General features: G+C 43.4%; 1 protein-coding gene, 1 long non-coding RNA gene and 3 pseudogenes across 2 annotated transcripts; 3 read left to right on the top strand and 2 right to left on the bottom strand.

The window, feature by feature from the left end:
* The first annotated feature begins 4,405 nt into the window (after nucleotides 1-4,405).
* On the top strand, nucleotides 4,406-5,081 carry LOC146565132 (stonustoxin subunit beta-like; annotated as a pseudogene).
* An 11,846-nt stretch (nucleotides 5,082-16,927) lies between these two features.
* Nucleotides 16,928-17,566, bottom strand: LOC146565133 (uncharacterized; annotated as a pseudogene).
* Nucleotides 17,567-19,635: 2,069 nt separating this feature from the next.
* On the top strand, nucleotides 19,636-50,213 carry LOC146565134 (neoverrucotoxin subunit alpha-like; annotated as a pseudogene).
* A 13,523-nt stretch (nucleotides 50,214-63,736) lies between these two features.
* LOC146565135 (uncharacterized) lies at nucleotides 63,737-65,055 on the top strand. Its single transcript, XR_014894037.1, has 2 exons — nucleotides 63,737-63,951; nucleotides 64,787-65,055. It is a non-coding gene; the product is annotated as an uncharacterized LOC146565135 (long non-coding RNA).
* Nucleotides 65,056-65,135: 80 nt separating this feature from the next.
* On the bottom strand, nucleotides 65,136-66,806 carry LOC146565136 (uncharacterized). Its single transcript, XM_085288028.1, has 2 exons — nucleotides 66,547-66,806; nucleotides 65,136-65,661 (listed from the first exon to the last, which is right to left on the bottom strand). Exons 1-2 carry the CDS (start codon nucleotides 66,804-66,806, stop codon nucleotides 65,391-65,393), a joined length of 531 nt encoding a protein of 176 aa, XP_085144154.1. The 3' UTR covers nucleotides 65,136-65,390.
* Nucleotides 66,807-72,089: the final 5,283 nt, after the last annotated feature.

Raw genomic sequence — 72,089 nt, forward strand, 5'->3', positions numbered from 1 at the left:
ATCTCAGCGTTGAATCCAAAAGCTGAAGAGTCTGCGGGGTCCATGTTCTGGTCGTGATCTTCTGTCAGGTTAAGGCTGTGTGCAGGTAGGAGTGGAAGTAGAAGGACCCAAAGTGCAGACACTCGGAGGCGGAAAATGGCTCAAAACTCAGCTTTTATTGCTGGATGGCAAAAAGTAACAGAAATCCAAAATCCAAAAATCCAAATAAACTTACATGACCAGGCAAACAGAACACACAGCATAAATGAGAGTAGATCACAACACAGACACAAAGAAACATGGGGCTTAAATACACAGAGAGAGCAATCAGGGAATGGGTAACAGGAGGGAAACACAGCTGGGGCAAATCAGGCCTAACGAGACAAAGGAAGCAAAACCAGACACATTAACATCAGACATGGACTTTCAAAGTAAAACAGGAAACATAACACAGACTCACAGGCAGGCACTATAACAAAGGGAACAGAGACGTGGGACCAGGGCAGACACAGACACTGACTGGATGTGGGGATACAGCAGACAGGGGAGACAGCAACTATGGAACACAGACAGAAAACCAGAACACTAAAACTCTAACCAAACCCCACCCAGAGAACCTAAACTAAGAATGATCCTAAAACCCATAAAGCAAAGCTAGAAAATAATGAAATAACAAAATCAAAGAACCAAAAACACAAAACACTGGGTCAACGACCCAGGGACCCTAACAAATACATACATTTGTGGTGTCATTAAAGTAACAGACAGAAAAAAAGAAGAAATACTTTTCTATTTTTGCATTTAGTTTGAATAGAAAAAAAAGTTGAATCTCATCTTTAACCCGTGTGTTTGGGTTTAGGAGCCATAGCCTCAGGTATCATGGAAGCGGCTGCTCTGGGTTGACCTTTCACCTTAGGGATGCTCTATGATGCCCGGAGAGACAAACTGATCCCAGGCAAATGTCCAAACTTACCAAACAACTCTTTGTTTTTCTGACAGATTCAGATTATATTCAGATTTCATAGAAACCTTAACTTCCCACATAATTATTCTTTTATATATTGTTTGTACAGCTATTATTATGAGTTATTATTAGTTATTGCTGACAGTAACCCAAACTAAAATCTTGAAAGAATAAACAGGAAATGTCTTGCTTTCATTCCTTCACTGTCACTAAGCCACTTTTAGCTTGGTATATTTCTCCTTTAACAAGGCGAGCAGTTAACCAGGATTAAACCAAAGATTAATTAGTGAAACGATTCAAAACTAATGTAAAAATAAATGTTTTCATACATGATAAACTGCAACGAGAGGAGCAACACAAAACTATTCATAAAGGGGAACAAACAGCCTCTACATGTACTTTTACAACAATTTATAAATAATTAATTTAATAATAATAACAATAATAACTATAATATCACACCAGTACAAACAGGTCAAAGCAGCCCCACTCCATTTTGACCCAGAGTTACATGAATGTACGGACTCCCACTTTGAAACTGGACCTTGACAAATCAGAAGATCCAGAAAACTCTTGTGGTTGTTGTTAGGTTTTGTATTGTTGGTTGTCATTTATGCTTAGAAATATTTAACCATATATGCTTAGAGGTGTATAATCAATTGTGTAGTGATAGGATGTGTGATCTTTAACAGGCTGCAAAGGCTTGGTGTGTATTCCACACTGGAATGCACACCTACATCCTGGGAGCATGAGAAGAGGTCGTACCTTGTTTTATTGTTTTATGGCAGGATAAACGTGGCTGTGTTTGTTTTAGGCTAGGTGCCTTTTGTTTAGATGAACGGTTGGATTTTCCAGACCAGCAAGTTTAGGGAAGTCATTTATGGGGTCACACTCTGACCCCCCCCCCCCCCCCCCCCACACACACACACACACACACACACACACACACGGTACTCTTTGTTTGTATGTAGACGTCCGTCGTATGTTAATGACCCTATGCATATTCATGTAACCACAATAAAAGGAGTGCTATGGGGAACCTGGCTGAGAGTCTGACGGGGGTCAAGTGGTGGAACGACACTTGGCTCCAGGCAGGTCTCCCTCATGCATGAGTAACACGAAGAACTTTGCCTACTTGGTGTTCAATGCTTTTGCTGTGTAATTATATTGTCTTCAACGTTCCAGCGAATAGGTTCAAGCTACAAACCTATCAGTTGTAGTTTGTAATGTGTGTTCTGGTTCAGCCATCCGGGCACAATAGTAAGAAAACTCTGGTATTCTAAGGAGCTTGGAAAGAAAAGCGTCTGGACTTCTTTAAGTTGCTTGAAGATGTTTCACCTCTCATCCGAGAAGCTTCTTCAGTTCAAGAATGGGTGTAGGTCACAATCAGCCAAGGTCTCAGGGGAGCTTCAGATGAGCTCATGTGATCATCATAGCAAAAAGGAAAGTTTGAAGCCTAATTTTAAAATCAGAGATCATGTCTGTGTCACGGACTGGCTGTGCGCAGCAGTAGGATAGGAACCAAAAGCAGACTCACCGGCAGGACATACACTCAAAAAACACAGCTTTGCTGCTGACCCAAGTAAAAGACAAAAAGTAAAAGACAAAAAGACCGCCTGACCCAAGGTGTGAAACTGGGTGTGGGTCCCAATCAGCCAGGGTTTCGGGTGAGTTCATTGTGAAACCTGGCCCCACCTTATCATGCGAATTCCTGAGATCAGATGGCCCAGGATGTGAGTGGGCGTTAAGGCGTCTGGGAGGGATCTCAAAACTGGATTATAGATGGCAGAGAGTTGGTGTCGTAAACCCCGCCTCTGTTCAAATCTGATCTCAGGAATTCACATGATAAGGTGGAGCCAGGTTTCACAATGAACTCACCCGAAACTGGCTGATTGGGACCCACACCCAGTTTCACACCTTGGCTCAGGCGATTAGAGGATCATCAGGGGGTCCTTTGCCCCTCTGTGGGGGGATACTCCCACTAGGTTTATATCTGGGACTCTCCACCATTTGACCTTAGAGCTGAAGAAGCTTCTCGGATGAGAGGCGAAACGTCTTCAAGCAACTCAAAGAAGTCCAGACGCTTTTCTTTGCAAGCTCCTTAGACTACGATGACTACGATGACCTGGATGACTGAGAACCTTCACAGACAATGTAGAAGGTAGTCATACACAGTGAGGATGGCACACTATTCATACAATACAATTTTATTTATATAGCACATTTAAACACCAGAGGTATGCCCAAGTGCTTCACAGAACCAAATAAGAGCAATAACAATTCATGAGATAATCAACCTCTGTGTGAGTAGCGTCTCAGTAGCTGCACTGTGTTGGCGCATGACTATGAAGGAAACAGCAGTAAAGGATTTATATCCTTAAACTTAGCTACATCACTTTGAGAAGAAATCCCGTATGAAATTAATTTCCCACTGTTTTGTAACCAGTGTTGTAAATAGAAATGTTCTTAAGAAATAATCAGACAAAAGTAGGTTTTCTGGGAATTCTGTTAAATGTTCAGTTTATGCCATATGAAAGAAAAACATCCAGAGTGTGATTAAAATCATCGGTGGGCTCTTTTACATTTTGAGAGAAGCCAATGGCATCTAATAATAGATTAAATGCAGTGTTGAGATTGTTATTTTCAGCAACTAAATGGATGTTAAAATCAACCACTACAATGAAATGAGCACCAAATCAGATAAAAAGTCTGAGAAACTCTGCACAGCAAAATCTCCAGTGTTAAATTAACACTGGAGAGTGTCTATATGGGTCCACACCTCTGAGTGTTAAATACAACACTGTTGAGTGTTAAATTAACACTTTTGACAGTGTTATATGTTTAAAAGTAACCTAGTCAGTTTTGAAGATTAACAATGGCTAACACTGAGCAGTGCTGATTTTGTAACACTGTAAAATAACTCAAAATGTTAGAAATATTACAGTGTTAGAAAATCAGCACTGCTCAGTGTTAGCCGTTGTTAATCTTCAAAACTATGTTACTTTTAAACATATAACACTGTCAAAAGTGTTAATTTAACACTCAACAGTGTTGTATTTAACACTCAGAGGTGTGGACCCATATAGACAATCTCCAGTGTTAATTTAACACTGGAGATTTTGCTGTGTGAGACGTAGAGAATGTACCTACTCTGAGACGTTTTTTTCAAATTTTTATTTGTCACGTACACAGTCATACACAGTACGATATGTAGTGAAATGCTTGGACAACTGCTCGTGACCTAAAGAAAACAAAAAAGGAAAAGGCTATGAATAAGAAAGGAAATAAATATGAAAAATTAAAAAGGGTAAATTTAACTAGGAAGGAATAAAATATAAATTAAGGTTAAAAATGAAATAACTGTACATAGGTGTATGACACATTACAAGAACTAAAACAATTGTTTGAGCTTTAATTGTATACCTCAGACTGTTAAATGAATTAAAACTCCTCCTCCTCGGCATGCGCTTTGAGGATTTGCACAGTTAGTATGACCCAGGGGTGTTAATTCATTTAGACTAAGGTATTCATCCTGCTGTAACTTAGAAGAGATCTGCAATGGACAGACAGAGGTGTCAGTGGTACTATCGTGAATTGCGAATTGTGATTCAGCCTCATTCTCTCCTTCAGATGCCCGTGATCTCACCCTGGATCCAAACACAGCAAAGAACCAACTCATATTGTCTGAAGGAAACAAGAAGGCAACACGAGGAGAGATGCAGTCGTATCCCGACCTTCCTGAGAGGTTCCTCGGGTTTTGTGCAGAGAGGCTCTAACTGGGCGTTGTTACTGGGAGGTAGAGTGGAGTACCAGCTCTGGCATGGTTGATGTAGGTGTTAGCTACAAGTGCCTTGAGAGGAAAGGAAGTGGTGCAACATGCATGCTTGGATGTTATGATTTGTCCTGGAGTCTTCACTGTTTACACCTTCCTTTAAGACTGCCTCTGACTTTCTGTGCAAAACATAATATGATGACCATTGAATACCCTGGTCCTACTGGTTGCCCAAAACTGGGAGTGTTTCTTGATTGGCCTGCAGGTACTCTTTCCTACTATAAAGTCTCATCTCACAAACTGAGCCACACCTTCAGAACCAAATTCTCTGAGCCTGTTTATCCAGGCTTCATCTTTGAGGCCTGATAAACGATTACTTGTCCCTGTGTCTGTGAAGCTGGTGATACATGACTCAACTTAAGTTCATTTGATGTCCAAGTATGTGAGTCAGAGAGAGTTAAAGGGAATTTCTGTCATTTTCAGTTTACACAGTGTGTAATACCTTTTATCCCTCTTTTCAACATTCATACTTTCATTGATCCTGCAATTTAATTCTGTTCACAATCTCAGCTGTTTCCTTGTGATGATTTGATAAGATTGAAGTTTTTCCTCATTTTCTGATGTTTTGTTTTGCTGCATTTGATCAGCTGATTGATTAGAAAACACTTTAAAAATATATTTTTTTACATTCACTCCCGCACTCACACCTATGGGCAATTTGGATTAATCAATTAACCTATCCGTGATTTGTACAGCCCAGTGCGTGCTCCTAACCCAGGGGAAACAAATTCTGTTGGGGAGACCTACCTCGGCACTAGGGCTGGGTCTCCTCACTGATTTATAAAATAGACTGGATTCCGATTCGATTCAGTTTTGCCTCAGACAGTCTGAAATATTAAGATTATGATCATTTATCAGTACTGACACTTGTGAGACTTTATCAGAGGTGCGAGCAACAGAGGCCTTTGTGTCAAAGTAACTGAGGATAAAACACAGAAAAACATGAAGGAGATTTTCCTGGCCTGGCTTTTTAAAACAGATAACGTTAGAAATATTCTGCAGTAGTTCAAAAACTGAAGAAAACCATGAATCAACATCTGAACATTATGCTGCTGAAGTGAAGCAAGCTTACAGTTACAGAGGCTTTATTAGAGACACAGCTAAGAGTTTTGTAACTTGGCATCATTTTAAAAAGTTTACATTTCTTTGGTATTGAACAGCGGAAAAGAGGCTTTATTGTCAGAAGTCATTTTTGAGAAAATTTATTTATTTTGAATTTTGGTTCAGTGGTGGTGACTTCCTGTTTTATTTTGACAGTCCCTCATCGTGTATGTAATGTTTAGTTTTGTTTCCCCTGTCTCGTCAGTTAGATTCTGCCAAGGTGTGTTTCCAGGTGAGTAAGTAAAGTTTACTTATTAAGCGCCTTTCATAGACAGGCAATCACAAAGCGCTGTACACAAAGGTTAAAATAAACTTAATACACAGTTAAGTAACAAAACAGACAATATCCATTTCTTCCATTTCTGAATGATGGCTTGAACAGTGCTCCGTGGGATGTTCAAGGCTTGGGAAATTGTAGCCTAAGCCTGTTTTAAATGTCTCAATAACTTTATCCCTGACCTGTCTGGTGAGTTCTTTGGACTTCATGGTGTTGTTGCTCCCAATATTCTCTTAGACAACCTCTGAGGCCGTCACAGAGCAGCCGTATTTGTACTGACATTAGATTACACACAGGTGCACTCTGTTTAGTCATTAGCACTCATCAGGCAACGTCTATGGACAACTGACTGCACTCAGACCAGAGGGGGCTGAATAATTACGCACACCCCACTTTGCAGTTATTTATTTGTAAGAAATCTTTCGAATCATGAATGATTTTCGTTCCACTTTTCACATGTGCACCACTTTGTGTTGGTCTTTCACGTGGAATTCCAATAAAGCTGATTCATGTATGTGGCTGTAATGTGACAAAATGTGGGAAAGTTCAAGGGGGCCCAATACTTTTGCATCCACTGTACCTGCCAAAAACTTCAACCTGTTGAGTACGATTTTATGGTCAATGGTGTCGAAGGCTGCGCTGAGACAAAATGATCACAGAACAATTTCCTGCATCAGAAGACGTTAATAGATTATTATAGACCCTTAAGAGAGCCGTCTCAGTGGAGTCCTGCTTTTTAAAGCCATATTGAAAAGGGGCAAAAATCTGTAATCTGCACAGTAAGGACCTGAACTGATTTTCAACAAGTTTTTGACACCCCCTTTATAATTGCTTATAAATGGCAATTTTGAAATAGGCCGATTATTACCAGCAGAGCTAGTTTTTTCAATAGAGGAGTTACCTCAGCATGTTTAAAATAAGATGGACCACAGCCTTGTATCAGTGAACTGTTGATGATGGATAGCAATGTGGGGCCAATACTGGTCAGAGTCCCAGACAGGACAGAGGGAGGTAATATATCTAAGGAGCATGATGAGGATTTCATTTGACCTGTTACTGTAGTTAAGTCATTGAGTGTGATTGGAGAAAAAGAAGTAAATGACCCAAGAAACACGGGGACATCTTCATAAGGGGAAGCACTTGAGGAGATTTTGGATCACACATTCATCACCATATTTACAAACAGCATATTGAAATGTTGGAGAAACAATGCTGTTGATAGTTTCAATTAGTGTCGTGGTTCTGAGTCGGATAATTCATTGTTTATGCTTTGATTATTAATATATCTTGTTTTGGTTAAATTCCTGTTGTATCTTGTGGAGTTGTTTAGTTCTTTAGCACTGCTTTTATGCCTCCCCTGTCAGCTGTGTCCCCTTGTCTAGTCTCGTCTTTGTGAATTGTGGTGCTTCCTGTTGTACTTTGAAGGTCCGTGTCTTATGTCACCGTATTCTGTTTTGCTTCCTCCCTGTCTCTTTAATGAGGTTCAGCTGTGTCCCCCTCCTGTGTGCCATTCCCTTGTTTCCCTCTGTGTGTTTATAGAGTGTGCTTCTCTCTGTCCCTTTTCGGCCATCTGCTTGTCATCCCCTGTGTTACCTCTACGTTTCTCCTGCCTACTTTCCCGTGTCACCTCTGCTCGCCGCCTTCAGGTTATTTTTTTTATTCCTAGTTTTACCCAGTTTAGGTTCTGTTAGCTCCATGTCAGTCGTTCTTGGTTTTGTTTGTATTTCACCACCTACTGTAAATAAAGATCTCAATTGTAAGTTAGTCGCCTCACTTGGGTCCTTTGTCTCACCACTACACGTCTGCCGTCGCAGCCATGAAAACAATATGATTGTTATGAGGATTTATAAGATTATTGAAGTAAGAGGATCTTGCCTGTTTCACTGAGTTATTGTATAAGTGAAGAAGTTCTCTGAAGTGTTCATGATGGACACCCAGACCAGTGGACTTCCACAGACACTCTGCTTTCTGACAGGAACATCGAAGTCCACGAGTTTAATTATTTAACAAGGGTGTGCGGGAGCTAATCAGAATCAGAATCAGAATCAGAATACTTTATTCATCCCGAGGGAAATTAGGGTTACAGCAGGCAGCACGCTAATGGCGCATGTGCACTTACAAAGGAACCTTCTGACCAACTTTACACAAACATCACATTGGGCAGACATGTCATAAAGGTAGGCTGATAGGAAAAAACAACGAAAATACACTACATGAGGTAAGAGGAGGAGAAAAAAAACTCCACTCAGACTTTAACACTGTCTAGTCACTTTAACAAACTGTGGAGTTTAGACATTTCATTTAAATGAAATGACGTGTACAAATGAATATTATGTGACATAAAAGAGTCACATTATTCAATCTTTGAGTCACAGGCTGTCCTCCCTCTTCACCACAGCCATTTCAATGAAAAAATTCACTAGCATGCGTCCTTCTGCATTTCTCTCCTTAACACCAGACCTACCCAACACCACCTCATCAGCTCTGTTCCTTCAAGTATATGTCCATTGAAGTCTGTGTCAGTCACCACTCTCTCCCGTCTGAGGACTGTCTCTACCACTTCATCCAAGTTACTTCATAATTCCTCCCAGTTTCTTTTGGCACCTTGTTCACAAACAGCACTGGAGGCAGTCGTTGATAATCCAGGCCCCAACCACGCCAGTATGGAGATCTCATTTGTGCTGATCTGCATGTTTACACTGGACGCCCTTTCTGACCCAATCCCAATCCTCATTTATCGAGGCTTGGGACTAGGACTACACTAGGACTACACTATCTTGTGGCTGGGTTAAATAAGTAATCAGGTGTGATCAATTAATATTTTAACATGTGAAGAGAATGGAATATACTTACTTTTGTAATCTAGTAATGCGACTGTGATTACATTAAACATGTTACTATCCAGTTCTGTGCTCATTACATTCGAATTCAGTTTGTTTTTACTTTCAGCTTAGCCCCTTTTCCACTAGCACTTACTCCGACTGACTCGTCATAGCACGATGATATACCTGCCGTGGCTTTTAATCAGACTCGGGGACCATGACTTTGTTTTTTCTAGTGATTTCCCACGATTTTGATTTCCATGAACGAGGCACTCTCATGACTCATCATTGACGCCACTGACCAGCCAATCTCGGAACATTTGGAGCGATCACTTGGATTGCTGGTACCAGGTACTATGACCTAATGGAAAACCTTGTAACCGTCGCAAGATGATTCGAGTAGGTACTAATGGACTTGTATGTCACTGAGTCACACCAGTGGGAATGAGAATGGCCTGCAAAACAAACCTCTGTAAGACTGCAGTTTTAATTCATTGTCACCAGTGTTTATGACCTTCATTTCTTGGTGTAATAACAGTCAGATTGAACGTTTGTACTTGAAAATAATCTTGTAGCTCTGAACAAATTTTTTTGGTGTATGATGACAAGGTGTCTTAACCACAATATAGTTTCATGTTAGATTGAAATTATACAAACTGCTTTCATATTTGGTTAAACTGCCCTACGTGGAATTGCCAGAAGAAACTCCAGAAATTCAAGGAAACACAATCCAGGGAATTTTACAAACATGAATCCTTTCCTTATTTGCCACAAATGAATGAGCTCCATCAGTCAAGCACAACACTGCATTTATTATTTAAGTATAGTTGTTGAGAAAAGTTATGTAAAGCACGTTTTAAAATGATAACTTTCACAGTTTCTGTTTTGTCTGTTCAGCCAGTGCCTTATAAAACAACATTAATTAATGTGGTTTAGGACTGAAGAAGCTTCTTGGATGAGAGGTGAAACGTCTTCAAGAAACTCAACGAAGTCCAGTCGCTTTCTTGCAAAGCTCCTTAGACAACATTGGTTAATATACAAAAATTAGACATCAGTTAAAACATTAACTGAAACATTTAAAGGTTATCTTTGATATTTAGAGTTCATATTTAATGTGGCTATAAAAACGGCTTACAGGGAGTGCAGAATTATTAGGCAAGTTGTATTTTTGAGGAATAATTTTATTATTGAACAACAACCATGTTCTCAATGAACCCAAAAAACTCATTAATATCAAAGCTGAATGTTTTTGGAAGTAGTTTTTAGTTTGTTTTTACTTTTAGCTATTTTAGGGGGATATCTGTGTGTGCAGGTGACTATTACTGTGCATAATTATTAGGCAACTTAACAAAAAACAAATATATACCCATTTTAATTATTTATTTTTACCAGTGAAACCAATATAACATCTCCACATTCACAAATATACATTTCTGACATTCAAAAACAAAACAAAAACAAATCAGCGACCAATATAGCCACCTTTCTTTGCAAGGACACTCAAAAGCCTGCCATCCATGGATTCTGTCAGTGTTTTGATCTGTTCACCATCAACATTGCGTGCAGCAGCAACCACAGCCTCCCAGACACTGTTCAGAGAGGTGTACTGTTTTCCCTCCTTGTAAATCTCACATTTGATGATGGACCACAGGTTCTCAATGGGGTTCAGATCAGGTGAACAAGGAGGCCATGTCATTAGTTTTTCTTCTTTTATACCCTTTCTTGCCAGCCACGCTGTGGAGTACTTGGACGCGTGTGATGGAGCATTGTCCTGCATGAAAATCATGTTTTTCTTGAAGGATGCAGACTTCTTCCTGTACCACTGCTTGAAGAAGGTGTCTTCCAGAAACTGGCAGTAGGACTGGGAGTTGAGCTTGACTCCATCCTCAACCCGAAAAGGCCCCACAAGCTCATCTTTGATGATACCAGCCCAAACCAGTACTCCACCTCCACCTTGCTGGCGTCTGAGTCGGACTGGAGCTCTCTGCCCTTTACCAATCCAGCCACGGGCCCATCCATCTGGCCCATTAAGGCTCACTCTCATTTCATCAGTCCATAAAACCTTAGAAAAATCAGTCTTGAGATATTTCTTGGCCCAGTCTTGACGTTTAAGCTTGTGTGTCTTGTTCAGTGGTGGTCGTCTTTCAGCCTTTCTTACCTTGGCCATGTCTCTCTGAGTATTGCACGCCTTGTGCTTTTGGGCACTCCAGTGATGTTGCAGCTCTGAAATATGGCCAAACTGGTGGCAAGTGGCATCTTGGCAGCTGCACGCTTGACTTTTCTCAGTTCATGGGCAGTTATTTTGCGCCTTGGTTTTTCCACACGCTTCTTGCGACCCTGTTGACTATTTTGAATGAAACGCTCGATTGTTCGATGATCACGCTTCAGAAGCTTTGCAATTTTGAGACTGCTGCATCCCTCTGCAAGATATCTCACTATTTTTGACTTTTCTGAGCCTGTCAAGTCCTTCTTTTGACCCATTTTGCCAAAGGAAAGGACGTTGCCTAATAATTATGCACTCCCTGATATAGGGTGTTGATGTCATTAGACCACACCCCTTCTCATTACAGAGATGCACATCACCTAATATGCTTAATTGGTAGTAGGCTTTCGAGCCTATACAGCTTGGAGTAAGACAACATGCATGAAGAGGATGATGTGGACAAAATACTCATTTGCCTAATAATTCTGCACTCCCTGTATAAAAATGGTAGAGGGGATCGCAAATTCAAAAAACTCTATTCTGAAGTCTATTCTGAAGTACACGTTTGGACAGAACCAACTGCTGACATGACTGAGTTTTTCACAACATGAACCACGATTTTTAGGTTCCCAGTTCCTTTCAGGTTTTAAATCATACGTATTGCACGTCTTGCATCTTTTTGCCCAAGTTTATAGATCCGTGTTACATGTTGAGTAGGGTTAGGGTTACTCTGTTGTCTTACTTCCTCTTTTAGTTGGTAAAATGACCAACTGTCAGCTGACTGCAGCAAAATAAAATAAAAACGCATACCATGATGTTAGAGGAATGAGAGCAACACGAAACTGTGGTGACTTTGAGTAAAACAGTGAAATGAACAGAGCTAATCACAGAATTCAGTTTGTTTATACATGGTGTGCTGTAGTTACGAATTCAATCTAATGTTGTTTACACTGAGGACTCAAGCACAGGACACAATGGAAAAGAATGGTGAGATTACACAACTAGATACTTCAACCACTCTTAACCTAAGATTAGCTGTTCATAACACTTCCTACGTTGGAATAGACGTCAGCACGAACTATCGCATGTACGCCATTACCTGCCAGAAACCGGAAGTAACGCCATTTTCACGGAAAATGTATTTTTTTCAGGCCTTATAAGCCTATACTGGCGTTTTTAAAAGTCATGTTTGACTTTAGGCTTTTCTGTACAGATTCTGAGATGCTTAGAACTCAAATTGCACTGCTGGAAATAGTTTATTTTGATCCACATGCTGTTTTTGTTTTTTGTTTTTTTTGCAAATTTGCGTTATGATATTTATTTTTGTTTTTCCTGAAGTATATAAAAATTGGTGTGTCTCAAAAATAAAACTATGCAGATACTCAAAATAAATTTCCTGTGGTGGGAAACTATTTTGTATATACAGTTTTAAGGGGTTAAACCTCTTAAATTTCTCTAACTAGAAGTATATGTATAAAAAACTACAACAATTTTCTTTTCTTTTTTTTTGCAGTTTATTGCACTTTTTTTGCAATTTATATAGTTACTATGGACTTAATGCATACGTATTATTAAAATTTGGGCTATAACAGTTGTATTGATGGATAGCAACTTGAAATGTTCCCAAAAATGGTACTAAAGTATGTAAAAGTAGAAAGATAAGTCAGGATTCAGCCACCACTGATTCCTTGAAATCGGGAATCAGTAACTGAAAGAGGATTCAAATGTTTAAAGGCCAGTAGTCTGTTTGTCTGTTATCTGAGGATGGTAGCTATACAACAGACTCACTTCAGCTCCTAAAGCATATCAGAAAGCTTTCCATATGTGGTTTGCTGTATGACAAGCTTGGCTGTTCCTAGAGACTAGACTGGTGTTGAGGAATCAAAGTACTTTCTCATGTCTCATTCATCGAATCAAATATACATTTATACAGCACTTTAAGCCATGCTAAGCGCTTTCCAACATCCAGACTTCAATGGATGCATTAAGGGAAACTCGGGGCACAGTTTGGCATGCAGTATAGAGGAGCCAAGGATCAATTGACCAGCCTTAACCTCCTAGGACCTGGCATCCACATATGTGGACATCACATTTTGGGTTATTTAGACCAAAATACTCAATTTTGCTTTACAAGGGCCTGATATCCACTTACGAGGATGTTATACTGCTACTGTTCTATCTAAATTTAAACAAATATCCTCATATGTGGAGCTCATTTTTCTTAGAAATAAAAATTAGGTAAAAAAAAAATCTGGTAATTCTTTGTTTTTACATTCTTCAGGTCCCAATCAGCCCAAATATCAAGGAGATATAAAAATTGCATCCAGTGGAAGAGTTCGGGTCTTAGGAGGTTAAGATTGAGTGACTACTCACTCTACTACTCTTCCATTTAAAGCACAAACAGGAATAACATTGGTGGAAAAACGTGCACTTGCATCAACCATACTTTAAACTTTTTTCCTACTTTTTTGTCTTTTACTTAGTATTGTAGAGTGTTAGTTTGCTTAAATAGTTTTCTCTCAAAGATCCGAGTTGAGAGAGTTTTTGTTCTCCTTATATACCGTATTTTTTGGACCATAAGGAGCACCGGATTACAAGGCGTATTATGCCAAACAAAACAGTCAGATAAGTCAAACTTTACTCAACTCATTCTTCTTGCTTCCTCCACTTCTGTACCATTGATTCATTAATGTTGAAAGCGTCTTGTAGCTGCTCTATTCCCATGTTGTTGCAGTATATTAATGACTAAGTTTGGTCCGTTTACAGCATCCTGCCATGCGATTGCATTTGTCTCTAACCATCAGGAACCCTCACGTTAACTTTTATCGAGTGGAAAAAAGTTAGCGTTCATCCTCCAGCTTCACTGTGTTTATGCTATGCTATGCTAACATAACCCAACTACAGTAACCCTACAAACGTCACTGCTGTTTAGTTTTTTGTCTTCATTTATGTTGGAAGTGATTGCAGAGCTGTACGTTTTAATTTTTTCAGAAACCTCTCAGTCAGAACATGCTATATTATATATGTATATATATATATATATATATATATATGGTATATTATCTTTAGGTAGAAACTAGCGAGCTAACTTCCTGCTAACTTGTAACTCCCTTAAATGTAATAAATTGTGTTTTCATGGATACCTGGATGTTACTTAATTAACTTAATTGTTACACCTGGTAAAGCAGCATTGCTGATCACTTTTTTAGTGTGACAAGTCAACCTGAAAAATCATCTGAAATTGTGGGCTGGCCAAAAAACTGCTCAAACTCTTTGACAAAACAAGCATGGGTTACGGCTTAATTTTTTGCCAGAACTGCCAGCCCAATTTAAAGTAAATTTTCTCAGCAAACTCACTACTTTAACAAAGCTAGAGTACTCTGAAGCGTAGTATTAAGAGAGCTGACCAAAAATTAAACCATACTACATAATAATTTCTGTCTTTCATCAATTGGATCCCATTCCTATAAGACTGTTAAAAACGTTGTACCATTAAGTAATGCTTCAGTTTTAAATTGGAACAATTAATCTGTTAACAGGATATGTGCAACAACCTTTCACAGTGGCTGGCAAACAGGGAAATGAATCATGTCTGTGTTTTCCTGAATTTCAGTTTCTACCACGTTGGCAGCTTACTCAAAAGTGGAAGCCAGTTTGCACCATTTCAATTCAACATGAAACTTTAATGTGGTTTAGACCTCCAGTCACCACAGTCCAAAATGACTTGTTCAAGGCTACAAAGTTTTTCAAGTACAAGTGTTTCAGCTACAGTTGTGATTACACAAAGAAATGAATGGCTCATGCACTGCAGTAATGAGCTAAGGCTTTAGAGCAGGCCATTATTATTCCCATTGGAGAGGCTCGGTAACAGAAGATGTGATTTAGGGGAAGGTTATTTGGTGTTGGGGAGATGAGTCAGCCATTCCCAACTTTTACATTGTACAGGGTTACTCAGAACCCTTTTTTGTACGTAAACAAAACCAGTAAGTGAAAGAAAAAGTAACAAGCGAGAGGTTCAAATGGGACCCAAACCAGGATCTCCATCTCAGGATCTCTGTCAGACATGGGTGAGACACAGAATCCAAGCAGAGGAAAAGGTGAGTCTAAAACGTAATAATTTAAATTATATTAAAAATTTACTTTACAATATAAAGTGCTTTTTGATAATTGTGACTGAGTCCTAAATAAATAAAAACTGTAGCTGAAACTGAATTTAAATGTAGGCCTGGTTGATTGTAATATATTTAATGTAACCAAGACATGCATAATTGGATTACAAAAAAGTGAATATATTCCACTCTCATTACATTTAAATATTACTTACATTGTCTCTTTAACATATGACAGATGACAAATATTAAAATATTATTTATGATATATATACACGACACTGATGTTTTATGTGATAAATTGCCCTGTAAGTGCCAATTGTGGAAGATGAAATTCTCCCAAGGTGCCGAAAGTAAAGACATTTAAAAAATATTATGTTAAAAGTTTCAGTACTGATTTATCATTTTTTACTCAAGTAATGGTAAAAGACATACAGACTCTGAAATGTACTCAAAGTTAAAATAAGTTTTTTCAGGGACATTTCCACCAGCTATTTTTTTAAAGCTAACTAAACCTCATGTTTTATTTATAATAAAATAATAATACAATGAAATATAAACATCATTTTTAAAAACTGAATGAACTGACAAAACTTAAACATCCTTTTTGTAAAACACAAGCAGAGAAAAAAAACACTTCTTCTTTTTTAAAGAAAAAAGGTCATTGCGTTGTAGGCCACTGACTGCCTCCAAACCTAATTATCTTTGGCTGTCATGGTTCATTTCCATGTCTGATACCCTTTATGTAACCTAACACTGACCATGAGCCCCACAGCTGCTCTGCACCAGTCCAGTACTCCATACGTACTGGTGCAACATGCCATAAGCTCCCTTTCTATACAACATTTGAAGAACATGCAAGTTAATATAGTTCAATCTCTGATGTATCACAATATGAAAAAAATAACTTCACGTCTTGTACAGATCCAGTGTCTGACAAACTCTAAAAAGAATGAGGACCTAATATTTAAGCTTTAAATTTGGGGTTTATCAAATGTCACTTTGCAGTCCTTAACTTTAAAATATAACATTTCTCTGTTCTGTCTTTCTTATCTTTCTCTTTGTGAAGTTCTCTCTCATTCTTTTTTCTCCCTGTGAAACACACTAGCTGTTCGTTTAGCTAGCAGACACACAGTGCAGCAATCTGAACACAAATTGTTTTGTTTTGAACATATTGTTTGCTGATATTTGTTGATAAATGTTTTGAAATGTTTGTTGAATTTAAAATTATCTGTAACTTTGAAATAAGTTACTTCCTTTATGCTTGCTTCTCTTCTGTAGCACTAGCTTTATGCTGAAATATTGTACAAGTTATGGGCATCTGCTCAAAAATTACAGTTTTTGCCCATTTAATCCCTGATTATTGCACTATAAATGCTGTATAAATTGTTTTTTTGTTTTTTGTTGTTATGTTTTGTTTTTTGCTTCTTAAATCTCATTGTGTGTTATAAACCCTGGAAATGGATAGACAATCAGGATTTTGTTTTATGTGTTACTTTTCCTGCCATTTAGGTTTAAATTGATTTGATGTCTAGAATTTGAATATGAATATGAATATGTTGAGTGACTAACAATTTCCCTCAAATGCATTAAACCAAAAGTAATGAGCCTGTTGTGAAAATTCAGAATGGAGATATGTATCAGCCACCCGGACAGCTGCAGCAACAATCGGTTTGCATAACCAAAGAATTTCTGCACAAACTGTCAGAAACCGTCTCAGGGAAGCTCATCTGCATGCTCGTCGTCCTCATCAGGGTCGTCATCGTAACCGACTTGAGTCGGCAAACACTCACATCGATTTGGCACGTTGGAGAGGCATTCTGTTCACAGATGAGTCCCGGTTTTCACTGTTTAGGGCAGATAGCAGACAGCGTGTGTGGCGTCGTGTGCGTGAGTGGTTTGCTGATGTCAGCGTTGTGGATCGAGTGGCCCATGGTGGCGGTGGGATTCTGGCATGAGCAGGCGTATGCTATGGACAACGAACACAGGTGTATTTTCTTGATGGCATTTTACCGTACCGTGACAAGATCCTGAGGCCCATTGTTAAGCCATTCATGCACGACCATCACCTCATGTTGCAGCATGATAACGCACGGCTCCATATTGCAAGGATCTGTAGGCAATTCCTGGAAGCTGAAAACATCCCAGTTCTTGCATGGCCAGCATACTCACCAGACATATCACCCAATGAGCATGTTTGGGATGCTCTGGATGGGTGTTCCAGTTCCTGCCAATATTCAGCAACTTCACACAACTATTGAAGAGGAGTGGACCAACATTCCACAGGCCACGGTCAACAACCTGATCAACTCTATGCGACGGAGATGTGTTGCCCTGCGTGAGGCAAACTGACTGCTTTTCTGTCCCTCTTTGTTGTTGCATGCTGGAAAGTGGTTCTGACACTCACTAGTCCTCAACCTCCTTTCTATCACTTAGCGTACATTCTCAGCTTACTCCTCGCCCTTTCACTCCTAGCATTCAGTGCAATCCTCATCCATGTAGTGGAGGTGGCTGATGTTAGGTTCATTCTTTAGTCAGTATTAGTTGCCAGTCTTGTTGATGATCTGGCTTAAATGATTCAGACCTATGCAAAACAGCAGTGAGGACAGAGCGTCTCCTGGATAATTTCCACTTGTGATGGCAGCTTGCAGAATTGGCTTGAAGTTGTCCTCTAGTGTTGTTCACCACATCCCCACTGAGTTCCTGATGAAGGCTCTTAGGGTCCCATTGAGCTTGTACAGTCTGAGGCATTCCAGGATCCATGTGTGAGGCATTGATCATAGGCTTTCTTGTAGTCAGTCCAGATGGTGAACAGGTTAGTCAGCCTGGTCTTACAATCTCAAGTGTCCAACTGTTCATGTTTGATTCCCTTTCTTGGATGTCTGCCACTGTGACAGTTAGTGGATCCTGTTCAGGGAGGTTATTATGGTCTGCTCTTAGATCCACTAGCCACTGTTGTTGTGTGTTGCATACCTCTCCCATATGGTCTTCCAGTATTGTTCCATCTCCAGCCTTGTTGGGGCTTTTCTGTTATTGTTCTCCTATCACAGAGTACACCTTCGATGGTTGAATGGAAAACAGCTGATCTATTTTCCTGCCTTCTGTCTCTCTGGTATACCACTTCAAGTGGCTGAGCAAGGGTGTAACTTTGTTTGGTCAGGTACACGCAACTTGTAGTAGTGTAGGCACCCTTTTTTCATCACACCTTTCTGCAGTTCCAATAGTTCTCCAGAAACTTTCCTGCTGCCTTGGTCTTTGCCTCTAGTCTCCTTTTTTATGGAGGGCACTGCTCCTTGTAGATCAATTGGTTGGTTTCTTGATGACTGGAGTAGGGATTGTCCATGATGGTGCAAACACCTTTTCTAGTAGACTCCCAGAGGGTACTTCACGTAGTCTTGATAGTCGGTCATGGAGGGTGTATGTTTCTTTAATGTACGACCTGTTTCTGGGGTTTGATACTTAATCTTGGAGGGTGGGGATGAAGACAGCTTTCCCCTGACCTGACGTCCTGTTATGTATTTTATATACAGTTAAAGGAACAATTATTCCTCAGAGTATAGCCTCAATTCAGTTAAACGTTTGGGATACTGATCTGGTCAGTTAGGAGCTGAATCAGTTCCAGCTTCTCTGTGTATATATAGTATATATTATTAGTATATATTATTCTCAGTGCTGTCAATAGATAAAATTTAAAAAAAATTAATCTCAAAATTTTCTGTAATTAATCGTGATTAATAGAAATTACTTGATCAATAGCCTGGTTACAATAACAATGATTTTTTTCAACTTCATATTTAAGCTTCTAACAGACATTTATGCAATATAATGAACTAAATGCAGAACAAACACAAAGAATTTATGCTTAAATTCAAAGATAATTTGAATAGTTTTCTTCAATCTTCTAACACAGGTTCTCTCCTGTGAAATACAACTTTTTAAAAAACCTATACACTAATAGGTAAGTATACACTAATATATAATATATTATTAGTGCTGTCAAACAATTAAAATGTTTAATCAGATTTGTCACAGGGTTACAGTGGATTAATTTTGATTCATCACAATTAAATATCATTCATTTTTATTCTATATTAATCACATTTCATTTTGCATGAGCAAACAGACTAGGGAAAAAAAGGGGAAATATAAGCACTTACTTCCAGTGCTCCCCGTGCGTGGCAGCCTGTTACAGCAGCTCAGCTCATTCTGAGCTTCTTTCTTATCTCCTCTTTATTTTTCTCATAATTTTTTGTAACTAAAGTTTTAGCAATTAGATTCTGCAATCATGGAGTACCGTTTTGTGCTAGTCTTGGTTGTCTTTCTCCATTTTTTTCCACCTTTTTCACCCATGTCTGGGAACCCAGCACATGGATCCTTTGTTTACAGTAGGGATCAGCTGTTAGCGCTGCGTCCCGCAGCGGAGCTGCCGGCGGACAGGCACGACATTCCCAGCGAGCTGAGGAGGAAAAGACGTGGGTGTCGTGCTGGGAGGGAGCGCCTTCGCCCAAGAAGGAAGCATTATAGACCATCTCTCCCTTCTGCAATCACTGGAAATGTAAGATCGCTGCCCAATAAGATGGATGAGCTCACGTTGCTAACCTGGTCACAGAGGGAATACCGGTAATGTAGCATCATGCTAACGGAGTCCTGGCTAACATCGCTAACTATGGACACAAGCGTGATTGTACCTGGATTTCAGCTGCTACGGGCGGACAGGACGAGAGAAAGCAGGAAGAGGAAAGGAGGGGGATTGGCAGTGTTTGTGAATGACAGAGGGTGTAACCCCAGACACATCACTGTGAAAGAGAAACTCTGTAGCAGAGACATTGAACTGTTAGCTGTTAGCATGTGTCCGTACTACCTCCCCCGGCGTACTTCCCCCCCCCCCCCCCCTCAGCCAACGCGGATTCAGCCTGTTACTCTCTCCACTCTGTGGTCAGCAGACTGCAAACGCAATCTCCGAGAGCCCTTCTCCTAACATCATGGGACTTTAATCATGTCTCACTGGACTCCACACTGCTCACCTTCACCCAGTATGTGACCTGCCCAACCACAGACAATAAAACACTGGATTTACTGTACACCAATGCAGAAGAGGCATACAGCTCATCACTTCTCCCTCCGCTGCGGAGATCTGATCACAACCTGGTGCACCTTGTCCCTGGTTATGAGCCCTTAGTGCGCAGGGAGCCACCAGCCGACCGCACAGTACAGAGATGGTCAGAGGAGAGCGAGGAGGCTCTTAAGGATTGTTTTCAGTCGACTGTGTGGGAGGTGATCTGTGTTGACCATGGACAGGACATCGACAGCCTTGTGACCTGCAATACGGACTATATTAACTTCTGTGTGGATAACACTGCACCCACCAGGACTGTGCGGAGTTTCTCCAACAACAAACTGTGGATTACCCCAGAAATTAAAGCGTCCTCAAGCAGAAGAGGGGGGCCTTCAAATCCAGAGACAAGGAGGAGTTGAAAAGGGTGCAGAGAGAGCTGAGGGGACTGATAAGGAATGGGAAGGACAGCTACAGGCAGAAGATGGAGAACCAGCTTCAGCAAAACAACGTTGGTGAAGTCTGGAGAGGCCTCAGAACCATCTCAGGCCACAAACATCAGAACTCTCTGCCTGGGAGGGATGTGAGGTGGGCAAATGAACTGAATCATTTCTTCAACAGATTTGATTCATATATGAGACAGTCTCCAACATCGGCTGCAGACTCACCCACCCCCACTGCTGCTGCTCCACCTCTGACACCTCAGACACTTCACACCTCCTCTATTCACCCTGCTCACTCCTCCCCACCCCCAACAACAGCATCCAATACACACTCAACACAAGGCTCCAGCCTGACTCTCTCAAACACACAGGTTAGGAGGGAACTGAGGAGGATTAAAGCCAAGAAGGCAGCGGGTCCAGATGGCATCAGCACAAGGGTCTTCAGGTTCTGTGCAGACCAACTGTGTGGGGTGATGGAGCACCTCTTCAACCTGAGCCTGAGGCTGGAGAGAGTCCCACAGCTCTGGAAAACCTCCTGTGTTGTACCAGTGCCAAAGACTTCACCCCCTAAGGACTTCAACAGCTACAGGCCAGTGGCTCTGACATCCCACCTGATGAAAACCCTGGAGCGGCTGGTCCTGGCTAAGTTTCGGACCTGGTGAGCTCATCACTGGACCCACTTCAGTTGGCCTACCAGCCTGTAATTGGAGCGGATGATGCCGTCATTCACCTCCTACTTCATTCCCTCGCTCACCTGGAGACCGCTGGAAGCACTGTGAGGATCATGTTCTTTGATTTCTCCAGTGCCTTTAACACCATTCTTCCCTCAGTTCTGAAGGACAAGCTGGAGAACTCAGGAGTGGACCATCACCTCACTACCTGGATTCTGGACTACCTCACTGACCAACCACAGTGTGTGAGAATTCAGGGCTGTGTGTTGGACAGGGTTGTCTGCAAAAGGGAATGGTTCTGGCACCGTTCCTCTTCACCATCTACACGGCAGACTTCTCCCACAGCTCCACCCAGTGCTTCCTGCAGGAGTTCTCTGACCACTTGCCAATAGTCGGCCTCATCACTGATGGGGACGACAGGGAGTACAGAGAACTGACCCATGGTTTCACCACGTGGTGATCAGTTGACAGCTTAGCCCATCTCTTTACCCGAGTGTCCAAAACATATGGCCTTGGGTCTGGTGATACGATTACAAAATTGATCATCAAGCTGCAGCCTAGTGTGTCCTGGGGCCACGTGCACTTATGGACACTCTTATGTTCGAACATGGTGTTCTTTATGGTCAAACTGTGGTTTGCACAGAAGTTTAATGACAAAACATTGCTCGGTTCAGATCCAGGAGGCCGTTCCTCCCCATCATACCCATCCAGGTCTCACTGCCATTGCCCACTTGAGCACTGAAGTCTCCCAGTAGGACAACAGAGTCCCCCAGGCGGGGCACCCAGCGAACATCACAAAACAGACATTAGTGATAGGTTAGGCTTTAGAGGGTTAAAGGCCTACAAACAAAAGCCTACAAACAACATAATTTCACATCCACATTTTATATACAGACTGTGTTCAAAGTGGGTTTGATCACATGTTTGATCACATGAAAGAAGCTGAGTGGTCACATTGTATTTATGACCACATGTTTTTATTCATGTAGGAGCATCATCTGTTTTGGAGGTGGCTGCTCTGGGTCAACCTTTCAGTTTAGGGATGCTCTATGATGCACGGAGAGGGAAACTCATCCCAGGTAAAATGTGATTTGTTGTTCAAGCAATCAGCCGTATGGCCAGCAAAAACCCACACTAATTTGTTTCTTAAATGACCTATCTACTTATAGGGTAAGTAGATGCATCAAAGAAATATTTATCATAGCAGCAATGAAATATTAATGACCATTTAATGAAAATACTGTATGAAGAAAATAATAGTTTAAATGAAAAGGGTGAGTAACAAAAGGAGCAAAAAAACCCTTTAAAGAACAGACAACCTTAAGATTAATTCATTTGGAAATCTCTGAAAGAACAGAATAGATTCTGTCTCAAAAAAAACCATTAACAGAATAAAAACTTTGAAGCATGTTTTTTGCAGAGTAAAAACCATGAGATTTCTAACTCTCTAGAGCTTTATGAGTGTTACAGTTTCACTAAAACTGTTTTGAAATTAAGTTTTACATTTTTTAGTACATTTCAAATACAATTTTAATCTATTTCGTTTCTAAACTTTCTAAAGAATTTTTTTTTCCATTTTGTGGATTTCGTGTCTTAAAGGTGTCACACTGTGGAATAATAAAACTCTGCAGAAGAAGCCAGTGGAGCATAATCAGCACAGCAGTGAATTTCACATCAATTTAACGGATTCCATTGAAAAAAAGTCGGCACTGCTGGATGTTAATGGTTCTCTGAAGGCCAGTTTCCTGGGTGGGCTCATTGAAGTTGAAGGATCAGCCAAGTATCTGAATGATAGGAAGAAATCACATCATCAGTGTCGAGTCACACTTCATTACAAAGCTACCACTAAATTCAAACAGCTGATGTTGACTCCTGATGAAACCAAAAACTCTCAAGAAGCAAAAAATGTGAAACGTTTGGCGACACATGTAGTCACAGGAATCCTTTATGGAGCAAATGCTTTCTTTGTGTTTGACAGTGAGAAGCTAGATGATAGCAGCATTCAGGTAATCCAGGATAGCATACAAGCTATCCTAATAAAAAAGATCACCTCATTTAATGTTGAGGGGAAAGTTGACATCAAGCTGAGTGATGAAGAAAAAGCTGTGACTGATAAATTCACCTGCAAGTTCTATGGAGACTTCATCCTTGAAAGCAACCCTGCAACATCTGAAGATGCAGTGAAGACCTACATCCAACTTCCAAAACTACTGGGAGAAAACAGAGAAAACTGTGTTCCACTGAAGGTCACACTGATGCCTCTGAAGAAATTCCATCCAAAAGCTGCTTACATGATAAGCAATGGATTTATTAGTAAGGCTGAAGATACCTTACAGGAGCTTCATAACCTTGACATAAGATGCAATGATCTGCTGGAGGACAGAGTGGTGAGAAGCTTTCCACAGATACAAGAAAAGTTGAGCAGATTCAAGAAGCTCTGTGAGTATTTCAGATCTTCACTCCAGGAAACAATGGCTGAGAAACTCCATCAGGGCAGGTGAGGAAGATGAGCAGGAATTAGTGAAAGTGTTTTATGACAGAGACAAGTCACCGTTCAGTCAGGAGAGATTAACCAAGTGGATCAAAGATGAAGAGAGAGAAGTCACCATCATCAGGTACTTTGTAGACATGATGGAGGGAACAAAGATCATCTCAGATCAGTCTGAGCTGGACAGAGAGGTGTTTAAACCAGGAGTAGAGGAAGTTCTCTGCTTTGTTTTCACCTCCCTAAAATCCATTGACCCATATCTGCAGAACATGTCTGACTACTTGGAGAAAAAGAAACTGGAAGGTACTGATGGTAACACTCCACCTACCCAGGACCAATGGTACCGCTCAGATGAAGCAATAAAGCAGATGACAGAAAAGGCCGAAGTTGTCCATGACCTTGCCAAAGCTCTGAAGAACAACAACAGTTTCCGTTTCCTAGTAGCAGCCATTTCAAATGATAATTACAAGGGAGGAAGTATCTACCACTACAGGAAGAACTTCCTGATCACTGAGAATTTCTCAGGGCGTATATCAATGATGTGGAAAATGAAATGGATAGGAGAGATCTGATGTGGTGTAAGTACTTACAAAATAATATTCTTCCAGGTTCATAGTGTAAAATTTTTAACATGAAATTGCTGATTATTTTAATATATAGGGTCACATTTTTCTCAGGTGGCTGCTAAAACAGTAATTATGTACAGAAAAATATTTCAAGTCAGACTGGTTTCTGCTATTGATATTGTCCATAAACTGTCCTTAAATATATGCCTTTTTAAAATAATTAAAATCTTAACTTCTTAAAATATCTTAAACTTCTCTCATTTCTGTGAAATTTGTCTTTGAGTAAAAACCTTTTCATGCATGTCGAAAGAGTTTTCAGGGGTTCCAAAATCAAACTGTAAAAACCAATCTACTTGATGCAGAAAAATAATGTACGTCAAGAACAATTAATCTGACAGAGTTATAAAGAGCAAAAGTAAGGAAAAGTATTCCTAAGTAATAAAGTTGGTAAAGTTTTAAAATAACTCCAACTGAATGAGACATGAAGCAACTCCAGGTGAGGGACAAGTTCCAGCTCCAAGTGGAGGAGTTTAAGTATCTAATTCAATTCAAGGTTCAAGGTTCAAGGTTCTTTATTTGTCACATGCATAGTTATACAAGTATAACACACAGTGAAATGTAGCCTGACACGCTCCTCGACATGTGCAAAAATTGGGGGGGGGGGGGGGGGGGTGTAGAGGAAGAACATTATATATATATATATATATATATATATATATATATATATATATATATATATATATAGTATATACACTGGGTGAATGTGCAGTAGTAGCAGCAAGCAGGTGAATTCTGTACATTAATATGAATAGACATCTGACTATTTTACAGGATAGACAATATAAACATATTTAAAATTAAAGGAATTGAAATGTACATTGTGCCTTGGTTTAGTGTCTGGAAGAGTCCTGACTCAGTCAATTATAGATGATGTGAGAGGGCGGGTGTGTGTGTTTAGGGCCCGGATGGCTTGGGGATAGAAGCTCCTCTTGAGTCTCTCTGTCCTTGCCCGGAAGATGCGGAACCTTCTACCAGATTGCAGAAGTTGGAACAGTTTGTTGCCAGGATGGGACGGGTCCTTCAGTATCTGCGCTGCTCTAGTCCGGCATCTCCTGGTGTAGGTGTCCTGAAGCGGGGGGAGAGCAATCCTGCAGCAGCGTTCTGCTGTACGGATCACTCTCTGGAGAGCTTTTTGGTCCTTCACACAGCTGTTCCCAAACCACGATGTCATGTTCTGTGTGAGGATGCTCTCCACAGCGCCTGTATAGAAAATCCTGAGGATCTTTGGAGAGACCCTGAACTTCCTCAGTTGTCGTAGGTGATACAGGCGCTGCCTAGCCTTTTTGGTCTGGACCTGAATGTGGGCAGCCCATGTCAGGTCTGAGGAGATGTGGACACCAAGATACTTGAAGGACTGCACCCTCTCCACTGGAGCTCCATTGATGATAATGGGCTTGTAGTTAGGGCTGCTCGATTATGGCAAAAATGATAATCACGATTATTTTCACTGAAATTGAGATCACGATTATTTGACGATATTTATTTAACCCTTTAAGACCTACTATAGAACCAAGTCCACCAGAGCTTATATTATTTTTTTACATGCTGTAGTGCCATTTGTGGGAGCATTTCAAGTTGCTATACATCAATTCAACTGTTATAGCCCATATTTTAATAATATGTATGCATTAAGTCCATAGTAATTACATAAATTGCAAAAAAGTGCAATAAACTACAAAAAAAATTGAAAATCGCTTTTGTTTTGTTTACATATATTTCTACTTGGAGAAATTTAAGAGGTTTATCCCTCAAAACTTTAAATACAATAAAGTTGCAAAAAATAGTCCCACCACAGGAACTTTATTTTGAGTGTCTTCATAGTTTTATTTTGGAGATACAGCAATTTTTATATACTGCAGGAAAAACAAAAAACAATCCTATGATGCAAATTTGCAAAGAAAACAGCATGTGCATCATTTCACTGTGGGAAGTGTTACGAACAGCTGATAGGAACGGCAAAGCGTGTTTCTGGAATATTATGTTTTTGTTCCTGCAAGTGCTTTTTATGCAATTTTTGCAAAGCTATATGTGGAACGAAACCGTGACCGAGGACAAGCTGATGGCATCAGATGTAAGTACAACTCCTCCGGTTTCATATGCAAAACAAATTATTGCGCTAGCTTACACGGTTCAGGTTCTACAGGGATTTAACAATAGTTACGCAAAACGGAGCATGCAGCTCTGACCGGCTTTAAAGGGTTAACAATGACTTTAAAAAAATAATATAAAATAGTGTGCAACACCACTGAAGTTTTTTTTTTTAAACTCTCTTTTCAACCAACGGCAGTCACTCTCCAAATAACTCCTGCTTAGCTTTCCGAGCTTCCCTCGGGTCCTCTTAATCAGCGGTCTCCAACCTTTTTTGCGCCACGGACCGGTTTATGCCCGACAATATTTTCACGGACCGGCCTTTAAGGTGTCGCGGATAAATGAGGGAGGGGCTAATAATCGGCTCAGTCATTTTTAATGATCGTTGAAAGCCCAGATCGTAATCGTGATTAAAATTCGATTAATTGAGCAGCCCTACTTGTAGTCTCTGTGCTGACCCCTTCTGAAGTCCACCACCAGCTCCTTGGTCTTGCTGACGTTCAGCTGGAGGTGGTTGTCCTGGCACCACGATGCCAGATTCTTCACTTCATCCATGTAGGCCGCCTCATCGTTGTTGGAGATGGCACCCAACACCACTGTGTCGTCAGCAAACTTCACAATGGTGTTGGAGCCATGGGTGGCCACACAGTCTGAAGTGTAGAGGGAGTAGAGCAGTGGCGAGAGGACACATCCCTGAGGTGCTCCTGTGTTGATGGTGATGCTGTTCAATTCAATTCAATTTTATTTATACTGCGCCAAATCACAACAATAGTCGCCTCAAGGTGTTTTATATTGTAAGCTAGACCCTAAAATAACACATAAAGAGAATAAACCCAACAATCATATGACCCCCTATGAGCAGCACTTTGGCGACAGTGGGAAGGAAAAACTCCCTTTTAACAGGAATAAACCTCCAGCAGAACCAGCCTCAGGGAGGGGCGGGGCTCCACCCCTCCCACTCACAGCAGATTGAATTCTTTTTCAGTCACCACTCTCTTCCCCTTGAGGACACTCTCTACCACTTCATCCAAGTTAAACCATAATTCCTCTCACTTTTCAAACTGACATCCACCATGTGGGACATGCACAGTGACAACATTCAACATCCCTACTTCGATTTCCAGCTTCAAACTCATGATCCTGGCTGGCACTCCCTTCAGCCACACTGTACATAGTCACATACTCTTCCTTCAAAATGACTCGTATTCCATTTCTTTACATTTACATCCCTTTACTAGTCATCGGCCCTGCATTTAAAGTATCTACTTTCCCCTCCAAACTCCTCCCTTTCCTTCTCTCTTGTTGCCTCCTAACACACCTTCCACGTTTCCTCTTCTTTTGTCTTTGGCCACCAGTAGCAGTCTCCATTGGTACCTTAATAAATAATAATAATATTAATAAATTTTATTTATGAGCGCCTTTCAAGTCACCCAAGGACACGTTACAATAGGATAAAACACTTAGTAAAACAATGGCAGAATAAGAACAATAAAACAAAAGCACAAGATAAAATGAACAAACAGTGGGTTCACAGTGAATATGCAGATTTGAACAGATGGACTTTGAGCTGGGATTTAAACTGGGGGAGAGAACCAGTGTTTCTTATTTCTGGGGGTAGAGAGCTCCACAGCCTGGGAGCAGAGCAGCTGAAAGCTCTGCTTCCCATGGTGCTGAGGCAGAAGGAAGGTACAGCAAGCTGGAATAGAAGGAGAAGATCGAAGTGAGCGGGTAGAACAGGTAGTGGTTAACAGGTCAGAAAGGTAAGGAGGAGCAAGGTTATGAATGGCCTTGAAGGTGAGCAGAAGAAGTTTGAATATTATCACTGTGAGCCAGTGGAGTTCCAGAAGAACAGGTGATGTGCTGGTAGGAGGGGCTCTGGTGATAAGGTGAGCAGCAGAGTTCTGAACCAGTTGAAGCTTATGGAGGGATTTTTGGGGAAGACCATGCAAAAGAGAATTGCAGTAGTCATATGGGAGGTAACGAGACTGTGGACAAGAATGGACGTAGACTGGGTGGAAAGTGAAGGACGTGATCTCTTAATGCTGCGTAGATGGAAGTAGGCGGAACGGGTGAGGTTATTGATGTGAGATTTATAGGAAAGTGAACTGTCTAGGATGACACCAAGGCTCTTAACCTGAGGAGAAGGGAGAACTGAGGAGTCATCAAAATCAAATCAAATCAAATCACTTTTATTGTCACATCACATGTGCAGGCACACTGGCACAGCACATGCGAGTGAAATTCTTGTGTGCGAGCCCCACAAGCAACAGAGATGTGCAAACACAACAACACAAACGAGCAAAATACAAGAATGGCCAACCTGAAACTAATAAATATATGTACAATATATAATAGTGTATGCATTTCTGGATGTGTATACTAAATATTTTCCTACGTGTGTGTGTGTGTGTGTGTGTGTGTGTATACACATTTTTACAAATTAAATAGTAAAAAAAAAAAAAAATAAATAATAATAATAATAATAATAATAATAATAATAATAAAATATATAAAATATACAGAGTTGAATATGTGCAAAACAAGTGGCATTTATATACAGTGTGTAGTGCATAATGTTGAAGTTCCAGTAGTGAAGCTGAGGTGTCTATGACGTGTTCAGCAGTCTGATGGCCTGATGGAAAAAGCTGTCTCTCAGTCTGCTGGTACGGGACCGGATGCTGCAGAACCTCCTTCCTGATGGAAGCAGTCTGAACAGTTTATGGCTGGGGTGACTGGAGTCCTTGATGATCCTCCCCGCTTTCCTCAGGCACCGCTTCCTGTAGATGTCTTGGAGGGAGGGAAGCTCACCTCCAATTATCCGTTCAGAGCACCGCACTACTCGCTGGAGAGCTTTGCAGTTGTAGGCGGTGCTGTTGCCATACCAGGTGGTGATGCATCCAGTGAGGATGCTCTCAATGGCACAGTGATAGAAGGTCCTGAGGATGCGGGGGCTCATGCCGAATCTTTTCAGTCTCCTGAGAAAGAAGAGGCGCTGCTGCGCCTTCTTCACTGTTTTGTTTGTGTGTACTGACCACGTAAGATCCTCAGCCAGATGTACTCCAAGGAACCGGAAGCTGCTCACTCTCTCCACAGCAGCGCCGTTGATGGTGATGGGGGTGTGTACTTCTCTGCACCTCCGGAAGTCCACTATCAACTCCTTTGTCTTTGTGACGTTGAGGGTGAGATGGTTGTCTTGACACCAGTGGGTCAGGGCGCTGACCTCCTCCCTGTAAGCCGTCTCATCACCGTTGGTGATAAGACCCACCACTGTAGTGTCGTCCACAAACTTCACAATGATGTTGGAGCTGTTAGTGGCTGTGCAGTCGTAGGTGTAGAGTGAGTACAGGAGAGGGCTCAGTACACACCCCTGTGGAGCACCAGTGTTCAGTGTGATGGGGGATGAGGTGATGCTGCCCAGTCTGACCACTTGGCGTCTGTCAGACAGGAAGCTAAGGATCCAGCTGCAGAGGGAGCTGCTCAGTCCTAGATCCTGCAGTTTCCTGTCCAGCTTCGAGGGAACGATGGTATTGAATGCTGAGCTGTAATCTACAAACAGCATCCTCACATTCGTGTCTCTCTTCTCCAGGTGTGACAGGGCAGTGTGTAGTGTCAGGGCTATGGCATCATCAGTGGACCTGTTGTGGCGGTATGCAAACTGTAGAGGGTCCAGTGAGTCGGGTAGTGCAGAGCAGATGAAGTCCCTGACCAGCTTCTCGAAGCATTTGCTTACGATGGGGGTCAGGGCTACAGGTCGCCAGTCGTTCAATGAGTCATCGATGGTGAGTGAGAAATGGTTTGCCTTCAAAAGGTTGGATTTGGTGCCAATAAGGAGGATCTCAGTTTTATCCTCATTGAGTTTTAGAAAATTAGAGCTAACCCAGGATTTTAACTCGGATAGACATTCTGAAAGGGAGGAAGGTGGGAGGGAGGAATCAGGTCTGCAGGAGAGCTATAACTGGGTGTCATCAGCAAAACAGTGAAACTGAAGATCAAATTTGCAGAAAATGGTACCTAGAGGGAGGATGTATATTATGAAGAGGAGAGGGCCTAAAACTGAGCCTTGGGGTACACCAGAGGTGACGGGGAATAGACGAGAGCGGAATGACCTTAGTTGAATAAACTGGGAACGGTCGAGGAGATATGATTGAAACCAGGCGAGGGGTGTGTCAGAGATGCCGAGAGTGGAAAGTCTGCTTAGAAGTACAGAGTGAGAAATGGTGTCAAAGGCTGAGCTGAGATCTAAAAGGACGAGAATGGTGAGAAGACCAGAGTCAGCTCCGATTAGAAGATCGTTAGTGACTTTAAGTAAAGCAGTTTCTGTACTGTGACATGAGTGAAAACCAGATTGAAATCTCTCTTAGATGTTATTATTAAACAGGTGTAAATGAAGTTGAGCTGCAACCACTTTTTCGAGTATCTTAGAAATGAAGGGTAGATTGGAAATCGGACGGAGGTTGTTAAAGTTGTTAGGATCTAAAGAAGGTTTTTTTCAGTATAGGAGTGACTAGAGCAGTCTTCAATAAGGAGGGAACGATACCGGTGGTGAGAGAAGAGTGAATGATAGCAGAAATGAGTGGGAGTAAGAGAGGCAGGATTTCACAAGCCCCGTGGGCATGGGGTCAAGATGACATGTGGCAGGCTTTGATTTACATATGAACTCGGAAATATCAGATAAATCAGGAAGATGAAAAGTGGAAAACGGCTCAAAAAGGAGAAAAGGTTCTGGAGAGGGAGTAGACACAACATTTGATCTGAGTTGGTGGTGAATGTTATTGATTTTCGTAGTCCAGAACAGCATCAAGGAGTTGCATGTTTCAGAGGAATAGAAGTGCGGTGGTAAAGCGTTGGGGGGTTGAATTAGTTTGTTGAGAACTGAAAGCAGAGTCCTTGCATTACCCTCATAAGAACTGATAATACCAGAGTAGAAGCTTTGTTTGGACTTACTGATGGAGTCTTGGTGGTATTTATAGATTTCTGAATAAACAGTTAAACCAGATTTCTTATATTTACACTCTAGCTGCCGAGCTTTGGCCTTCAGAGCTCGGAGGTCAGAGGTAAACCAGGGAGCAGAGCGAGCGAAGGAAACAGAGTGGGTTTTTACAGGAGCCAGAGAATCAAGGACAGTGTGTAGACAATTATTATAAAATAACAACAAATCATCAGGAGTGGAATAGAAGTCCTTGATCTGAACATTGTCCAAACTGGTAGTGAGAGTGTCCATATTAATGTTCCTGATGTTGTGGAATGAGATGAGACGGGTTGGCTTGGTAGAAGAGCAGTCCTGTTTGTGGCACATTAGTATATGTGAGGGGGCAAACTCCTCAAGATGGGTGGTGACCATGGTGGCCATTTAGAAGTCGGCCATCTTGGATACAACTTTTGCTTTTTCAATAGGAAGAGGGCCATGTGACACATCAAACTTATTGGTAATGTCACAAGAAAAACAATGGTGTGCTTGGTTTCAACATAACTTTATTCTTTCTACCCACCAGCTCGATAGCTGTGTCTGGTGTTGTAGGGAGTTATGAAGTCAGGAAGGCTGTACTGTTTTACGAGTACTCTCTATATCAGGCATATGGCGGGGGAGTACTTAGCACTTAACCTAGCTCAGCTTTCTCACAGTGACACAAGGGCAATTTCTTGTTGCTTTAGCTGATTTTATGCTAGCCACTGCTAACTGCTACTCTTTGGTTCTTCTGGTAGGTGAGCATACTGCTTGTCCACTGGCGTAACTCAAACCTTTCTAAAAGAAGTTAGATTTTATTTCATTTACACTGTGCCAAATCAAAACAACAGTTGCTTTAAGGCTCTTTATATTGTAAGGTAATGACCTTAGAATATCACATAAAGATTATACAAATAATACAGAGAAAATCCCAACAATCAGACAAACGCTTTATGAGCAAGCACTTTTGTGAAAGTGAAAATCTGTCACATTATCATGAATGTGAATCTCTTTTTCTCCATCAGATGCCTGTGGTCTCAGCCTGGATCCAAACACAGCACACTGTGAACTCCTTCTGTCTGAAGGAGACAAGGAGGTGACAAGAGGAGAGAAACAGCCATATCCTGACCTTCCTGAGAGATTCAGTGAGGTTCCTCAGATTCTGTGCAGAGAGGAACTGACTGGCCGCTGTTACTGGGAGGTGGAATGCAAAGCTTTTCTTCAAGCTTGCGTGGATGTAGATGTTTGCTACAAACAACTTGAGAAGAAAGGAAACAATGATGCATGCAGGCTTGGAAAAAACACTATTTTGTGGTGTTTTACTCACCATCCAGATCAAGGTTCAGGTGAAAACCCTCTAAGTTTCTGTGCAAAACATAATAATGAGTCCAAATATTACCCTGTTCCTCCTACTGGCTGTCCAGACTGGGAGTGTTTCTGGACTGAGTTGCAGGCACTCTGTCCTTTTATTGTGTCTCATCTGACAAACTGAGTCACATTCACAGCTTCAGAACTAAATTCTCTGAGCCTGTTTATCCAGCATTCTTCCTCCATAATCAGCCAGAATTCAGTAATACTGCAGGACTCATGTCTGCTTATTTTTTTATTTTACCTTTTATGATAATAGTGAGGTTTCCAACTTCAGTTAAGCTGATGTTCTAATATGACAATTAAAAATTGCCTTCCACAGCATAACTGGTTTGTATCAACGTTTCTTTCTTTTTGCTCTTCCTGTGATTTAATGTTGAAAAGCTTTTAATGTATTCACGTTTCGTTGAATTTTGCAGGCATTTTCTTCCAGCTGATGTGAGATTAGAATCCAAGTGATGTAAAAATTATGTGTCTGATATTTTATCCAATGTGTTGTATTTGATCAGCTGAACAGCTGCTTAGAAATTATTCACTTTTATATTTGAAGAATTTTAATTTAGTCTGATTGTTACAGATGACTCTGACTTCACATTTTTGATGTGTTCATATTATATGCTCTTTATTGATTGTTTGATTGTTATTTAGAGTTTTGACTTTAAGGTTGATGACTGATAACAATTTGTTCTGCATAAGTTGTGATTTTAGGAGGAAACTTGTTAGTTAACCATAAATAAAAAAAAAGTAAAAAGCAGGAATCATATAGTATTTATACATTTAGCTATCCATGTGTCCTCAAACATCAATGAAAAATATATGGAAAATGAGTTTGCCTCCTTATTACTATATAGTATAGAGAAAATAAATAATATACTTTTATAAACTAAGATTTTAGACATTTTTATCTGCTGATTGTTTGATTTAACTAATCAATTTTTAAGTCATAAAATGAGGGAAAAATAACTAATTGTAGCTCAGAGTGACATCTATCAGTGACAATTAAAAACAAAAAGATGTTCAGTTCACAGTGAATTCTTCCACAGCATGTCTGTATCCTGTCTTCCTTCTCTCACCCCAACCAATCACAGCAGATGGCCCCGCCCCTCCCTGAGCCTGGTTCTGTTGGAGGTTTCTTCCTGTTTAAAGGGAGTTTTTCCTTCCCACTGTCGCCAAAGTGCTTGCTCGCGATCAGAATCAGAATCAGAAAGGGTTTTATTGCCAAATGTTGAGCAGGTTTACAACATTAGGAAATTGCTGCGGTGCTTCAGTGCAAACATACTGTCGTAAATTGCGCTTAAATAGACATGAAAAAAAAAGTAAGAATAAGAATTAAAAGTGCTACGTAGAAAGATATATACATGAGTGCAGGTGGTGATCAGTGCCAAAACATGGAATGATGCAGTGAACACAGCGTAGGGTCATGTGTTAGTGGTGGGAACAGTCGTACGTTTATTGTTCATGTGTCCAACAGCAGAGGGGAAGAAACTGTTCTTATGGCGAGAGGTTCTGGTGCGAATGGACCGGAGTCTCCTGCCTGAGGGGAGCAGGTCAAACAGACTGTGTCCAGGGTGAGAAGGGTCAGCTGAGATCCGAGCTGCACGCCCCAGTGTCCTGGAGGTGTACAGGTCCTGCAGAGATGGGAGTCTGCAGCCAATCACCTTCTCAGCAGAGCGCACAACACGCTGCAGTCTCTGTTTGTCCCTGATAGTGGCTCCAGCGTACCACACGGTGATGGAGGAGGTGAGGATGGACTCGATGATTGCAGTGTAGAATTGCATCATCGTCCGTGTTGGCAGGTTGAATTTCTTCAGCTGCCTCAGGAAGTACATCCTCTGCTGGGCTTTCTTAATGACGGAGGTGATGGTGGGCTCCCACTTCAGGTCCTGGGTGATGGTGGTACCCAGGAAGCGGAATGAGTCCACAGAGGTGATGGGGGTGTCAGTCAGGATGATGGGGGGGAGTGGGGCTGTGTGCTTCCTGAAGTCCACAATAATCTCCACTGTCTTCTGGGCATTCAGCACCAGGTTGTTGACTTTAGACTTTAGAGGGAAAACCAGCACACCGCAGACCACGGCCTCTCTGTGTGAGGATCTAAACGTATTCTACGCTAGATTCGACACAGCGAACACCATGAGACCGGACAGTGTGCGCACCGCGGATGACGTCAGTGCGCACACTGTGTCTGAGGAGGATGTGCGGAAGTGCTTCAGGAAGGTGAACGCACGCAAAGCTACTGGTCCGGACGGGATTCCCGGCCGCGTCCTCAGGTCATGCGCGGCTCAGCTGGCTGGAGTGTTCACGCACATCTTCAACCTTTCCCTCTCTCTGTCTGTAGTCCCAGCCTGCTTCAAAATGGCCACCATCGTCCCTGTACCCAAATCCTCCACCATCTCCTCATTGAACGACTGGCGACCTGTAGCCCTGACCCCCATCGTAAGCAAATGCTTCGAGAAGCTGGTCAGGGACTTCATCTGCTCTGCACTACCCGACTCACTGGACCCTCTACAGTTTGCATACCGCCACAACAGGTCCACTGATGATGCCATAGCCCTGACACTACACACTGCCCTGTCACACCTGGAGAAGAGAGACACGTATGTGAGGATGCTGTTTGTAGATTACAGCTCAGCATTCAATACCATCGTTCCCTCGAAGCTGGACAGGAAACTGCAGGATCTAGGACTGAGCAGCTCCCTCTGCAGCTGGATCCTTAGCTTCCTGTCTGACAGACGCCAGGTGGTCAGACTGGGCAGCATCACCTCATCCCCCATCACACTGAACACTGGTGCTCCACAGGGGTGTGTACTGAGCCCTCTCCTGTACTCACTCTACACCTACGACTGCACAGCCACTAACAGCTCCAACATCATTGTGAAGTTTGCGGACGACACTACAGTGGTGGGTCTTATCACCAACGGTGATGAGACGGCTTACAGGGAGGAGGTCAGCGCCCTGACCCACTGGTGTCAAGACAACCATCTCACCCTCAACGTCACAAAGACAAAGGAGTTGATAGTGGACTTCCGGAGGTGCAGAGAAGTACACACCCCCATCACCATCAATGGCGCTGCTGTGGAGAGAGTGAGCAGCTTCCGGTTCCTTGGCGTACACCTGGCTGAGGATCTTACGTGGTCAGTACACACAAACAAAACAGTGAAGAAGGCGCAGCAGCGCCTCTTCTTTCTCAGGAGACTGAAAAGATTCGGCATGAGCCCCCGCATCCTCAGGACCTTCTATCACTGTGCCATTGAGAGCATCCTCACTGGATGCATCACCACCTGGTATGGCAACAGCACCGCCTACAACTGCAAAGCTCTCCAGCGAGTAGTGCGGTGCTCTGAACGGATAATTGGAGGTGAGCTTCCCTCCCTCCAAGACATCTACAGGAAGCGGTGCCTGAGGAAAGCGGGGAGGATCATCAAGGACTCCAGTCACCCCAGCCATAAACTGTTCAGACTGCTTCCATCAGGAAGGAGGTTCTGCAGCATCCGGTCCCGTACCAGCAGACTGAGAGACAGCTTTTTCCATCAGGCCATCAGACTGCTGAACACGTCATAGACACCTCAGCTTCACTACTGGAACTTCAACATTATGCACTCCACACTGTATATAAATGCCACTTGTTTTGCACATATTCAACTCTGTATATTTTATATATTTTATTTTATTTTATTTATTTATTTATTTATTTTTTTTTTACTATTTAATTTGTAAAAATATTGATATTTTAGTAATTTAGGGTAAATTTGTAATTTATCATTAACAGGAACACAGTGGAAAGAAACTATATCATTCGGATTGTCTACATTCAAAGGAACTACTTCCTCTTCCGCCTTTCATAGTCATGTGCGAAATACAGCTGTATAAATGTCTCGCAGCCGCTGGGTGCGCACTCACAACAATGGCTGAACGTAATTGGAGTAATTTGCGGGTGTATTTTACCTCCACAAACAGCCGAGACGTGGTTTGCGATACATGTGGCAAAAAGTGAGGTGTTGTGGCCACACTTGCCAACCTTGAGACCTCAGAATTAGGGAGACATTCAAAAGGGCTGGTGGGGGGTCGATAAATACATTTTACAGTGTTTATTTATCGGATAAAATACGTTAAATGTCACCGTTATTATTGGCCGGCCCAGAAACAGCGGGGGTGTCCAAATTCAGAGGCTGCTTCCACCTGAGGACCCGGCCTTCGCGGTCTAAAGAAAACCGGGTAGTACGTCATGAGCTCCCTTGGTGGAGTGAAACTCGGCCGTCTGCTCCTTGCTATCTAAAATATAACCAGGCACTGATGTAAACACTCGACCGTCTCACACTTTGTTTAATCAGTTTTCTGTTTGACGTTTATTCAGCTGTGTGAAAACCCCGGAGGAACCCTCCCGAGGGATTAATAAAGTTAAATTTAATTTAATCTAATCTAATAACTTTAATCTCAGCCAAACCGATTTACTCACGAACAAATAAAACACTGAAAAAGCCAAACAATAACATGTTTAAGTTATCAAAGTGACTTATATATCATGTTTAACCCGAGTAGCGAAAGACCGCGGGGGTTTGAAGACTATGTGTCAGCTCAGATATTTGAAGTTCACACAGCTACATTCTCACCTGAAAATATGTTAAAAGTTTTTTTGTGACCCAGAAAGGGAAATAAGAGTAATATTTAAAAGTATCTGGAAACTGGAATTGGCTGGGCTGAATTATGAATTCTGAGACATGGTTTTTCAATTTTGTTGTCCGGGTGGAAAATCGGGAGAAATTCGATAGAATGGTGGCTCCGGGAGATTTTCGGGAGGGGCACTGAAATTCAGGATTCTCCCGGAAAAATCGGGAGGGTTGGCATGTATGGTTGTGGCAACATCACTAACCTCGTCAAACACCTCAGAGTAACTCATATCACAGAATATGAAGAGCTTATGTTGAGGCGAACTGAAGAGAAGGACAGGGACAGGTGCTGCTAGGGCGAGACAGACGTCTCTTACTGAGTCCTTTAGTGCTGCAGGCAGGCAAGGTGTTCAAATAGCCACAACTTCAGTTTTTTTATTTCTATGTGATGAACTCTGCATTATTAAGTGATAAGAACAAGAAATCTGATGTCCTGTAATCATTATGACGCTATAACTTGAGATCCAATAAATAGAATAAATTTTTGTACAAAGTATTGGTATCGGATCAGTATCGTCGATACCACCCTGAATATTACTTGGTATCGGATCGGAAAGGAAATCAGTGGTATTGCACATCACTACTGCTGAGCAAACAGTGGAACTACAAAAGTGTCATGGTCCGGAGTCTGCGACTCCGTGTTTATGTTAGTTTATTCGTATTCTGTGGTTTTGGTTGCCTTGGGTGTTTGTACTCTTCTATTTCATGGTTCATGTTCCTATGTTCTGTGTCCCCCAGTCTGTGTTAAGTTGGTGTGTTATGTCATTGCGTGTATGTGTTTCCTGTTTTATTGTGAAGGTCTGCGTCTTATGTGAGTGTTTTCAGTTTGCCTCCCTAGTCTCGTCACGTTAATCACTCCCAGCTGTGTTCCCTACCTGTGTGTAATCTCCCTGTGTTCTCTGAGTGTATTTAAGTTGTGTCTTCTGTCATGGTAGTTGCTGGTTCGTCTGTGTTGTTTCCCCTCGTCTCCCCGTATGTATTTCCCTGGACCTCCCTGCATCTTCGTTTCTGGTTTGTTTTGCTAGTTGTACCCAGTTTAGGTGTCCGGTTTCATGTTCACCCACCATTGCTGTTTGTACCCACTCCTGTAAATAAATACTCACCTGCACCAGAGCCGCCGCCTTTTGGGTCCTTTCTCCAACTCCACACGGCTTGCCCCGGCAAACCGTGACAAAAAGGTGGTTAATGAAAAGCAGCTCAAAGCACGGCTTTAAAGAGACTCACTGAAACACACAACAGTGTCCACATCTGCACTTTATAACAACATAAAGCATCATTATAGGAATAAAACTTTATTTATAAAGCGTACACATCAAAGAGAAGGACACCAGGAACAAAACAAGCCGATCAATGGAACGACATTGTCACGATTTGCGAAGGCAGATCGTGTGGAGATGAGAGAATGAGGACCCAAACGCAGACACAGATACAGGGGAAGGTTTTAACTGAAGGCGAGCCTTTATTTATGGCTGTACGAAAAGTCTACAACACAACAAGCGAAGGGGAACTGAAAAACACTAACAAAAGCTGAACTGGGAGAAGCTATCCAAAAGGAACGTAAAAAACAATGCAAAACCTGTAAGTCGGGAACGAGGAAGCTGAGACATGAGAACACAGATGAACAGAAGATCCAATGATGGGAAGCACACACAATAAATACACAGAGAGGAACGATGGAAATTCACAACAGGAAGGAGACGCAGCTGAACCTTATTAGACCTGACGAGACAAAGAGGAAGAAAACCTCAAAACACTGAATGTGGGACACTCTAAAGTAAAACAGGAAACAACACGAACATAGAAACCAGGAACACTAGACAATGAACACAAGGGAGGCACACAGACAAAATCTAGGGGCTGGAAAATCATAAAAGTATTAAAGGATAACCAAGGAGTTAGAAATACAAAAAACAAAACCACGAAAAAACACAAAATCCCAGAATATTAAATAAACCAGACAGAGAAAGAGCAAATGAGAGCACTCAGACACACAGGGCTTACACTAACAGAGCACACAGCTGGAAAGCTTTACAAGCTGACTATGAGTTCACTCTAGATAAAGCTGCCTAAGGAAAGAAAGCTGGTTTGGATCAATGAAGCTGCAAAATATAAACAGTTCAAACTGTTCTGTGAAAAGAAATCAGATCAAACTGACATGATGTAACCTTGATACCAGCATATTCACTGTTGTGCAACTCAGTCGAGTTTATTTCAAAGAAAAAGTGCAACGAGGAAGAGATTTGGTCACACACACCCTGTCTGTCTGATACAGTAAGTTCAACACAGCCAGGCTTTCTTTGTGTTAACTCTGGCTTTCTGCTTCAGGATCAAGCTCCAACTACCCTAATCAGAGACATTAGAATAGGTGATAGAGAAAAGAGAAAACAGAGCTAGCTAATCTTATGGTCTGATCACCACAAGCACAAAAATAAATACTTGAAGTCAAACTCAGATACTTGCTCTGGACCCAGTTATGGGTGCAGCATTAGTTACCAGGGTGATAGAGCCAGGTAAACAGAGAGCTGCCTTCATGTTCAGGGACCACAGCACTGCCACAATGACACTCTGGTGTTTCGAGTTATTTTGAGTATTACTTAATATAACAGATATTTCCTGGTTGGTTCCTTTATGATTATATTCTCAGTGTAATTTATACGTTTTCTTAGTTTTGCTGCCATCTGTGATCTGCTTTCTGTTGTGGTAAGTTATAGTTCCTATTTAATTCATTGAGTTTAAGGTTGACCTGCCTCCCCTGTGTTCCCACAGAAGTCTCTGTCTCCATATAGGCTTTCCCTTTCATTGTTACTTCCTGTTTTCTTTTGATAGTCTTTTGTGAAGGAAGCCAAGATTAAGAAACTACAACTTTACATTAGAATGTGCAGACTCCACCCTTTCATAATCAGTGCATAGAGCTTGTTTGCTCCAGTCCACTGAACTGTTCAGGGAGTTTTTAGGACTTCCTGATAATAATGAATTACAGTCGTCCAGCCTGGAAGTAATAAATGCATGAACTAGTTTTTCAGATGGAAGAAAGCAGTCTTACATATTTGTTTAATATGTGCGGTGAAAGACACATATTAAACAATGACTCCAAGGTTCCTCACAGTGTTACTGGAGGCCAAGGTAATGCCATCCAGAGTAAGAATCTGCTTAGATACCATATTTCTAAGGTTTTCAGGGCCGAGTACAATAACCTCAGTTTGATCTGAATTAAGAAGCAGAAAGTTAGCGGCCATCCAGGTCTTTATGTCTTTAAGACATTCCTGCAGTTTAACTCATTGGTGTGTGTTATCTGGCTTCATGGACAGATAGAGCTGGGTGTCATCTGCATAGCAGTGTAAATGTATGCTATGTCTTCTAATGATGCTGCTTAAGGGAAGCATGTATAATGTAAACAGAATAGGTCCTAGCACTGAACCCTGTGGAACTCCATAATTAACCTCAGTGTGTGGAGAGGACTCTCCATTTACATGCACAAACTGGAGTCTATTAGATAGAATTCAGATTTTACATTTTTACTATTAGAAAAGTCCCTGCATCCTTAAATGTCTCCCGTTGTCCAGAGTTCTCTCTGACTGTCTCCTTGGTGCATTTAAACCCCTGTTCCTCCCGGTCCTTGTCGTCTGTTGTCTTCGTCTCTGTTATCAGTCATCATAATTTTACCTTCTCTGTGCAAGTCTGCAAATTTCTTTATTAAATCATAAGATTCATAAATTCATCAAGTCTCTCTGTGCCAGGGTCCTCATCACAAAACATGACATCACTGTTTTGTACATTTTAACACAATTTAATCCCCACATTTGTGAAAGAAAAGCAAAACACTTTTTTGAAAAGTCTGTAACAAAACCATCAAATCTGATAAAGGTTATTTAAATGCTGCTAAAGAAGAATGGATTGGAATAAAAAAATACATATCCTGACCTTAATTACTGCGGGAGAATAATGAATGATGCTCACAATGAGTAAAAAGTAAACAGTGCATTTTTTGGATAGAGATTCACCTTTAAAGTGTATGTATTATATAATACAGATCCATAAAAAATCCTTGAAATGTACAAAATATTATTAAAAAATAAAAAAAAACTGAGACACCTTGGCCTCTGGTACAATGTATACAATATATGAAAAGATCTTTACTCCAGATACTACTATGGCTTTGCAGATTTTTCCTTTTCTTTTAACTTATGTCGCCTCACCTTGAGGTTGGTAAATCTGTCTATCACATTTTGGTGGTCAAGTCTCTCAAGCATCTTTCTCTTTTTTTTTTTTTTTTTTTGTTGTTGTTTTTGTGTCCTGTCTGGCACTGTAGCAATCAGAATTATTGTCTGAAGGCCAAGAAAAGTGCCCAACAGATTTACTTTCCCAATTGGGCCTTTTCCTATACTGGTCCACTTGATTGTCATAGTTTATTTGATCTTTATTAGTTATTTTTATTCTAAGTTATTGTAATCAGGCCAGACTGGACTCGGGGATGGGAAAGAAAAACAAGAAAAGTTTTTTCCTCTTTATCTTTTCCTGGATCACCTGTTGAGAAAGAAAAAAGGAAACAAGCAGAAGAAGACTACAGCAATAGAATAAAAAACATGATCTACGGGAATATAACAGTGAATACTAAATATTAAACATTATTGTGCAGCACGTAAGATCGACAGCGCACAGTGTGCTTTGAGGTAGGAGCCAAAAAGGGTGTAGTTTGTGTGTGTGAGCACCCGTGTGTACACCTGTGAGTATGGACGCACTCGTTTATAAAAGGTTCCTTCATGTAATGATCTGCTAGAGGGTGTGGGGGGGCCACAGCCCCGCCCACCAGGGCATGAAGCAGGTATGGAGGAGATCAAGGCTCCAGACATCCAGAGGCCCCCAGAACACAACCAAGGAAGACCAACAGAGGGGCAGCCGCGCCACTGTCCCAGAAAGAGCTGAGGAGAGTCCCAGATGAGGGCTCACTCAGCAGCCGCGGAGCAGAAGCCAGGGGGGGTTGCAGTGACGCGCCCGTGAGCTCCGCCAGCAGCCAGCTGTGCCAGAGTGACCGAGCCCCAGGCCGAGATGCCGAGGGCACCCCACCCCCGAAGTGGCCCGAGCGAGCCCCAGGCTCCAGGCCCCGATAAGCAGCCACCAAGGAGTGAGCCGGTGTGTACCTGGACGCCCATCCCCGGACACAAAGAACCACCAACGCACCGATGTCTGAGGGCGTCTGCTACTGGCGGGGGGGGGGGGGGGGGGGGGGGAGATAGGCCTCCAAACCTTGGAGGGCCTGAGATGTCCCCAGAGAGGTGGCGTCTGATACCCAACCTGACATATAGACACAGACATACAGGCACACACAGATACAAACATCCATTCCCACCCGCTTACTCCACACTCAACCAACGTGGAGACAGACATAGAGAGACACTGTAAACACAATCACACTCCCCAAGCGTACTCTACGAACCAGGTCTAGGTACCCTTGCCCCTGGAGGGGGAAACTGCACCCAGACCCAGGTAGTGTTACCCTTTTCCCTGCGGTGGGGGGAGGCAGACCGCCCCGACTCCGCAGCAGCAGGGAGGCCCCACACTCCAGACCGCAGTCGGACGGCCAACTCCTCCTCCTAGCCCCCCCGCTCCAGCAGGTCGCAGAGAACGGGGGTGTGTGAAGACTCCAAACCTCCCTTGGCCCGCTCATATGTAGTGTTGATGCATGTGTGTTCTAAGGTGCATTTAAAACCCAGGAGGGCATGGAGCTACCTGCCAGAGAGCAGCAGGTAAGCACATAGCCCCTCCTGATAGCCCTCAGTGTCTACGTGTATTTAAAATTGAGAGGTGGGCAACGACGCCAGGGGTGAGGTGTACACCCTGATAGTCTTTTGGAGTCCGTGTGGCGTGCCAACCCCCAAGATCCTATATGTATGTGTAATGAGAGTGTGAGTAATGTGAATGTCTAAGTTGTGGGATAAAACTGAGGCAGAGGCAGCCAGAAGGGGACAGAGGGGGGGATGCCTCCCCTGCACCCTGGTGACACACCTTTACCCCAAGGTCCTGCATGTGTGGGTGATTGTGGTGGAGCAGGAAGAGGGAGGCAGCTGGAGATGGGGAGGGAAGGAAGGGAGGGGCAAGTGACCCCTCCCTGGGGCCAGCTCCCCCGCTGACCCCAGTAGGCACCCCCATACTCTGCAACCCACCAGGGAAAGGGGGCCCAGGCCCATCCGGACCGGGGCCCAGTACAGCAGCGCCGCCTGCCCCCACAGAGCCCGGGACACCCCACCCGACCCCACCACAGAGAAAACTGCACCCACTCATCTTCCAGACTACACGAGACAATAGATGCTCAGGCTGAGATCTTCCTCCATCTTTCCTGTATCTCCCCCTCCTGCAGAGAGTTCCTGAAGAGAGGAGAGCTCCTGCAAGATGTAACAACCTCCCCCACCAGTCCAAGAGCCCCCAAGGTAGCTCGATGCACTGGCGGCACCCTGCGCCAGGGCCGGGCCCCCATACACCCACCCGCCCACAACCCCGGCAACATACCAACCGGGACCAAACCCCCCAAGGCCCAGCCAGGGCCCCAGCCCAGAGACGGAGCACCCCCACAACCCCACGCCCGTCCCGGACCCACCTTTGTATTGAATTAATTGGGATTTCTAATTAGATGAAAGGTTTTTAAGCAAATCTGAGACCAGAAGTTTTGGTCTAAATTAACTGATAAATCCGCTTCCCATTTTGCAATAGGAAGTGATATTGATTCATCTGTTTTAGAAAGCATTCTGTATATTTTGGATAGTAATCTGGGGGTTTTAAGAGTAAGAAATTGAACCACACTTGGTGGTGTTTGTAGTTCAACTTGACCCGGTTTAAATTTCTTTTTTACTATGGATTTAATTTGTTGATATTCTAAAAATCTTTTCTTGTTGATCCCATATTGTGTAACTAGTCCGTCAAATGAAATAAATTCTGTTCCTTCTAATATTTGTTCTAAGTATTTGATTCCTTTACCTGTCACAATACGGCTGTGTGCAGGCAAGAGTAGGACCCAAACGCAAACTCACAGAGTCAAAAGGTAAACTCAAAAAACACAGCTTTATTGCTGGCGTGGAGTGGGACACGAAAAACAATACAAAATAAACTAAACTAAACTGGGAAAACTAAAGCACAAGGAGCCACAGGGAAAAATCACACAGCTATGAGGGAGGACGCAACACTGACAAAGAGAAACATGGGGCTTAAATACACTGAGGGATAACGAGGGGGAATGAGCCACAGGAGGAGAGCACAGCTGAGAGTAATTAAGCAGGACGAGGCAAGGGAAGCAAAACTAGAAATATTAACATAGAACGAACTGTGAAAGTAAAACAGGAAACACACTGACGGAACTCAAGACATGTGAACTTAACAGACTGGGGGAGACAGAACATAGGGACCTGAAACATGGAACAGAAAGGCACAGTAAATCAACATGAACATAACAACGCCACAGGGGAAGAGTAAAACAAAATGCAGGAACACAGGACCTCTTTCAAAATAAAACAGGAAACATGAGACAGCCATGATAATACAAACTTGATAACATAAGACACGCAGCATGAAACACGAAGGTTGAGGGGAAACTTAAATACAGGGGAAGAAAACACAAGGAGTCTAATAACCAAATGAACTTAGATAACCTAATGAACAAAATAAACTCAAACTCAAAACGCTGGGTCAAAAGACCCAGGATCATGACATTACCACTCCAATCTGAAAAGTTTATCATATTATTGTTTTGTAATATGTCAGGGTTGTTCCAGATAGGTGTACGTTTGCATGGGATTAATGAAGACGCCGTCAATTTTAGAAACTCCCACCATGCTGTCAGAGAAGAGCTGATGTTGATGCTTTTAAAGCATTCATGTCGTTGGATGTTTGAGCTGATAAATGGTAGGTCTGAGATCTCTAGATTATTGCAAAGTGCTTGTTCTACATCTAGCCAAGGTTCATCTAAGAGGGTATGTTTTAGCCATCCTGAGATAAACTGAAGCCTGTTGGCTAAGAAGTAGTGCTGAAAGTTAGGCAGTTCTAGTCCTCCTTTATCCTTGGTCTTTTGTAGTGTTTTTAAGCTTATACGTGGGGGGTTATTTTTCCAAAGGAATTTGGACATGTATGAATCTAGAGATCTGAACCAATCTTGTGGCGGTTTAGTTGGGATCATTGAGAATAAATAATTTATTTTTGGTAAGACCATCATTTTTATAGCGGCAACCCTTCCCATGAGTGATATGGGTAGACATTTCCACCTAGCCAGATCATCTTCTACCTTCTTTAAAAGTGGGATATGGTTTAATTTAGTTAGATCTGCAAGCTTGGGAGAAACATTAATACCTAAATATTTTATATCTCCAGATTGCAGTGGTGTAGAAGAGGAATTATGGAGGGAGCAATTAATCGGTAGGACTGTAGATTTTGACCAGTTAATTGAGTAATCTGATATTCTTGCAAAAGAGTTTATCAATTCAATCACCCCAGAGGGTTTGTGAGTTTTGGAGACAGAGTAACACATCATCCGCATAAAGGCTGATTTTATGTTCCGCGTTCTTGCATTTTATGCCCTTAATTACTGAATTCTGTCTAATTGCTGCTGCTAGTGGTTCAATAAAAATTGCAAACAGTGAAGGGGAGAGTGGGCATCCCTGCCTGGTGCCCCTCAAGAGACAGAAGCTGGAGGATGTCTGGTCATTTGTTCTGACACAAGCTGTTGGGGAGTTATATAATATTTTTAACCAGTTAATGAAAGAGGATCCAAAACCAAATTTGTGTAAAGTTGCAAATAGAAATTTCCAGTTAACTCTGTCAAATGCTTTTTCTGCATCTAAAGAGAATATTGTAGTTTCTAGGTTTTTACTGTATGAGTAGTCTATCAAATTAAGTAATCTACGTGTATTTGTTGATGAGTGCCTACCTTTTATGAAACCAATTTGGTCAGGATGAATTAAGAGGGGGGTTATTTTCTCCAGTCTCTTTGAGAGAGCTTTGCAGATTATTTAAAGGTCTACATTTATAAGGGATATTGGACGATAGCTTGAGGGATATACAGGGTCTTGGTTTTAGTAGGAGATTAATGTTTGCAGAATTCACATTTGGTGGTAGTCTGCCATTTTCCTCAATTTCCTGCAACATTCCGTGGAATACTGGTGCCACAATTGTCCAGAATTCTTAGTAAAATTCTGCAGGAAAGCCGTCTGGAACTGGAGCCTTATTTTAGGGCATACTTATCAGGGCTTCCTGGAGTTCACCTGGTGTCAGTAGTGAATCCAGTGCCATTGCTTGAGTGTCTAATTATTTTGGAAGAGTTATTGTTGTGATATTTTGATACCATGGTAGCATTTACAGGATATTGTTTTATAGTGATATTATACAGGAAAACTGTTACTCAAATTCAAATTCAAATTCAATTTCAAATTCAAATTTTATTTGTCACGTACACAGTCATACACAGTACGATATGTAGTGAAATGCTTGGACAACTGCTCGTGACCTAAAGAGAACAAAAAAGGAAAAGGCTATGAATAAGATAGGAAATAAATATGAAAAATTAAAAAGGGTAAATTTAACTAGGAAGGAATAAAATATAAATTAAGGTTAAAAATGAAATAACTGTACAACACAAATTAGAAATTTGTGTTATTTGCCTTATTGTAAATACTCAATAAGGCCCATTTACTAGTTGTTTTTCTCTTTCTCTGTGACCCAAGAATTAATGTGTAAGAATCACAGGATGGTACCTCAAGGTTGAAAACACCACAGAGATCACTCCCTTACTCCCATCTTCCCTTCTTTATCTCTTAGAAAAAGGCTTGTTAAAGGCCAGGTGGTTTGTTTCAGAATTCACTAATGAAAGAACTCTGTATTCTGTGTCTAGGAGTGTATTTCGCTGGGATAATCATAAATTGTAGCTGAACTGATAAACTATACAAAGGATACTTCTTTGCTCAGAGGGCAGGAAGACGCTTCCTTATTTGGTCTGTACCGGTTTTGTCATGGTCCTGGGCCATGTTGGCCCAGTGTTCTTAGTTTTCTTGTATGTTTGTATTTTGTTCCTTATTTAGGCCATGTTTTCTGAGTTGCCCTGTTGTGTTGTTCCCTAAGTGTTTTCCCTTCATGGCTTTTACCCCCTGTGTGCCCCTCTGTGTATCTGTGAGCCCTCGTCTCTCCTTATGTTTTATTCCATGTTTCCCCTGCCCATTATGTCCAAGTTCTCCCCGTGCTCTCTCTCCCCCCCCTGTGTGCCCTGTGTATTTATGAGCCCTCGTCTCCCTTTGTGGTTGTTTCATGTTTCCCCAGCCCGTTATGTCTGTGTTTTCCCCGTGCTCTCTCTCCTCCTGTCTGAACCTCTGTGCACTTCCTGTTTACTTTGTGACTCTCACGCACGTACATGTCATGTTCAGTTCACCCCGCCCTGTCTCGTTATGATTATCAGTGTCACCTGTGTTCCCCGTGTGTTCCCACTTTCCTCGTTTACCCTCTGTGTATTTCTGTCTGCGTCTCCCTCTGTTCGGCGTGACGTCGTCCCTCATGCTGTGTGTGGATCTCCCTGTGTCTCCCTGTGAGTTCTTAGTTTATGGTTTCCCAGTTTAGTCTAGTTTGTATGTTTGTTCTCCCAGCAAATAAAGCTGTGTTTTGAGTTCACCTCCCCGAGTCTGTGAGTCCTGCATTTTGGGTCCAACTCCTGCCTGCCGCACAGCGATTCCTGACAGGTTTGAACTGAGAATCTGCTGACACACGAACCTTTTTCCTCTATATAAACTGTTGTATTATGAATAAACCTTTGAGTTGATTTTGGGAAAGCAACCTGAACAGTCTCTGTATCATTTTGTTCTCCTAACTGGTCCCGACGTCGTAACTAACCCAGCTGAACGGCATACCTGAGTGTTACTTTGAATAATTTTGAATCTTATACAAAACTCTGCTTATAGGTGCCCACGCCTCGGAGGAAACCCGATCCACGGAGAAACCAGGGACGGAGATTTCCTTCAATTTGGTGTCAGAAGTGGGATTTCCTGACGAAGGTAAATACGTGTCTTTTATATTTATATGGGACTGTATTATACCTTTCTCAGTGATCAATCCATAAAGAAACGGGATATGCTGATGAAGTTTCACTTAGTGGCCCAGATAAATGGGATACACTGATGACTTCCTTAGTCCCCGAATAAAGTAAATTAAAAGCAGAGAGACACAGGAAGTTGCCTGTTGTCTTGCGAGAAGTTGCTCGTTAAGTGAGAAGTTGCTCACCCAAAAAAAAAAAAAAAAAAATTGCTAGCTAGCGATAAAATTTAAAGTAACCTCAGCCGTGCCGCAGCAAAATACTAACATAAATCCTTCAAGCGTGTAAACCCCTCTGGAAATCACTGAACATGGGTCAGAATAATTCAAAGACCACAGACAGGTCCGATAAAAAATCGAAATTAACTGTAAAACAAAAAAAAATAAAATATAAAGTCACAAATAACGGCTCAGTACGACTCCCACTTCCGGTTACATGTAACCCACGTCCGCGAATCGGTGAAGACTTCCATGATTACGTATCCAGAACATGTGGAAGTGCTTATGTGACTGACTTTGTCTACAACTGTAGTGATGATAATAGGAGATCAGTGTTGTATTCAGCCCCCTAAAATCTCAGAATTAGTGGTAACTATTAAAGAGCTTCCCGATCCTCTTAAAAATCCTACAGCCTTTGTCTTTGCATTACAGAGAAGTACCAGATATCACCATTTGGGTGGTCCGGATTACAGGTACATATTGTGTCAATGCATTCCTGGAGTAACCGAGTCACAACTCATAGAAGAGATAGATGAATTAAATCCACAGCATGATAAAGCAACTGCAGAGTTCTTGTGGGTAAAAGATAACAAAATCAACGGTTTCTTTAGGAATCTAAAGAGATTCCTGCTAACAATGTCCAGAGACAAAATTGACTTAAATGCAGTAACTATGTGTAAACAGAAGCCTGATGAATCTATCCTAGTATTCATAAAACGCTTTATGCACTGTTGGGCTAATGAGGCATGCATGCCAGAGGATGGAAATGATCAGATTTTCATTACTACCTTTTTGAACAATATCCACCCTGAATGCTCTCAGTTGCTAAAAGTGACAGCTACTAATAATCTCTATGAACTGAGTAAAGATGCTTTTTTAAAGCTTGTAAAACTGAAGGCCAGTGCAGATCTTTTCCCTACTACCACGAAAGCTAAAAGTGTTAAGATGATGTTGAATTTTGATGTTGTAGATCCAGAAGAAAGTGAGAAACTAATGTATGCAGGATCACCTGCTCCAGCACAGCAGGGAGGTTTCAGAGGACAGAAAGATAAGAGTAGAGATGTGTGTTTTTGCTGTGGAAAGATAGGACATTGGTATAGGGAGTGTCAGTTTGCATCCTCCAACAGGGCACACGCGCCTCAACCACAGAACGCAGGACAAGTTCCTGCCACTAGGCGTCAGCAGAGCTCTTCCAGTCAAGGTAACTGGCAACCACAAGGAGCACGCAATAATGGCTCCACACCTAGGCCGCAGCCTTACAACCCGCATTATAACCCACAAGGTAGACAAGCTAGAGGTGCTAATTTAGCTCAGTTTTCCAGCAGCCGCAGAAACCCAGAGCATGAATCAGAATGGGAAAGGGTGCGTTACAATTCTCACCATGATCTTTTCCCATCACCTGATAATCCCCGGCTGGACCGCCAATAGGGAGGCCCAGGTGAGGATGAGGGACAGCAGTGTGAAGCACTACACACGATGCTGCATTTGCAACTGTCCCCTAACACAGAGCACTTGCCCATGCTAGTGGAGCCACTAAAAGTTCACTGTCTGGAAAATTTTATAATGGGCCTGTTTCCTCTGTGTGCATCAACACTATGGGAATTAACGGAACTGTAGTGCAATGCCCTAAAACTCATTCTCTAAAGACACGTTGGGGCCCAAAACCAGATGAAATCACATATCATCCATTTGTAATTATTCCAAACTCGCCTGTGAATTTATTAGGCAGAGATTTAATGGCAAAAATGAATTTGTGTATTTCATTTAACACAAAGGGTGAAATGTTTGCTGATACTGATAACAGTTATGTGTTCTCTGCCCTATGCACCAACATCATGGAGAAGGAACAGCCTCTGTGTCAGCTGGACGCCTCAGCAGAGAATGAACTCAACATCCTTTTGTCCGGTATTCCACGTCACACACTGTGCCAAAAACGTGTACAAATACCACTACCAGGTAATCCCACATCTGGGAGCCACACTTTTGTTTCTCTCACACTGTTTAACAACATGATAACTGCTCACACCAGTGAAGATAAAACAGTGGTTTTGTCACATAACTCAGACATAGGTTATGACATAACTAAACCATGTCGACACATAGATCTAACCTACCCTATCCACTGTACTATTTCTGCAGTTACGTTGCCAGCTGAATACCAGAATATGATATTATGGTCTAAAGGTGAGAATGATGTAGGATTTATTGACTGTACACCCTATCACGCGCAGCTGAAACACAACAAGCCAGTATATGTCAAGCAATATCCCATTTCCGCCGAAAAAGCCGCAGCCCTAGATGTCATCATAGGAGATTTATTGACTACAGGAGTAATAAAGCCTACAGTATCTTGTGATCAGGAGATATTTTATTTTGTATTCTCATAATCAGTTATCATTGATTAATCATTTACCATTGTGGAATCTGATGACAGTATAATCTTTGTTTTATATCTATGGTAATCTGAGTAAAGATTAATGGATGCATATTATCATCATTGTAATCAAGTCTCAAATGGTATCCACAGCATTGTATTCACCGTCCAAACTGGAGGGTCCAGCAGGACCTTGTTCTAATTCATTTGCAGGCCTACATCAGAACATGCACATACAGAGTTATGTAAACACGCACGTTCACCCTTATTTACACAGGGAGGTCATGTCAGGACATTCTCTAGTTGGACACACAGGCTCACAGAACTGCACAACATGACATGTCACACACTTGTTTTTCTCTAAAGTATCATCTGATGTTTGTATAAGGAGAACTTTGGACTATGGGAAGACTGACGTACAGCCACAGATCTCCAAAGAGTGGACCGTTCCCCATCCTTATATTACCCCTGATGACATCACACAGTTAGACCTTTGTGGAAATGATAACAGTCTCCTTGAAGACTGTTATCATCTCACAGAAGATGATGATGTTCACTGGTCGCATGAAACTGCAGAGGCAATGCTTCAGCACTGGGAGAAGTATGTAAATGGGGAGTCCCCATAAGCCTGACACGGGAGGGGTCAAGTAATTTACATGTTGTAAATGGTGTTATGAACTTGTCCAAAAAATTCCGTAACTTTAAATGACCACAATGCTTCTATTAAGCTTAAATCAACCATCAGTAAGACCTCTATTGATTTTCTTGACACAACCACCTTTAAGGGCACAAATTTCATAAATGACCACAAATTGGACATAAAGGTATTCTTTAAACCCACAGACACTCACGCCCTACTATTTAAAACAAGCTTTCATCCCAAACACACATTTGCAGGAATTGTCAAATCCCAACTGCTTAGATTCCACAGAATCTGCACACAAAAATCTGATTTTGGAACTGCTGTCAAGACCCTATTCTCTGCTCTCTCCACTAGAGGGTACCATTGGTCTTTCCTAAGGAGGTGCTTCAAATCATTTCTGCTGACAAAGCCAATTGATGTTTCCCCTTTACTTCCAGTGGTCATCACATATGCCCCTTGCACCTGCAAATTGGTCAGGGCTATTAAGAACAATTTTCAGAACCTGTCTCGTGATGTACAGACACTCCATAATCACAAGGTGATTGCTGCCTTCAGGAGGCATAAGAATCTGGGTGATCTCCTCATTCGAGCCCAAATCACACCTCTCTCTGTGCCTAGACAGAGACATCAAGGGCAATTTTTCCAACATCATAGGTTGGTGCGAAGCCACTCCAATGGTCAGGTTTTTCTGTCATTGTGCAAAGGGACCCCGAGGTCCAAAAACTGTATATATTTGATTGCATGCAAGAGATGTGGGATCCAGTATGTGGGAGAAACTGGTAATACACTGCTCACCAGATTCACTCAACACAGGTACAACATCACACGGAAAAAGAACACTCACACTCACCTTGTCAAACACTTTTTATTGCATGGCTGGGATTCTGTCACAGCGACGGCCATTCAAATCAATTCGAGGTGGACAACACAACAGAGATGGAGAGCTGAGAGGATTTGGATAGCTAAACTAAATACAGTTTATCCAAATGGCCTCAACGAAAAGGGTTATAGGAGGTATTAATACAACAACGTGTATATAGTTAATATTTCATTACTTTCGTGTGTGTACTTATGGACATTTTGTCACTGCACTTGGGACCTCGGCTTCTTTCATGTCTCACAGGGGAACATCCTGGCCCTGAAATTGACCCTGACCCTAACCTCAGTGACCCCTATAATAATTTGACCTCCTGCCCTAAACCTAACCACCTGCCACTCTGATTGGACACGAGAGTTGGGCATCCCCCACCCCTTGAGTGGACCCTAAACCTAACCTCCACACCCCTCCTCCCCCCACCTCTCTAACTGCATCTATTACATTCCATTTGGAGCTCCACTGGGGGGGTCCTGGACGCCTGAGATGGGAGCAGGTATGGTCTGTGCATTGGAGCGCGGCCCCCTTCGGGGACCGTGCTCCCAACTTTGATTTCCCCTAACCGGCCCGTGCCGCCTGACCACCCGCTTGGGTTATTCTCGGACCCCTCACGGTGATGCTCTGTTGCAAAAATAGAAAAAAAGAAAAAAAGACACATGTGACTGTATCATCTCAAATATGGACCATTACATCACCTTGTACCAATTATACACTGTATATATTACCTGTGACATTTCACTGTACTGGATGGACTGCTTGTATGCAAACACCTCGTGATCTGGACTTTGTTGTGTGAGAAAATCGCTCCACAATGTTGATCTGTACAGCACTATTATGACTGAATGCAATCTACCTTCTGTGTTTTAAAGACTTAGTGCAGCCATGTTCCATACCTGTATTCATAGGTAAAAGTTTTTTTCAATATGACAATTGAACAGTCTGTCTTCCCGAGGCCCGTGAACGCAGCACCTGCGCGTGCAACCGTTTTACGGCCCTGATGCCACAGCGTCTTTTTGAATTTCACTGTGGGGACCTCTGATTGGCTGCTGAAACGCGGCCACCTTAAATGTTATAGGTAGTATGGTCCAACCCACATACAGACTTTCACAGACGCTGTTCGTTACAAGCCAGCCTGAAGAAGGTTCATCTGGAACCGAAACGTCGCGACCTTGGCTTGTATTGTTTTTGTATATATTTTTTGTATATATTTTTTACAGTTTGTTTAATTGAATTTGAGCAATAAATAAACGCTCATTTATCATAAAGTCGGTAGCACGAGTCATCCGTGGGCGCAGCATCGCCTAGCATTACCTACACGGTCGGTGGTGACCAGAGGTGGTAGCTAAAGCCATCAGTGGAGATACAACCATGCCCACTTTTATAACGGATGACCAGTGGACCGTCGTTCGGCGGCGCAGAGACCGGAGAAGAGATCGCGGCTGGGCAGCTGAGGGGTACGTACGCAGGTCCCCCCGCCGCAACAGTTATCCATCTCGTACAGGTCGGATGACCTACGCGGCCGCCGTGAGAGGAGAACACCGCAGCGGTGAGCGACACTTCCTCCACGCACCACAGCGGAGATGGGAGAGAGAACGGCCCGCGACAGACCGCTATGCAGCCGAACGGGGGAGCCGGAGAGGAGAGCGCGGCTGGACAGCCGTGGAGGACACACGCAGACCGCCCCGACACAGCAGTTATCCATCTCGGGAGGCTCGGAGAACCTACGCGGCGGTCGTAAGGGGAGAACACCGCAGCGGTGAGCGACACTTCTTCCACGCACCACAACGGAGATGGCAGAGAGAACGGCCCGCGACGGACCGTTATGCAGCCGAACAGAGGAGTCGGGGAGGAGAGCGCGGCTGGACAGCCGTGGAGAACGCACGCAGACCGCCCCGACACACCAGTTACCCATCTCGAGAGACTCGGAGGATTCATGCAGCGGCCGTGAGAGAGGAGCATCGCAGTGATGATCCAGATTTTTTCCACGCGCCACGGCGACATCAGAGGGGACGACAGCAGACGGCAGGTCGCTTTGCAACCGGACCAGGGAATCGGACCGGACGGGACCGACGCTTTGAACGGAGACCAGCTCAGGACAACCGGTATGTGAGAAACACTCGAATTGAACGAGCTGGTCCTCCTGTTCACAAAATACCGTCGGAGGATCCAGACTTTTCTGCGAAAGTCCGCGTCATTCACAGACTGATTAAAGCTGTACATCACTTAAAGAATGTGACTAGTGACAATTATCCTCCTTCGCTAAATAAAATAGCACACAATCTAAAGACTGTCATTAAGCCAGCAGTCCCTACCAAACAAACACAGACCAGGATTGAGGAGAACGCGAAAAATTGGGCCAGCACAACCATGATGATTCTCCGGCAACATTACACTCAGAGTGTGGAGGAGGAGATCAAATGTCTCTCTGAGTTTTCCAAACAGGATTGGGAGGGCCCATTCCAAATAGCCGCCTCCTGGGCTAGGAGGAACCTGGGCCGCCGCCTCCTACCAGACTCTCTGGAACAGGCCAGAGCTGAGATCGTAGCCAAGTGGAGTGACCTGGGACCTACCACTGCTACAGATGAGGAGGACACCACCACGACAACTACACGGGGGCCAAGAGGTTGTGTGATGAGACTGCAGCAGGACACCATTGAACTCCTTAGCGAGGTAACGCAGCCTAATGCTCGGAACACACAACCCGCCCCGATACAGACCGGCGCTGGTCGGATGGTGACTGTTTCTGCACAGGTGCACGCCCCGCCTGCACCATGCAGAACTTCCAAAACAACAACGGCAACGATGACGGACCACGTCGCGGGGGACTGGTCGCCCTTCGGTGAGAAGGAGCAGCAGCCGGAGAGGGAACCGACACCTTCCCCTCCTCTGGAGCCTTTACAACCAACGGAGCCAAATCTGGAGACTCCGAAAGACCAGAGAGTGTGCAGACTCTTTGCTTCGCTCAAAGAGACAACATGCCAGAAACGTCCAAGTTCCCTCTCTGCCCAAACGCCACAACCTGGTCAGGTGTCACACACTGAGGTGCTGGACCTCACACAGGGGGAATCCACCCCCATTAAGGCAAGGCGCATTGGCCCTGTGACAGTGTCTAAACCACAAACAGCTTCTCACCTGGGCCCACCTCGCAGCGGTTTAGACAGACTCAGCTCCTGTGTGCAAACTCGGCTCCAGGTTCAGCCAGCAGAAGGATCACCATCTCCTCCACCATCTCTTCCTTCTTCAACAACCTCACCGGGACAGCAGGTGCGGACCCCGACTAGACATCCCAACACGTACAGGAAACTAACAGACTGGCATCTACATGTCAGGGACCCCTGGCTCATCGTTGGCGATTCTAATGTCAGCAAATTGCCTCCTTTTGCAGCCGATTGCCTGCAGATTGACAGTTTCCCAGGTGCCAAATGGTAGCATGCAGAAAACATCCTGCAGAAGGCCACTACTGACACTACGGTGACAAGTCTGATCCTGTCCTTTGGCATTAATAACAGGTCCCAGAGAGACAAAAATGTGCCTGTTCTAGAACTGAAGAGAGTCCTAAAGGCAGCCCGGGAGAAATTCCCTGAGGCAGACATTTATGTGCCTGAGGTTAACTTTTCTTCTGCTCTTCCTCAGATTGAACAGGACACTTTACTGTACATGAACATGTTCATTGCAGGTTTAAAAGAGCACATTCCAGCTCTCACCCCAGACAGCTTCTCCACAGAAGATGATGACGTTCACTGGTCACATGAAACTGCAGAGGCAATGCTTCAGCACTGGGAGAAGTATGTAAATGGGGATTCCCCATAAGCCTGACACATCGGGAGGGGTCAAGTGATTTACATGTTGTTGATGGTGTTATGAACTTGTCCAAAAAATTCCGTCCTTCCATTGCTCAGCGGACCCTACTGAATAGAGGCCTGACTTTTATCCCCACAAAAGGCTATAACAAAAATCTAAAATTACAGTGTAAATATGACATTCAGCAGTACCATAGGAGGATCAAATTGGCTGCCTTTTATGGAGATAAAAATGAGACTCGATCTCAGCCCTTCACTCCAAAATCATACTGGTCACCACCCAATGCTCAGCTTCCATCCCAAATTCTTAATTTGATCAAAACAGATAATGAATATTTTCAAAACCACTTTAATGTAGGACGAATTAAGTCCAATTTGACAGTAGAAGAGATAAAGGCCCTAACAGAATTGAAAGGAAACAAACAAATTATCATTAAACCAGCAGACAAAGGAAGCGCAGTCATAATTTTGGATAGAGAACAGTATTTGGAGGAAGGCTACAGACAATTGAACGACAAAACATATTATTTGAAACTAAAAAAACCCATTTACCACGAAACAGTACCACTAGTGGAAAAGATTATTAATAATTTGAACCAAAAGAAATTTATAAACCTAAAACAAAAGAACTATTTACTGGGCTCCGCTGAGCCAAGAGGAAGGCTTTTTTACATGCTGCCTAAGATCCACAAGGATCCGGCGAAATGGAGTGTCCCCTTTCAGGTGCCCCCAGGGCGACCAATCGTTTCAGACTGTGATAGTGAGACGTATTATACAGCTGAATACCTGGACTATTTCCTGACTCCTTTATCCACAAAACATGCAAGCTATATTAAAGATACATATAATTTTGTGGATAAAGTGAAGCAAATAGAAGTCCCCATTGATGCTTTTCTGTTTTCCATAGACATTGACAGCCTTTACACAAACATTGACATTGGTGAAGGCATTGACTCCATTAAGAGAGTCTTTCAAAGATACCCGGATAAGAAAAGGCCAGAAAAAGAATTACTACAACTTTTAGAAATAAACCTCACAAGGAACGATTTTGAATTCAATGGTGACTTCTATTTACAAATCAAGGGGACGGCTATGGGGAAAAAGTTTTCCCCAGCATATGCAAACATCTTCATGGCAGAGTGGGAAACTGCTGCACTAGATAAATGCATAAAGAAGCCACTGCATTATTATCGCTTTTTGGACGACATATGGGGTGTCTGGCAACATTCTGAGCAGGACTTTGGGATGTTTCTTAAAACTTTAAATGAACACAATGCTTCTATTAAGCTCAAATCAACCATCAGTAAGACCTCTATTGATTTTCTTGACACAACCACCTTTAAGGGCACAAATTTCATAAATGACCACAAATTGGACATAAAGGTATTCTTTAAACCCACAGACACTCACGCCCTACTATTTAAAACAAGCTTTCATCCCAAACACACATTTGCAGGAATTGTCAAATCCCAACTGCTCAGATTTCACAGAATCTGCACACAAAAAGCTGATTTTGGAACTGCTGTCAAGACCCTATTCTCTGCTCTCTCCACTAGAGGGTACCATTGGTCTTTCCTAAGGAGGTGCTTCAAATCATTTCTGCTGACAAAGCCAATTGATGTTTCCCCTTTACTTCCAGTGGTCATCACATATGCCCCTTGCACCTGCAAATTGGTCAGGGCTATTAAGAGCAATTTTCAGAACCTGTCTCGTGATGTACAGACACTCCATAATCACAAGGTGATTGCTGCCTTCAGGAGGCATAAGAATCTGGGTGATCTCCTTATTCGAGCCCAAATCGCGCCTCTCTCTGTGCCTAGGCGGAGAGATCAGGGACAGTTCTTCCAGCATCACAGGTTGGTGCGCAGCCACGCCAATGGCCAGGTTTTTCTGTCATTGTGCAAAGGGACCCCGAGGTCCAAAAATTGTGTGTATTTGATTGCATGTAAGAGATGTGGGATCCAGTATGTGGGGGAAACTGGTAACACACTGCTCACCAGATTCACTCAACACAGGTACAACATTACACGGAAAAAGAACACTCACACCCACCTGGTCAAACATTTTTGGTTGCATGGCTGGGATTCTGTCACAGCGACGGTCATTCAGATCAATTCGAGGTGGACAACACAACAGAGATGGAGAGCTGAGAGGATGTGGATTACTAAACTGAATACAGTTTATCCACATGGCCTCAACGAAAAGGGTTTTAGGAGGTATTAATCCAACACCATGTATATAGTTAATATTTCAATGTTTTTTTATGTGTGTACTTATGGACATTTTGTCACTGCACTTGGGACCTCGGCTTCTTTCATGCCTCACGGGGGAACATCCTGGCCCTGAAACTGACCCTGACCCTAACCTCAGTGACCCCTATAATAATTTGGCCTCCTGCCCTAAACCTAACCACTTGCCACCCTGATTGGACACGAGGGTTGGTCATCCCCCACCCCTTGAGTGGACCCTAAACCTAACCTCTACACCCCTCCTTCCTCCTCCCCCCACCTCTCGAACCGCATCTATGACATTCCATTTGGAACTCCACTGGGGGGGTCCTGGATGCCTGAGATGGGAGCAGGTATGGTCTGTGCATTGGAGCACGGTCCCCGAAGGGGGGATTCATGTAGCGGCCGTGAGAGAGGAGCATCGCAGTGATGATCCAGATTTTTTCCACGCGCCACAGCGACATCAGAGGGGACGACAGCAGACGACAGGTCGCTTTGCAACCGGACCAGGGAATCGGACCGGACGGGACCGACGCTTTGAACGGAGACCAGCTCAGGACAACCGGTATGTGAGAAACACTCGAATTGAACGAGCTGGTCCTCCTGTTCACAAAATACCGTCGGAGGATCCAGACTTTTCTGCGAAAGTCCGCGTCATTCACAGACTGATTAAAGCCGTACATCACTTAAAGAATGTGACTAATGACAATTATCCTCCTTCGCTAAATAAAATAGCACACAATCTAAAGACTGTCATTAAGCCAGCAGTCCCCACGAAAAAAACACAGACCAGGATTGAGGAGAACGCGAAAAATTGGGCCAGCACAACCATGATGATTCTCCGGCAACATTATACTCAGAGTGTTGAGGAGGAGATCAAATGTCTCTCTGAGTTTTCCAAACAGGATTGGGAGGGCCCATTCCAAATAGCCGCCTCCTGGGCTAGGAGGAACCTGGGCCGCCGCCTCCTACCAGACTCTCTGGAACAGGCCAGAGCTGAGATCGTAGCCAAGTGGAGTGACCTGGGACCTACCACTGCTACAGATGAGGAGGACACCACCACGACAACTACACGGGGGCCAAGAGGTTGTGTGATGAGACTGCAGCAGGACAACATTGAACTCCTTAGCGAGGTAACGCAGCCTAATGCTAGTAACACACAACCCGCCCCGATACAGACCGGCGCTGGTCGGATGGTGACTGTTTCTGCACAGGTGCACGCCCCGCCTGCACCATGCAGAACTTCCAAAACAACAACGGCAACAATGACGGACCACGTCGCGGGGGACTGGTCGCCCTTCGGTGAGAAGGAGCAGCAGCCGGAGAGGGAACCGACACCTTCCCCTCCTCTGGAGCCTTTACAACTAACGGAGCCAAATCTGGAGACTCCGAAAGACCAGAGAGTGTGCAGACTCTTTGCCTCGCTCCAAGAGACAACATGCCAGAAACGACCACTTTCCCCCTCTACCCAAACGCCACAACCTGATCAGGTGTCACACGCTGAGGTGCTGGACCTCACACAGGGGGAATCCACCCCCGTTAAGGCAAGGCGCATTGGCCCTGTGAAAGTGTTTAAACCACAAACAGCTTCTCACCTGGGCCCACCTCGCAGCGATTTAGACAGACTCAACTCCTGTGTGCAAACTCGGCTCCAGGTTCAGCCAGCAGAAGGATCACCACCTCCTCCACCATCTCTTCCTTCTTCACCAACCTCACCGGGACAGCAGGTGCGGACCCCGACTAGACATCCCAACACGTACAGGAAACTAACAGACTGGCATCTACATGTCAGGGACCCCTGGCTCATCGTTGGCGATTCTAATGTCAGCAAATTTCCTCCTTTTGCAGCCGATTGCCTGCAGATTGACAGTTTCCCAGGTGCCAAATGGTGGCATGCAGAAAACATCCTGCAGAAGGCCACTACTGACACTACGGTGACAAGTCTGATCCTGTCCTTTGGCATTAATAACAGGTCCCAGAGAGACAAAAATGTGCCTGTTCTAGAACTGAAGAGAGTCCTAAAGGCAGCCCGGGAGAAATTCCCTGAGGCAGACATTTATGTACCTGAGATTAACTTTTCTTCTGCTCTTCCTCAGATTGAACAGGACACTTTACTGTACATGAACACGTTCATTGCAGGTTTAAAAGAGCACATTCCAGCTCTCACCCCAGACAGCTTCTCCACAGAAGGTGATGACGTTCACTGGTCACATGAAACTGCAGAGGCAATGCTTCAGCACTGGGAGAAGTATGTAAATGGGGATTCCCCATAAGCCTGACACATCGGGAGGGGTCAAGTGATTTACATGTTGTTGATGGTGTTATGAACTTGTCCAAAAAATTCCGTCCTTCCATTGCTCAGCGGACCCTACTGAATAGAGGCCTGACTTTTATTCCCACAAAAGGCTATAACAAAAATCTAAAATTACAGTGTAAATATGACATTCAGCAGTACCATAGGAGGATCAAATTGGCTGCCTTTTATGGAGATAAAAATGAGACTCGATCTCAGCCCTTCACTCCAAAATCATACTACTATTAAAGAAGTAATAAAGTTAGGATCCCTTTACAATGTCAGAAGGAGGGAGGCACTAAGGCACCGCCTTCCGCCCCTCGACGCCCTCGCGGTGCCACCTCCTTCTGACAGGAACTTCCTACAGACCAGGTATGAATGATGCCTGACTGGACATACAAAACTCACAAGTTCCTGGCTCTCACGGCTCCTCTGAAGAGGGTTAGTCCAAGAAGGAGGGGCATCGCGAGGGGCGTCGAGGGACGGGGGACTGTGCCTCACTGCCCTCGCCTTCTTCTAGAAAGCCGTCTTCAACCGAGTCGAGAGAGCCGGGAACTTGTGAGGTGTGCATGTCCTGGTGGGACAAAAAACACCCACCCACCAACCAATCGATCCATCCATCCATCCATCCATCCATCCATCCTACTATTAAAAAAGTAATAAAGTTAGGGTCCCTTTACAATGTCAGAAGGAGGGAGGCACTAAGGCACCGCCTTCCGCCCCTCGACGCCCTCGCGGTGCCACCTCCTTCTGACAGGAACTTCCTTCAGACCAGGTATGAATGATGCCTGACTGGACATACAAAACTCACAAGTTCCTGGCTCTCACGGCTCCTCTGAAGAGGGTTAGTCCAAGAAGGAGGGGCATCGCGAGGGGCGTCGAGGGATGGGGGACTGTGCCTCACTGCCCTCGCCTTCTTCTAGAAAGCCGTCTTCAACCGAGTCGAGAGAGCCGGGAACTTGTGAGGTGTGCATGTCCTGGTGGGACAAACAAACAAACAAACAAACAAACAAACAAACAAACATACATACATACATACATACATACATCCTACTATTAAAAAAGTAATAAAGTTAGGGTCCCTTTACAATGTCAGAAGGAGGGAGGCACTAAGGCACCGCCTTCCGCCCCTCGACGCCCTCGCGGTGCCACCTCCTGACAGGAACTTCCTTCAGACCAGGTATGAATGATGCCTGACTGGACATACAAAACTCACAAGTTCCTGGCTCTCACGGCTCCTCTGAAGAGGGTTAGTCCAAGAAGGAGGGGCATCGCGAGGGGCGTCGAGGGACGGGGGACTGTGCCTCACTGCCCTCGCCTTCTTCTAGAAAGCCGTCTTCAACCGAGTCGAGAGAGCTGGGAACTTGTGAGGTGTGCATGTCCTGGTGGGACAAAAAACAAACAAACAAACAAACAAACAAACAAACAAACAAACAAACAAACATACATACATACATACATACATACATACATCCTACTATTAAAAAAGTAATAAAGTTAGGGTCCCTTTACAATGTCAGAAGGAGGTAGGCACTAAGGCACCGCCTTCCGCCCCTCGACGCCCTCGCGGTGCCACCTCCTTCTGACAGGAACTTCCTACAGACCAGGTATGAATGATGCCTGACTGGACATACAAAACTCACAAGTTCCTGGCTCTCACGGCTCCTCTGAAGAGGGTTAGTCCAAGAAGGAGGGGCATCGCGAGGGGCGTCGAGGGACGGGGGACTGTGCCTCACTGCCCTCGCCTTCTTCTAGAAAGCCGTCTTCAACCGAGTCGAGAGAGCTGGGAACTTGTGAGGTGTGCATGTCCTGGTGGGACAAAAAACAAACAAACAAACAAACAAACAAACATACATACATACATACATACATCCTACTATTAAAAAAGTAATAAAGTTAGGGTCCCTTTACAATGTCAGAAGGAGGGAGGCACTAAGGCACCGCCTTCCGCCCCTCGACGCCCTCGCGGTGCCACCTCCTTCTGACAGGAACTTCCTACAGACCAGGTATGAATGATGCCTGACTGGACATACAAAACTCACAAGTTCCTGGCTCTCACGGCTCCTCTGAAGAGGGTTAGTCCAAGAAGGAGGGGCATCGCGAGGGGCGTCGAGGGACGGGGGACTGTGCCTCACTGCCCTCGCCTTCTTCTAGAAAGCCGTCTTCAACCGAGTCGAGAGAGCCGGGAACTTGTGAGGTGTGCATGTCCTGGTGGGACAAAAAACACCCACCCACCCATCCATCCATCCATCCATCCATCCTACTATTAAAAAAGTAATAAAGTTAGGGTCCCTTTACAATGTCAGAAGGAGGGAGGCACTAACGGTGTGTTCACACCGAACGCGATGGACGCGAATAGAGCGTCAGGTTTACATGTAAAGTCAATGGAAAGGCGCGATGACGCGCGATTGCGGGTCCCGCGAAAATTCGGAAGCAGATTTGCGTCACGAAAACGCCAAAACGCGTGAAACGCGCGAAACGCGCGTCAGTGTAGCGCGTCTGGCGCGTTTGACTCGCGAATAAAACCACGCGCGTGAGTTTTTGTGTTGCATTTTGTGCATACGCGCGTTTCGCGTCTACCGCTCGAGTTGGAAAAATCTGAACTCCAGCGTAAAATCGCGCCGCGACAACCAATCAGGAGCCTGGTGACGTGGCTGTTACCTAGGTCAAAGGGGCAGATCCAGCCAAAGCCTTTCATACTTCAATGGAGGGGAAGGCTAATCAATGCGGTAGCAAACAACTCGGAGCTGTACAACACCAGCTGCTTTCAGTACCGAGACAGGAATAAAAAGGACCGAGCTTGGAGGAAGATATGTGAAGAGATCGGGCAACCTGGTAAGTTCATTCATTTCTCTTTTGAAAGTTTTCACTGACCCTGGAAGCCGCACAAAAGCTAGCAAGCCACCGCTATTTTCCCACTGACGTACAAATACCGTTCTGCTTTTATGCATGTTGTCATTTAGGAATATATTTTATTGTTTATTAATAAACAGCACACAGTGGTCCCGCTGTTCATCCGTCACTGCTTTGCTTTTTCGCTGATTTTTTATTGCACAGTACAGCATTGCATTCTGCAGCCTGATTGACAAATCTCCTGCGCTCGCCAAATTTATCACGTTTGGTTTTGATAACCATCGCGTCCAATAGAAAAAACAGCACAAAAACACCTATAACTATGAGCCTCATTCGGAAATAGACACCTGCACCGTGAGGGAAAAAGGCGCACGAAAGTGGCGGGCAGATGAAGACAAACCGCGGCATAATAATACTTTTACGTTTTGCAATCTACAAAGGTTTGCACTTTGAGAATCAATTGTGAGAACTGTGACCAGGGGCTAGTTATTCTGAGAACCCCTGCAATAAATGAGGGACCACTGTCTACTCTACGATTATTATATCGAACCTGTTAACATTTAATACTGTATTGATAGAACCAACTGATTCTGCAGCAGAGCATCCCCAGTCCCTGAGCTCCTGCTGCTGCACCCACAGATATGTACAGCAAGCACTGATACCTTTTTAGTCGGTGGGATTCCCTTGTGATCACCTTTACTAAATATCTACAACCAATCTGATTATATCCTGTTATTGTTTTTTTTTTTTTTTCAATGTTGAAATTAAAATCTAGTAGCAGCCTTCTCATTTCTTTGTGTTTTGTGCTGTTTTACAGGCCCACAGAGGAGGACGGCTCCGAGGCAGATGAGGGACGGGTCCCAGGACGGTCCATCGGCGGTGGAGCTGGCCATCCTGGAGTCCCTGAAGAGGCCACACCAGTCTCCAATGGAGCATTTCCTCCTCAGCCTTGTTCCTGCTCTGGAGAGCAGCTGGTCCTTTTTATTCCTGTCTCTCTGTAAATTCTTATATTTTATATATTTATGTTTAATGTTTTTCTGTTTGAGACTTTTAATATTATTTCAAATAAATGTTTATAATGACTAATGTCTCAGTTCTACTACACAGCAAATGTTGGCACACAACTTGACACATGTAGAATTTATTTCATATTATACTAATGACAAAATATACTGATACAGTGGGATGCAGAAGTTTGGGCAACCTTGTTAATAGACATTATTTTCCTGTATAAATCGTTGGTTGTTACAATAAAAAATGTCAGTTAAATATCATACAGGAGACACACACAGTGATATTTGAGAAGTGAAAAGAAGTTTACTGGATTTACAGAAAGTGTGCAATAATTGTTTAAACAAAATCAAGCAGGTGCATCAATTTGGGCACCACAAAAAAGAAATGAAATGAATATTTAGTGTATATCAATGTGTGTGTCTCCTATATGATATATGGGGTGCCTTTGTCTGGACATGCTTCCCATCCAGAGCTGCACAGCACAGAGGAAAGTTCCAGCGCTCCTGGAATCCCTCTGTGATGGACCGCCAGTCTCCAGGTGAAGGCACAGCCATGAAGTCGTCCACTAGACAGTCCCAGATGGACGTCGCTGCCTGGGGGGTGATCTGGCTCACCGTGGACACACCGACTCTGAAACTGAACGCGATGGTCCTGAAGGAGTCCCCGGTGACAAGGAACCTGGACAAAATTGTTCAAAATCAGTATTATGTGTACTGCAGTTACAAAATACATTATTCAAATTCCAAAATACTTTTGTGATGTCAGATTTAAATCACAAAACTTAAATCTTACATAAAACATTTTGTAATTATAAGGATAATTACAAAATGTATATTAGATAATATCTAAAACAGTTGTGTTTTGTTTTAACTTTAACATATCATAATTTGATTGGTAGCAACTTTCACAACTACAGTGAGCCAATCACTCATAATTCCTAAACATGTCAATCAGGTAGGAATGAAGTAAGACATTAATAGAAATAAAGAGTTGTGTGTTGACATGTAGCCCTTTCCTTGCTTAAATCATTAATATTTTTGAAAAATTAATCTGTGATAAGACAGCTTATCAAGATAGAACCATGTAACTAGAGATGAACCAAACTGTTCACAGTTTTATCTAACTCTGTTTTAATAAAGGCTGGTGACCCCTGCTATAGAGTCTGACAGCTGCAGGGATTATATACAAATATTCAACTATCCCAGAATTAAACCAGGTCTAAATAAAAAGGAGTGAGTATCACTACAAGGTTAACTCAGTGGTCCTAATGCTACAGTTTGATATCAGCAAACACCGAGCGCATACATTGATGTGACACCACAGCCATGCTATCATTCAAACACTGATAACAGCATAAATCGAATTAAATCGGGACTTGATGAGACCTGAGTATCACTAGAAATATTATAAAGAGTCGTCTCTGTACCACAGTTTGCTTTCAGTAAACACCGACAGCATTCACTGTTAGCATAGCACATCCATGTTAGCAGTGTATAACTGGATGGATTAGCATATTAGCACAGGTATCAATAAAGGACTACCGTATTAAATAGTTTTACTAACCTCAGGCAGACGGACAGGCGCTCTGCAGGTGGGATTGAGCGTCTGTAGTTGGTGTTTAAGCGGGCGATGCTGGGACCGACGAGGGAAAGCAGGTCCTCAAACTGGCCGACGGTGATAGCGCTGGAATCGGCCGTCATCCAGGCGCAGCTCCTGGAGCAAGTGATGAAACTCACCAAACTGCTCATGCCTCCGGAGGACCTGATGGACCCAGGTACGGCGAGGACGTCTTTTACGCCGCTGCTCTGCTCTCCACAGTACATAGAGAAGGGAGACTCTCTCTTCAAGCGCTAGCTCGATAGCTGCCATCTTGCAAAGATACCAGTCTGGCATAACTCCCTCCCACATTCCTCCCACATTTCCGGTTCACGCGCGTCAAAATATCATATTTTGAGGCGCGATGGATTTTTCTTGGACACGCGTTGAGACGCGAATGTACACGCGTCAAATTAGGGGCGTTTGGGGCGTTTTATTCGCGTCCATCACGTTCGGTGTGAACACACCGTTAGGCACCGCCTTCCGCCCCTCGACGCCCTCACGGTGCCACCTCCTTCTGACAGGAACTTCCTACAGACCAGGTATGAATGATGCCTGACTGGACATACAAAACTCACAAGTTCCTGGCTCTCACGGCCCCTCTGAAGAGGGTTAGTCCAAGAAAGAGGGGCATCACGAGGGGCGTCGAGGGACGGGGGACTGTGCCTCACTGCCCTCGCCTTCTTCTAGAAAGCCGTCTTCAACCGAGTCGAGAGAGCCGGGAACTTGTGAGGTGTGCATGTCCTGGTGGGACAAAAAACAAACAAACAAACAAACAAACATACATACATACATACATACATCCTACTATTAAAAAAGTAATAAAGTTAGGGTCCCTTTACAATGTCAGAAGGAGGGAGGCACTAAGGCACCGCCTTCCGCCCCTCGACGCCCTCGCGGTGCCACCTCCTTCTGACAGGAACTTCCTACAGACCAGGTATGAATGATGCCTGACTGGACATACAAAACTCACAAGTTCCTGGCTCTCACGGCTCCTCTGAAGAGGGTTAGTCCAAGAAGGAGGGGCATCGCGAGGGGCGTCGAGGGACGGGGGACTGTGCCTCACTGCCCTCGCCTTCTTCTAGAAAGCCGTCTTCAACCGAGTCGAGAGAGCCGGGAACAAAAAACACACACACACACACACACACCCATACACCCACCCATCCATCCATCCATCCTACTATTAAAAAAGTAATAAAGTTAGGGTCCCTTTACAATGTCAGAAGGAGGGAGGCACTAAGGCACCGCCTTCCGCCCCTCGACGCCCTCGCGGTGCCACCTCCTTCTGACAGGAACTTCCTTCAGACCAGGTATGAATGATGCCTGACTGGACATACAAAACTCACAAGTTCCTGGCTCTCACGGCTCCTCTGAAGAGGGTTAGTCCAAGAAGGAGGGGCATCGCGAGGGGCGTCGAGGGACGGGGGACTGTGCCTCACTGCCCTCGCCTTCTTCTAGAAAGCCGTCTTCAACCGAGTCGAGAGAGCCGGGAACTTGTGAGGTGTGCATGTCCTGGTGGGACAAAAAACAAACAAACAAACAAACAAACAAACAAACAAACATACATACATACATACATACATACATCCTACTATTAAAAAAGTAATAAAGTTAGGGTCCCTTTACAATGTCAGAAGGAGGGAGGCACTAAGGCACCGCCTTCCGCCCCTCGACGCCCTCGCGGTGCCACCTCCTTCTGACAGGAACTTCCTACAGACCAGGTATGAATGATGCCTGACTGGACATACAAAACTCACAAGTTCCTGGCTCTCACGGCTCCTCTGAAGAGGGTTAGTCCAAGAAGGAGGGGCATCGCGAGGGGCGTCGAGGGACGGGGGACTGTGCCTCACTGCCCTCGCCTTCTTCTAGAAAGCCGTCTTCAACCGAGTCGAGAGAGCCGGGAACAAAAAACACACACACACACACACCCATACACCCACCCATCCATCCATCCATCCTACTATTAAAAAAGTAATAAAGTTAGGGTCCCTTTACAATGTCAGAAGGAGGGAGGCACTAAGGCACCGCCTTCCGCCCCTCGACGCCCTCGCGGTGCCACCTCCTTCTGACAGGAACTTCCTACAGACCAGGTATGAATGATGCCTGACTGGACATACAAAACTCACAAGTTCCTGGCTCTCACGGCTCCTCTGAAGAGGGTTAGTCCAAGAAGGAGGGGCATCGCGAGGGGCGTCGAGGGACGGGGGACTGTGCCTCACTGCCCTCGCCTTCTTCTAGAAAGCCGTCTTCAACCGAGTCGAGAGAGCCGGGAACTTGTGAGGTGTGCATGTCCTGGTGGGACAAAAAACAAACAAACAAACAAACAAACAAACATACATACATACATACATACATACATCCTACTATTAAAAAAGTAATAAAGTTAGGGTCCCTTTACAATGTCAGAAGGAGGGAGGCACTAAGGCACCGCCTTCCGCCCCTCGACGCCCTCGCGGTTCCACCTCCTTCTGACAGGAACTTCCTACAGACCAGGTATGAATGATGCCTGACTGGACATACAAAACTCACAAGTTCCTGGCTCTCACGGCTCCTCTGAAGAGGGTTAGTCCAAGAAGGAGGGGCATCGCGAGGGGCGTCGAGGGACGGGGGACTGTGCCTCACTGCCCTCGCCTTCTTCTAGAAAGCCGTCTTCAACCGAGTCGAGAGAGCCGGGAACAAAAAACACACACACACACACACACACACCCATACACCCACCCATCCATCCATCCATCCTACTATTAAAAAAGTAATAAAGTTAGGGTCCCTTTACAATGTCAGAAGGAGGGAGGCACTAAGGCACCGCCTTCCGCCCCTCGACGCCCTCGCGGTGCCACCTCCTTCTGACAGGAACTTCCTACAGACCAGGTATGAATGATGCCTGACTGGACATACAAAACTCACAAGTTCCTGGCTCTCACGGCTCCTCTGAAGAGGGTTAGTCCAAGAAGGAGGGGCATCGCGAGGGGCGTCGAGGGACGGGGGACTGTGCCTCACTGCCCTCGCCTTCTTCTAGAAAGCCGTCTTCAACCGAGTCGAGAGAGCCGGGAACTTGTGAGGTGTGCATGTCCTGGTGGGACAAAAAACAAACAAACAAACAAACAAACAAACAAACAAACAAACATACATACATACTGTTAAGATTCAATATTGAGGAAGGGTACAAGAGGTGATCGAAGAATAACCACACCGATCCGGCCGGGTGAAGTCAAACGATGATTTTAATGAATACACGCGTGGGAAGACAACTCTGTACGCAGACAGGAAGTAGTCTTCGACTTAATCAAAGCATGAACAGATATTTTATAGCATCAGGGTTTGTTTACTGACGCCCCTTCATGCGTCACAGATACATTTTATACATAGATCAGATCAACATCATCATGACTTTTCACCTAGAAAATCATCTTCTATTTTCATGGCTAGCCCTTCCTGTCTACCTTTCAGTTCTTGTCTTGTTCCTCTTTCTTGCCGAGACACCAAGAAACGGTTCCTCTTTTACCAAGACAATTTTGCAGTTACAGCCAAACATAACTAACCTCTCCTCTAAATAAATCTAACTTAAAGTGTGTGTGTGTGTGTGTGTGTGTTGACCTCACATGCTCTTTGTGTCACCTCTTCACCTACTGTCTGTGTCTCGTCCTCAAATGCTCTTTCTCAATTCACCTGTTGCACTTCTGACCTTTTACCAGACCAGAAGCTCACTGAGACTATGTGTATGTCTTCTACTAAATAAATGTTTTAACCAAGAACCTCTACTAAAACCTTAATATAAAATGACCTGATATAAGTGTTTTGTAAGCATGTATTGCGATTCCTTCTATGGCTCCAAGTCACTTGCACAATAGATTGTCCGAACATCGCGCCGAACAAAGCTTCCGACCCCCAATTAATTGACCGAGCTCCAACTCTTTAATAAGCACAGATATGCATTGTGTATAAAATAGTCATAGCTGCTTAAGGCCTTCTTAAAGCTATCTGTTACATTGTTAAAGCCTCGTCTTAGCCTGCGGCTCAAAATAACTTCCTGGTTTCACTTCTGCATACAACTTCCTGTCAGCCTGCAACTCAGTCTTTCTGAAAGAGACACTGTTTAAACCTTGGAATGCAATATCCATGCTGCAGATTATATTATTAATGCAATGACAATTATTTAACAATAGCAGTAAAATAATTTCCCTCCTCGACACTCCCTCTTTTGACCTCTGGAACACCAGAGGTCACAATACATTGTGTCCTCACGCAGACCCTTCTCTGGTGGTCTCGAACCTCGAGATCTCCAGGATCCTCGCCCCTCCTGTGGTCGCCGAGATCGATCTTCTGCAAAGGAAACAAAACACCTTTTCTTGCATCTCCCTAACTTATCCTATCTGGGACTCTTTAATCAAAAGCCTGATCCTAATTATCTTCTTAACTTATTGACTTGTATTTATGTATACTCTTCAACGTTACTCATCACTTTAAAATTCTTTAAGCGCTGGTTTCACGTCCAGTTGCTCGCTCTACTTTCCCTTATCTGATCATCAACATCCTGTGCACAAGTTGTCGCTGCTGCAAGTTAATCTACTCCAAAAGAAAACAACCACTTTAATCAATTAAGTTTAAGCATATAAGCAATTACTCCTGTATACATTTCCTCATAGCTAAATGCTGCCTTGAAACAACTCCTATGTGTTAACTTCATTTTAACCTCACATTTCCTATGTTATAACCCATTTTGGTATAGCCTTTTTATTTCATTTTGCTCCTTTTAATGTAACCATACCTCCTAATTCTAGTTTATCAGACCTAACCAAAATATCTGCTTTCCTTCCTCTTTGGTCCTTCTTTAAGTTCAGTTAAAAGCTAAATGAATTTAAGGCCTTTTGCCTGGAATCAATACTGTCATGTGTGTTTCTTAACTCTGTGTCTGTAAGCGTGTGCAATCCTTCATGAACTCATATTATCCTCACAGTAGATTGGCTAATCATAGCGCTAGCCAAAGGCTCGTGACCCTCCAGAGACAAATTTGAGCCACAACTCCTTTAAGAGCACAAAATGCAATATGTATAAAATAGTTATAACTGCACCTGAAATACAAAGTTAACATCATCATAAACATCTTATGGTCATCAAAGCAATGGGCAGGGCTGCGACCCAATTTAGCCCTGTCTGCGCACAAATTTTAGCCAACTTGTTTTTCAAATTTAGGTTCATCCTCTCTACCTCTTGCAAATCTTTATTCTTGAAGTGAGTACCATTGTCTGATCTAATTCTCTTGGGAAACCCATGCCTTGGAATGTAATGATTGATTAAGCACTTAATCACGCTTTTCGCATCTTCACATTTGGTCGCCCATGCTTCGGGCCATCCAGTCAGAACATCCACACACACCAACAAATACCTCACCCCACCTGGGCCTGTATCAATCATGTCGGTATAATCAATCACGACCTCTTCTCCTGGCCTTCCTGGCATGAGAAACTTACCAGCTTCAGGTTTTACTGCTGGCTTTGGGTTGTGTGCCCCAC

This window comes from Mchenga conophoros, linkage group LG10 (assembly GCF_057382185.1).
Source record: "Mchenga conophoros isolate Kocher_MC1m ecotype Shallow Benthic linkage group LG10, M_conophoros_male_GT1.1, whole genome shotgun sequence".
Taxonomy (NCBI): domain Eukaryota; kingdom Metazoa; phylum Chordata; class Actinopteri; order Cichliformes; family Cichlidae; genus Mchenga; species Mchenga conophoros.

What these genes read in the sequence shown, in the direction of transcription:
- LOC146565136 (XM_085288028.1), bottom strand. Translation starts at nt 66,806, where the DNA reads ATGTACTGTGGAGAGCAGAGCAGCGGCGTAAAAGACGTCCTCGCCGTA. An exon ending in CGCCTGTCCGTCTGCCTGAG is followed by an intron (nt 65,662 to 66,546) that starts GTTAGTAAAACT and finishes AATTTTGTCCAG; the next exon opens with GTTCCTTGTCACCGGGGACT.